We start from the raw sequence: 72,089 nt of genomic DNA, 5'->3' as shown, positions 1-72,089 counted from the left end.
CTATGAGGAGCGTTAGACTTGAAGTTCCTGCTAATAACAGTCTTTTAAGGAAGTCTGGTGGAGCAGATGCCTGGCTTAGGCCTTTGATTGGAGATATTGAGAAGAAGAAGATGAGCAGTCACAGCTGCTTAACTCTGATGAATGACATAGTTCATTCTACGTTGAAGGTATTTTTTTCTCTACTTACTAACAAGCTTTTTTTTATCTCTAAATTCTTATTTCTATAAGTTATCACTGTAGAAAAGAAAACTCGTGAGTCTTAAAAGTCTATCCACGAGGCTGAGGAAATAGCCAAGAGAGCCCAGCTAGAAGCAGATAATTGGAAAGAGCAGTTTGAGAATGCTCAGGGAACCATAGAAGAATTGCAAGAGAGTAGAAATCACCTGGAGCAGCAAAAGTGAAGTCTGACTTCTGAGCTAGCAGTTGCCAAAGCTTCTTCAAATCAATTTGAAAAAGACAAGGAGCGCCTTGAATGTTGCTTTTCAGAACAATTATCAAAGTCAAGTGAAGAAATCAGAGAACTTTAGGCACTCTTGGACAAGAAAGAAGAATATGCAGGAGAATTAGTGCAGAACTTGACTCAAGTTCAAGCTGATTTAAAGATCTCCTCTGACAAAGTACATGCCTTAGAAAGTTCTCATGCCTCCCTTGAAGCTTCCCTAGATTCTCATTTAGCTGAACATCAAGTGTTAAAGAATGATCTTGCTATGTGGGAAAGGGAGTATGGACTTCTTGAGAAGAAGTTTGATCTAGAGGTGAGTTGGGCTTTCTTAAACTCTTGTCGTGATGCTTTAATGGAGGCCAGTCAAGAAATTTTGACTTAGACTCAGAGTTGGCCAAAGTTTTAGAAACCATTGAAAGAACCCAACAATCATTTGACTTTCCTTCTCCGGCAATTGAAGCTCCCGTGGCTAAGGAACCTATAAATGATGAAGCCGTTGCTGTGGCAGTTGAAGTTGAAGATGTGCAATTCCAGCTTCCGAGGGTGAAATTTCTACGACTCAGTCTATGGAAGCTGAAACTTCCGTGACTCTTGCTCCCCTCTTTGAACCTAACACTTCAAGCCCAGCTGAAACTGCTCATGTTGCTGCTTCTTCAGAAGTTGTCACCGTGCATGTGGCTGTTTCTGAAAGTGAAATTAATATTGCAACTTCTGATGTGCCAACCCCTTCAGTGACTAGTTAAATTTCCAGACTTTGTTTTTACTTTCTTTGTTGGATGATGGTTTTATCCCTTAGTTATTTTTTTAAGGGATTTTTTGGTGAAAGTCCCCAATTATCATAATGGGGCACTTGTATAAATTTTTTGGTGACTAAGTTCTTACTTAGTCTTTTTAATTATATCAAGAAGTTTGTTAGTACTTCATTGTGCTCTATTCTTGCCTTTTCCTTATCTACTTAGGACTTATAGAATAGTTTAGCATTTTTATCCTTTGAAAATGCTTTATGATTCTCCTCATGACTTATTAACATGAGGTTTATAAAAGAAGGCCCTTTTATATATCGACACTTAATGAAGAAGACGTCTCAACTTCATAATGGTGTTATAATACGATGAAAGAAATAGGAACACACATGTTTTGTTTGAAATAACTTTGAAAGTTTTTATTCATGAACTTGGACAAGCTTTTGAATATTACATGTATTGAGATACATATATAACTTTCTCGTAACTGTTTTTCTTGCAACAGATTTTTATAAAGTAAATACTATTCAACAAGGTTTTTCCTTACAACCTGTTTCAATACATAGTCATGACCCTATCTTAATGTATTAGGAAGGGTTTGAGAGGTGATTCTGTTGTTCTCATAGGAAAGAACACTACGATGAATGTTTTGCATCTTCCTTTGTTTTGATAGGAAAGAACACAATGATGAATGTTGAGGTTCCGTAACTTCTGCTCGATACTTGTTTCAATTTACGTCTCCGTCTTACCGCACGTATTTGTGTACAATATGCAGTCCCCCAAGTGTTTGAGCGCTAAAGTATGAAGCCTCGAGCACTTGTTTGTTTCTCACAATTTGGTCCTTTTTTCCTGAAAACAGAAAAACATACGGGACTCGGAGGTGCGATTAAAGATGAAGACTGCCTAACCCGTGTGTATTTCTATCAGATTAATTTGTAACCCTGGGCTGGGAATTTTAGAATATTCCATTTTGTCGTGCAGGTCGTGACTCATCATTTGGCACGAGTTAGGATTTTGCCTAGCATCTAAAATCGTTAGTAAAATTTTAACAATTCAAAAAAAAATTCTAATACAGCGATACCTGATCGTAGGTACTTTCTCAGAAATAATATCGCTTTAGGTGGACAGCATTCCAATGCGAGGGTAGAACCTTGCCATCCATTGTCTCCAACTCGTATGCTCCTTTTCCCGCAATGTCACGAACTCTGTAGGGTCCTTCCCATGTTGGACTTAGCTTTCCTGAATTAGCAGCTTTTGTAGATTGGAACACCTTTTTAAGCACAAAGTCCCCAATTTTAAAGAATCTGAGGCGTGCTTTCCTGTTATAATACCGTTCAATTACTTGCTTTTGTGTTGCCATCCTTATTAATGCAGTTTCTCTTCTTCCTTCGAGCAAATCAAGATTCACCCGCATCTCTTCATCATTTGATTCCTCCATTGTTTGAACGTACCGTGTGCTCGGTTCTCCTATTTCAACTAGAATTAAAGCCTCCGCACCAAAAACCATTGAAAAGGGTGTTTCTCCCGCGCTTGTTTTTGTCGTTGTACGATAAGATCATAATACTCCAGGTAATACCTCAGGCCAATTACCTTTTGAATCCTGTAACCTTTTCTTCAAGTTGTTGATAATGACCTTGTTTGTGGATTCCTCTTGTCCATTACCCACTGGATGGTATGGTGTAGATGTTATCTTTTTAATTTGCCAACTTTGAAAAAATTCAGTGATTTGAGCTCCTATGAATTGCGGACCGTTGTCACACACGATTTCCTTTGGTGCTCCAAAACGGCGTATTATATTTCTCCAAATGAAGTCTTTAACTTCCTTCTCTCGTACCTGTTTAAATGCTCCTACTTTTACCCATTTAGTAAAATAATCTGTAAGTACAAGTAGAAATTTCACCTGACCTTTTGCTTGTGGCAATGGATCTACGATATCCATTCCCCTTTTCATAAAGGGACACGGGGCTATAACAGGGTGCAATAGCTCAGTTGGTCTATGCATATTATTGTCGTATCGTTGACATCTATCACACTTGGACACGAAACTGTTTGCTTCTTCTTCCATTTTAGTCCAATAATACCCTGCTCGAATCAGCGTTTTTACCAGCGACCTTCCTCCTGCGTGATTTTCACAATGTCCTTCATGTACTTCTCTTATCACATATTCTGTTTGGGAAGGTCCGAGACACCTTGCTAATGGCCCACCAAACATCTTTCGATAAAGATTTCCTTGATGTAAACAGTAACGAGCAGTTTTTTTGCGAAGTGCATAAGCTTTTCTTTTGTCAGCAGGCACGGTTCTGCGCTGTAAAAAAGCAATAATTTCGTTTCTCCAGTCTCATGTTAAATGATTAAAATTTACCTCGTTCTTATCAGGTTCGAGAACAGAATGAAATAAATGTACGACTGAAGCATTTGCGTCGTTTGCTACGTCTGCTGCAGATACGAGATTAGCTAAAGCATCTGCCTCCACATTCTCATCTCTTGGGATCTGCATTACTTTCCAAGTTTGGAATTGCTTTATTAGTTCCCGTACTTTTTCGAGGTATTCTTGCATTCGTGTCTCTCTGGCTATATAAGTTCCCAGCATTTGATTGACCAAGAGTTGAGAATCGCTCTTGATTATAATCTGTGTTATGCCGAGTTCTCGTGCCAATTCTAGACCTGCAATTACAGCCTCATACTCTGCTTCATTGTTAGTTATAGAATGATATTTTATAGCCTGTCTAATAGTCTCACCCGTAGGTGGTATGAGAACTATCCCTAGGCCTGCTCCTTTTACATTAGACGAACCATCAGTGAATAAAATCCAAGTCCCCGGGTTTGCACCATTAAAAACTTGTAATTCTTTTTCTGCTTCTAAATGCATCCCTTGGCTAAAATCAGCTACGAAATCGGCTAATACTTGAGATTTTATAGCAGTCCTAGGTTGATAAATGATTTTGTATTCACTTAATTCTATAGCCCATTTTGCTAACCTCCCTAACAATTCATGTTTATGCAAAATGTTTCGTAATGGAAAAGCAGTAACTACAACAATGGGATGACATTGAAAATAAGGTCTTAATTTTCTAGATGTCATGATCAAAGCTAATGCTAATTTTTCTAGTTGTGGATATCGTGTTTCAGCATCTAATAAAGACTTGCTTACATAATAGATAGGAGATTGTTTACCTTGGTCCTCACAGACTAAAACAGCACTTACCGCAACTTCTGACACGGCCAAATAGATTAGTAGCTTTTCTCCTTCTTTTGGTTTTGCCAATAGTGGTGGATTTGACAAGTAAGTTTTTAAATTTCTAAGGGCTTGTTGTCAATCTTCGTTCCATTCAAAATGATCTTGCTTTTTGAGTGCGGAGAAAAATTTAAAGCATTTTTCTGAAGATTTGGGAATAAATCTCCCCAAGGCTGCAATTCTTCCCGTTAGCCTTTAGACTTCTTTTGTACTCATAAGGATATCAGGGATCTCCTCTATTGCTTTGATCTGAGAAGGATTTACCTCAATACCACGGTTAGAAACGAGAAACCCCAAAAATTTGCCTGAGGCAACCCCAAATGCACATTTTTCTGGATTGAGTTTCATATTAAATTTTCGTAAAATTTCAAATGTAACAGATAAATGAGAAATATGATCATGAGAATGTTGGGTTTTGACGAGCATATCGTCTATATATACCTCCATGGTTTTTCCTAAATGTTCTTGGAACATTTTGGTGACCAACCTTTGATAGGTTGCTCCAGCATTTTTGAGACCAAAGGGCATTACTTTATAACAGTAAGTCCCCCTGTCTGTGATGAAAGAAGTTTTTTCTTCGTCACTGGGGTCCATTTTAATTTGGTTGTACCCCGAATATGCATCTAAAAACTCAAAAGTTCATGTCCTGCAGTTGCATCAATTAACTGATCTATATGCGGTAAAGGGAAAGAATCTTTTGGGCAGGCTTTGTTAAGATCTGTATAATCCATGCAAACCCGCCACTTACCTTTTTTCTTATGTACAAAAACTGTGTTTGCTAACCAATTAGGATACTTTACCTCGCGTATTGACCCAATTTTTAATAGCTTTTGGACCTCATCTTGAATCACCTGAGTTTTGAAAGCTCCTTGCTTTTTTTTCTTTTGCTTTACTGGTGTGAAGGATGGGTCTTCATTTAGTTTGTGAGTCATCACATCCGGTGGTATCCCTGTCATATCAGCATGGGACCAAGCAAAACAGTTCACGTTAGCTTTTAAAAATTCAATCAACATACCTCGCATGTCTGAGCTTAAATTGGCTCCAACATAAACCTTCCGTTCAGACCATTGCTCAAATAATATCACAGCCTCGAGCTCTTCAATTGTTGTTTTGATATCTTCATTCTCTTCAGGTTCCTGAATTGTATCAGGTCTCGAGTCTAAATCTGTCTTTTCTTGTTCGGTTGAGGTTTGATCATTGATACCTTCAATTGTTTCCTGTAATTGCTATTTTTCTTTATTTACGGTGCTCGTATCTGTTACAGCGTTGATATTTCTAGCTGTCTGCTGATCCCCACGAATTTGGCAAATTCCCCACGGTGATGGGAATTTAATAACTTGATGTAGAGTTGATGGGACAGCATCCATATCATGGATCCAAGGTCTCCCCATGATCATATTGTAAGTCATTTCCATATCTACTACCTGAAATTTAGTTTCTTTAACAACACCTATAGCAAAAGTTGTTAGAATTACCTCTCCTTTTGTTACCACACTTGAATTGTCGAACCCGGATAGGGTATGCGCCTTAGGTATCATTTTGTCTTCAGCTTGCATTTCACGTAATACCCTTAATAGTATAATATTCACGGAACTTCCTGGATCAATCAAAACTCGTTTTACATTAGTATCATATACAAGTAAAGATATTACTAGTGCGTCGTTATGTGGGGTCATTACTCCTTCGGTATCTGCATCATCGAAAGAAATACTTTCGTTTTCTAAAACCTGCCGTACCCGTTTCTCGTGTGTTATCGTTACTTTAGAAACCTTGTTGGAAGCCGTATATGTTACACCGTGAATATCTTCACCCCCACTTATAACATTCACGGTTCTCTTGCGTGAAGGGGGCTTTGGTGGCTCCTGTCTATTTTTCATATAGGCTTGCTTACCTTTCTCACTAAACAACTCAATGAGATACCCTTGTTTCAATAGATGATCCACTTCACTTTGTAAGAATCTACATTCTGAAGTTTTTTGCTCGTGATCATTGTGGAATTCGCACCAGTGGTCTGGATTGCGTCTATTTGGATTTGACCGCATCTCTTTTGGCCATCGTACCTTATCTCCCATGCTCCTCAAAATAGCTACGAGCTCGGAGGTAGTGACATTAAAGTTATATATGCCAAGCCTTTCCTTTAAACTACTGTCATTATCTCGTGACTCTTGTCTGTTTCGGTCATTTCTGAACCTTGATGAAGAACCAGATTCCATGTTCCTCGATTTTTGATCATATCGTTGACTATCCTGATTTGACCGTAAGTCTTTCCCTGCAGGTCCCATATATGGATCGTACCTTTTTTTACCTGATCTTTTTTCGGTTTCTGATCTCCTGGAAGTGCTCCTCTCTTCATGACGAAACTGGGGTACGGTATCTTCCTCAATTCGCAACTTCGTACTATACCTGCTATAAACGTCATTCTACGTGGTTGCAGGAAACTCTCGAAGGCTTTCTTTAAGTCTTCTCGTGGCTTCTGAGCTTTTGTCATTTAAGTTGCTTGCAAAAGCTATTGCAGCCCAGTTATCAGGTACACGAGGTAAAGTCATTCTTTCACGTTGGAATCTATCAACAAAATCCCTGAGCAACTCGGAGTCCCCTTGCTTGATTTTGAAAATATCCTCCATTCTTTTCTCAACCTTTTGAGCTCCCGAGTGTGCTTTACAAGCTCAGGAAAAGAATTAATAGAATTTTCGGGTAAAAGAGAATACCAGGTTAGCGCCCTTGGTGAGTGTTTCTCCAAATTTCTTGACCAGTACTGATTCAATTTCTTGTTTGGTCAAGTCATTGCCTTTCACGCCTGTTGTAAATGCAGTTACGTGATCATGTGGGTCTGTTGTGCCATCATATTTTGAGATGTCAGGCATTTTGAAATTTTTAGGGATTGGAAGGGGAGCAGCACTTGGTTTCCAAGGTTGTTGTGAGTATTTATCCACATCCACTCCTTTAATTACAGGGGGAACTCCAGGGATTTGCTCGATGCGCTCATTTTGTTCCTTAAGTTGTTTCTGCAAAGTTAATACTAAATTTTGCAAATGAGAATTATTTGAATTACCCAGTTCTCCTTCCTGTGGTTCACTGGGGGTTCCTCCATTTCCAGAATTAACAAGGCCAGAACGAGGATTCTCCAATGTATTATTATTAGGTGTAGGTGTGGGTGGTGCAATAGGTAATCGACTAACTAGAGCCTGAATAGCTTTGTTAACCCGTGCATCAATTACTTTTTGTAAAGCTTCATCTACCCCTTCAAAATATTTAGATTGCTCTTGTTGATCAGCACGAGATTCAGGAGCAAGAGTGCCTTCACGAGATTGACGTGGTGAATTTTGAGGGGAGGGAACCACGGCAATGTTCTGTAAATCTCCTTGATTTTGATCGATTTGATTTTCATGGTTTCCCAAGGTGTTTTCACTGTTATTGTTGTTTGACATGATGATAACAACGGCTGGAATGTAGCTTAAAAGAGAAGATTATCAGATTCCCGGTAACGGAACCAATTTGTTTAACCGAAAATCTGAGTCTTTGGTCAAAGTTTAGAAATATAGAGAAATTCGGGTTACTGATAATCTGGAGACGAAAATAATAAAAGACTTTTGAGAATAATAAAGTAATAAGTAATTTTGTATTTCAGTGTAATCTCAATAATATTTTTTTTGTTCTTACATATGTTGAGTCCTTCTCCTTTTATAGTTGATTCTAGGAGAAGATGTAATGTCTTTGTCTTAATGAGCAATAAATGACATTAAAAGAAACGTTACACAATCATTTCTATTTAATTCAAATTCTCTAACGTATTTGATATTTAATGTTGTATTTAGACTCTTTTACGTTATCAGATTCGTATCTTCAACTTGTTCCGATCTTCGGTCTTTAAATGACTCGAATAGGTACGAGACTCGTACCTATTTGAGTAACGGTCCACACCTATGTTGTTTTCTTCTCCTCATATTTGTTGTCTCCCGTGCCTCTTGGCTATTTATTGCGTTTTGACCTTTTGACCAGTCCATGTGTCATGACACGTCATCTTCAATATTTAGATTTAGTTTTTTTCCAATACAGATAGTCCCCCCACTTTCCATTTATTTATCAATTAAATATTTGGGAAGTGGATCTCTACAGTTGTTCAGAAAATATTTCCTTGTATTTTGACAGACACAAAGTATAAACATGGACCTAAGTACTGGCAAAGTGGACTATGCCAATAACATTAACAACCAGCTAAACTTAAATGTAGTTAAAAAAAAAAATTGACACTAGAATATGTATATTAAATCATTCCGTAACAAGACTTTGCATAAGTACAGCTGAGCTTCACCTCTCTTTTTGTTTATTTTTATCTTAATTCAATCAAGAATTTGCCACAGAGATTTTCGGTTAATTTTATTGATTCAAAAATGTTTTGAATTCTGTTTATATAAATATGAATACCGTATTACATAACTTATTATTATTATTATTAATTTTTTCTTGTTTCATAATTATTCAAATTGCTTTTAATTTATCTATTTTTTTAATGATAATTTTCATTATGTCGAATTTAGCAAAGCTTGAATTTGTGGCACTTGACATCTCTGGAAAGAATTATTTATCATGGATCTTTGATGCTGAATTTTACCTTGCTGCAAAAGCTCTTGAAAATACTATTATACAAGAAAATGAAGCATCAGTCCAGGATAAAGCAAAGGCTATGATTTTCCTCCATCATCATCTCCATGAAGGGGTAAAGACTGAATACTTCAACTCTAAAAGATCCATTTAAATTATGGAACAGTATGAAGGAACGATATGACCATCTTAAAGCAACGGTATTGCCAAGAGCTCGATATGAATGGATTCACTTACAATTACATGATTTTAAAACTGTAAGTGAATATAATTATCATATATTCAGGATAACTTCCCATCTTAAATTATGTGGGCAAATTGTGAATGATGAGGATTTATTGGAAAAGACTCTTTCTACTTTTCATGCCTCAAATATGGTATTGCAGCAACAATACCGTGAATAGTATGGCTATAATTCATAGTATTTGGTTTTGTATAGGGGTGTTCACGGTAGGGGTGTTCAAAACCGATCCGATCCGAAACCGAAAACTAAACCGAACCGAAGCTTAATAGCTTACTGGTAACGGCTTAACGGACGGGGAACGGATTAAAAAAATTTTATTAACGGCTTATCGGTTTGGGGGCGGATTATTCAATTTTCTTAACGGCTAATCCGTTAACCCGTTAAGAATATATATATATATATAAACCAAGGAGTTTAAACGGGCAAAATATAAAAAAAAACAAAAACTCTTGAATAAGTCATGTTCTTAATAATGCATATAAAATGGTAACGAGGAGAATATTAAATTTAAAACACCAGGTCAAACCATTATATGTTTCTTTAACATTGCAAAGCTACAATCTACTACGTACTATGTTTCTGCTATCAAACATCTCGCTTTATAAAATTAAAGTCAACCATCATTTTGTAACTATTCTATCCAGATCGCGTGCTTATTGTCATGGGCTGCTTTCCAGACACGCCTCTCTTACAAGAATCTCGCATGCACCAAAAAATAATTAAGAAGATATATTAAAGCCGAATTAGGGGAGGCACTACATTCTATTACAAGGCTGAAGTGGCGGTTGGTCACTTTTAATTTCCCTCTTGCTCCCAAGCAATTAGGACGGCAGCGAGCAGGAGATGAATGGGCGTTAGCATTTGGCAGGGGGAGAGACGAATGATAATTAGTACTTATTTTCAGTTTTATAAATTTAGAATCATTGATAATTTTGCTAGGCCGATAAACCGTCCGATAATCGCCTGATAAGAATTAAACAGATACCAATCCGCCCGATACTTTATCGGGTGGCTAACGGATTAATACATTTAAAAATCGATAACCGATAAGTCAAACCGCTAAAAGTAAATAACTGCCCAATTCGCCCGATAAGCAGCCCTAGTTCACGGTTTGATTTGATCGGTTTTTGATTAAAACCAAAACCAAACCAATTTAATCGGTTTTTAAAATTTTACAACCAAAACCAAACCAAATTAAATACAAACCATCGGTTTGGTTGTTATTGGTTTGGTTCGATTTTTCGGTTCTTAGTAAGCTCATAATAAGTCGATAATAGTGAAACAACACTATACAATAATCTAAAAATAATTTGCTAAATTTATGGTTTTTTATATATTTCTTTCGGAACTGAAAGTTTATTTACCTCGTTATATGAAAAGAATGAACAAAAAAACAAACTAAAAGTTTGTTTTCTCAAGCTTTAGCTACTGTAGTCCTGCATTTTGAGTTTGCTTTCTTTACTCTTATGGTAGAATTTTTTCTAACTCTTCTGTTAGGCAAAAGTATGCGCGGAGGGTTAGAGAATTAAAGTCTCTTAGGGAAAAGAAAATTGGTCGATTCCTATTGTTTTGGGCTTAGGCAATCTTTTAAGATATAAGTAGGATAAATCAAAATTCAAAATAACAATTAAATTGCATAAAATATTTAAAATTATTTAGAAAAAGATATTATATTGTATATAAATAATTATTTAATTTTGTATATAATTAATCGGTTTGATTCGGTTTATTTTTTGATTTTTTTATAATAGAACCAAAACCAAACCAAATATTATCAGTTTTTAAAATTTAAAACCAAATCAAAAAAAATATTAGTTTACTTAATCGGTTTAGTTTGGTTTTCGGTTTGGATCAGTTTTCCATCAAACGGTGAACAGCCCTAGTTTTGTATTCAACTACACGAAACGCGGATAGATTTACTAGTTATAATAGTAAAATGAGTGTTCGAGTCTAAGTATTGGCATCCAACACACTAGAACACATTTGAAAACAAAATGTACAGTATTATATTAAAACTTAAGTTGTAGCAACAATATATATACTCAGCCAAATCCCATATATATATTAAAATTTAGGATGTTAAATATACGTAGATTGTAAATAACAATAATTTATAAATGGATCATGTTTGACAAAGAATATCGATCAAAATCGGTCGGTAATTTCATAATTAAAAAAGAATTGTTATGGAAAAAAAACAACTGACACTGGGCGGGAAAAAATAAATTAAGAATTCCGATCGATATAGGTTGGTAATGAGGATTTTTTTTTAATTAAACTTTTTTTTCGTACATAATATACAAGTCTGACGAACTTTTGGTCAAAGATTGACAACATTCCGATGACCGACATTGGTCGAAATTTTTAAATGTGTTAGATAAAGCAGTGTTTTGACATTATGAGATCATATTTACCGACCGATGGTACTCGGTATATTTATTTAAATTGGTTATTTGACTTTTGCGACCCATTTACGTTCTTTCCGACCGATTTCGGTCGGTCTTTGCATCCGACCGATTTCGGTCGGTCTTTGCATCCGACCGAAATAGGTCGGAAGGCCCTGGACGATTGTTCGCCAATTTCTAGTAGTGGTAGTAGCGGCGGGCAATGTGGGAGCTTCTTAAATCGTGAAAACGAGGACGTGCAACTACATGAAGCGGCTCAAATGATGCACCCTAGATGGGGAAAGTCTAGAGGCCTAGAGCATCACTAACTACTCTGATCACGTGCTTGTTGAAGAATGAGTTGGCGACTGGCTTGATTAAGGGAACCCATTGAAATCGGAGCGAAAGTGAGACAGAGGATAATTAATTGACAGTGCTCTACAAAGGTGTGCGAGTCTTAAGGGAATCTAGGAGTGGCAAATGGGCTGGTTGGGTCAAATTTGGGCGGGTTGTGTTGATATCCGAGTCATGATCCAACCCATCCAAAAATTTGCTTGGGTTAAGATGGGTCAAACAACGGGTCATAACCCAACCCGCCCAACTATTATTTAAATAAAATTGTATTATGTGTGCTGCAAGTTACAATTATTCATTATCTATTTTTGTCAAATGTTAGTTTTAGGATCGTATCTTGTCTTCTAACGTAATTCAAAACTTGGTTGAAACCATTTAAAAAATTTAATAGTTGGATTATGTTATCTTTTAATAACAATCAAAAAGATCTAAATTTAGTCAAAAGGGCAGCATAATTTCTGCTTTAACTTTTCCCTGACAAAAAGTCTTTCTCTAAAACAAAGTCTACAACTTTAAAAAAATGTAAACTAGTGAATAATAATTTAGTAAAAACCAATATTATAATTATTACCTTACATAAATATATCGGCTAGCTTGCAGAATGTATATGTTTTTTTCTTCATATCTTCATGAATCATGCATTAATCTATAAAGAATTCTCCAAATCAATTTCACAAAAGTTTAAAGATGCCTAAGAAATTACAAGTTGTATGATTTTAATATATAGTGCAATTATTTACCTAAAAGAAATTTTATGAAAGAAAACATCGTTAAAATTTGGGCGGGTTGGGCGGGTTACACAATTATGGGTCAAATTTGACACCTATGAGGGAACCCATCGACAAGAATTTTGTGATGCCAAATCTTGAGAATGTTTCAATCCGAAGATGTCAGTCTTTCTATAATATGCCTTTACAAGGTATAGTATCCCAAAGCTCCAAAAATGAGATGACGGGAGTAGTATCTTAGGCCATTTGTTTTAAGCAAAACAAAGTTCTGAGAATATTACTTTTGAATTTCTTTTTTCTTGAGAAGCAAGAATTTCTTAGAAAGATCTGGTTCAAAGCAAACACATGTTTTACACACCTTTAGTTTCTAGTAGAAGTTATTTGAGAGCTAGCGTTCCAAAATATTTAATTAACATAAAAATATATTTCTGATGAGACTTTTCTCTTTAATTTTTCAAAGAAACTTAATTAATTAATCAAATACTAAGTCTTTTTTTAATTGGAAAACTTTCACACACATAGTATAGCGCTAAGTAAAACATTAATTTGTTCTTTGCTTGCGCACCCTTACTTTTCCCCCTCTCGCACTTATGCTTTGCCTTTATTTTTCCTTTATATATACAATGAATGGTTCAGGAATTTGCAGATCAAGCGGGGATGCGTGCATTGTTAATTAAGCTTTAGTAATTATATTAGTAATAAAAATGGCGGAAGAAAAGTCACAGGAGCTGGAGTATACACCAACATGGGTGGTCGCCGTCGTCTGTTTCGTCATTGTTCTTGTTTCCCTTCTTGCCGAACGCGGCCTCCATCGTCTTGGAAAGGTATTGCTTCATTAATTTATTTTTAATTGAAAGCACTTAATTAGTATCATATTATTATTGTTTTAATGATACCATGTTGCATACAGTTCTTCCGGGACAAGAAACAAGATGCATTATTTGAGGCCCTGCAGAAATTAAAAGAAGGTTTGACACTTACATTTTCGTTACAAAGATTATCAATTCATAGTTACGTTCTTTCTTTTTTTAAAACCTTTTGGCTGTTGAATTTTCCAGAATTGATGCTTTTGGGATTTATTTCCTTACTATTGACGGTGTTCCAAGAGCGAATAAGCAAAATATGCATTCCTGCAAATATTTCAATAATAATGCTTCCGTGTACGTTAAAAGAATCAGTTACCTCTAATAATCTCACTGCAACAACTGGGAGACACCTTTTAGCTGGAGGTGGTGTAGACCATTGTACCCATCATAAGGTGTTTTTTAACACGCTTTGAGGCAAGCGGATCGTCGCCTTTATTTCAATATATATATATATATATATATATATATATATATATATATATATATATATATATATGAATGTATGTATTTGTTTAAATCCTAATATCCATAAACATTCTTGTCCAGAAAATAAACATTTGCTGAAAATAATTAATTTAATTAGTCGTTTCGAAAAATGTCATTTTAAAAAAGATACAATAATTTTTAATTTCTCTCGAACTTCGATCTTAGGGATCCATTATGAATTTTACTAAATGAAAAATTAGTTAATTCGAGTCTTCTCAAGTATACATTCATAGAGTGTGATCCACATCTATCTATAATTAAAAGTAGAAAAAAGCAATCTCACTAAACCAAGTGACATAATTACAAAAAGCCAAGTGATATTGTTAAGATAAAATAAACTACCTTTCTAACTAAAAAATAATTGAATTTTAAATTTTGAATTAATTGGTTACTCTATTTGAATTAATAAATATAAATATCTTATAATTATCTACAATAAAAAACGAAAATATATATACATATAAAAATAAAACAAATCTACCTGTCACAACCCAAAATTCACTAAGGGTCGTGATGGTGTCAGACACCGCCGTCAGGCAAGCCAACCATAAATACTTAATTTAATTCTCATTTTAATAATTTTGAAAACTATGATTTTCCTTCAATTTAACTAGTAAAAGATAATCTTTACAAAATAAATAAAAGAATATTTAAAAGTTAATACAAAATATCTCATATTCATCCTGAAACCTGGTGTCACAAGTGCATGAGCAATTTCTAAGAAATAATGTAATACAATAACTGTCCGGAATACAAAGTGGACAAAAATGAAAATACAGTACAATATTCTGAAGGAGACTCTGCTGGCTGCGGGTCGTCTCGGGAGGTGCAGCTCACCTAAGTCTCCTCTATCAATCATGCCGCTGCGCCCAACTAGGCCTCTAGACATACATGTGCATGTGCAACAAAAATGCACAACAAGTGTAGTATAAGTACAAAAATAACGTGTACCCAATAAGTATCCCATCTAACCTCGAAGAAGTAGTGACGAGAGGTCGACTTCGATACTTACTAGTGGTCCAATAATATAATCAGTTGTGGATTTATTAAAAATGGTAGTAAACTCAAATAAATTAAGAAGCAAGTAAACAATCCTTTTATATTAAGAAGTCTCCAAATTCATATTCCATCATTTTTCAATTTATCTCAGACCAGGGAGGCAGTATTATTAATTATAAATTTTCCAGGCAAGCAATATAAGCATGTGCAAATCATGCCAAGGTTGTACGGCCCGATCCAACATAATACTAAAATGTGCACTGCAATAGGGTCGAATGGTGCGAACCATAAATGGATCTATTACCCCGCTCGCGAATCATACATGCGACGCGGTCGAACATAAATAAAGAATCACCCCGCTCGCGAATCATACATGCGGCGCGAGCACACATAGATACACACATCTAAACAATCAATCAAGAATTCATCAGGGGACATTTATTCAAAGAAAAGTCAATTCTCTTTTAACGATTTAAGAAAATGAAGTTTAACCTTTTTAGAAATTCATTTACTAATTCGATATGATTTAAGCAATTTACATTGTCAATAAGGTTACAAATATTTCAAATATTGCATGCTTTTGGGTCCTGGAATACCCGGACTTAAACATAATAGTAGCTACGCACAGACTCTCGTCACCTTGTACGTATGTAGCCCCTGCAAATAGAAGCACATAACCAATTATTTTACCTATGGGGGCAATTCCCTCTTACAAGGTTAGAAAGGAGACTTACCTCGCTCCGAAGTTCCAAAACTGGCTTCCAAGCCCTCCCGATGACCCAAACCGATGCACAACGCTCCAATACTAGCCAATAATTTTGCAAACCCATTAATATATGCTCATTTACTCATTACAATTTAATTTATGTAAATCCTCAACTCCGCTCGGAAAAAAAAATCACCCTCGTGCCCACGTGCCCGGATTCCAAAATTTCTCGAAGATAAACTTTACCCATAACCTCACGAATCCAAATATATAATTTTCTTTCAACTGAATGTCCAAATTCGGGGTAAAAATCCAAAATATTAATTTCTAGGTCTTCTACCAAAAACTCACGGATTCTACAAATTTTCATGTTCAAATCCATATATATTCATATAGTTAACTCAAAACTAGTATAAACCACTTACCTCATGCTTGGTGATGAAAATGGCACTCCCAAGTTGCTCCAAAATCAGCTCCTATGGAGGAAATATGGTGAGAATGAGCCAAACCCTTGTTTTTAAAAGAACACATTGCCCAGCCCGATTTTCGCACCTGCGGTGACTTGACCGCATATGCGGTCCCGCTCCTGCGGCTCTATAATTGCTTCTGCAGTCCAGTGCCCAGTCCAAATTCCGTATCTGCGATCTCCTTAGTGGAGATGCGCACCCGCATCTGCGGGCAGATTCCCGCAGCTGCAATGCTTCCCCTCATCGCCCAGACCGCACGTGCGACCCATTACGCCGCACCTGCGGCTCGCATCTGCGGCCCCTTGCACGTAGGTGTGGTTGCACCAAACACCAGCTACTTCAGCTATCCCTCCACTTTGAATTTCAATCTGCTAACTATCAGAAATCCACTCGGGGCCCTCGGGACCCCGCCCAATCATACCATCCAGTCCCATAACATAACGCAAACCTTCTCGAGGCCTCAAATCATATCAAACAATGTCAAAGGTGACGATACTGTAGGGGAGGTCCTGCGGAAAAATAGCTCGACGCCAGGATGATAAAAAGCTTAACACCTCTCATTCTTATTACTTTTTCAATATGAAAACGAAAAAAAAAATGAAAAATCAAAAGGTCGTTTTATTCAAAACCCCAATTGTGACATCCCTTCTCTCCCACTTCACACCTCGGAACGCACCCTTCTTATAGAGATAAACGCGCATTCACATCTTCTTAACCCGAAATGGCTGGGGAGAGGAAAGGTTCCTTTTTTTGAGGGTACTCCCGCTAACGAATTGCTACTCAATTCAAACTTTATGAACTTTAGAACTTCAAACTTCTTCATTCGATGCCGAAACCTATCAAATCTCGTCCGATTGACCTCAAATTTTGCACACAAGTCATATTTGGCATTATGAACCCATTCCAACTTTCGAAATCAGATTCCGACCCCGATATCAAATAGTCCACTTCTGGTCAAACTTCTCAAAAACTTTCAAATTTTTAACTTTAGCCAACAACAACAACAACCCAGTGTAATCCCACTAGTGGGGTCTGGGGAGGGTAGTGTGTACGCAGACCTTACCCCTACCCCGAAGGAGTAGAGAGGCTGTTTTCGAAAGACCCTCGGCTCAATAAGACAAAAGGACAAAAGAAAATAATATTAGTAACACCACAAAAACAATATGAAAGAAATATATATATATATATATATGAAAAATAAGAACAACATGAAATTAAGAGGAATGATACCAAGCAAAAGAAAAATAGTATCCTTACCAAACTAGTCCCCCAAAGTTATGACATAAGACAATACTCAGCTACCTCCTAGCCTACAACCTTAATACTCGACCTCCACATATTCCCATCAAGTGTCATGTCCTCGAAAATCTGAAGTATCGCCATATCCTGCCTAATCACCTTCCCCCAATACTTCTTAGGCCGCCCTCTACCTCTTCTCGAGCCCTCCACAACCAGCCGTTCACACCTCCTTACTGGAGCATCTGGGCTTCTCCTCTGAACGTGCCCGAACCACATGAGCCTTGCTTCCCGCATCTTGTCATCAATGGGAGCCACGCACACCTTCTCTCGAATATCATCATTCCTAATCTTATCCATCCTACTATGCCCGCACATCCACCTCAACATCCTCATTTCTGCTACCTTCATCTTCTGGATATGTGATTTCTTAACCGGCCAACACTCAGCCCCATACATCATGGTCGGCCTAACCACCGCTTTATAGAACTTACCTTTGAGTGTCAGTGGCACTCTTTTGTCACACAATACTCCAGATGCTAACCTCCACTTCATCCATCCTACCCCGATACGGTGCGTAACATCCTCGTCAATCTCCCCTCCCCCCTGGATAACCGACCCAAGGTACTTGAAGTTGTCTCTACTTTGGATGACATGTTATTCAAGCCTCACATCCACGCCCACTTCCCTCTGCTCAGCGCTGAACTTACACTCCAGGTATTTCGTCTTTGTCCTGCTAAGCTTGAAACCCTTAGATTCAAGAGCTTGTCTCCAAACCTCCAGCTTCTCGTTAACACCGGTTCGCGTCTCATCAATTAGAATTATGTCATCAGCGAATAGCATACACCATGGCACATCCCCTTGAATGTGATGTGTTAACGCATCCATCACCAGGGCGAATAGGAACGGACTGAGCGCAGAACCTTGGTGTAACCCCATAACAACCGGAAAATCCTCAGAGTCACCTTCCACTGTCCTAACCTGAGTCTTAATGACTCCAAAATGGCCTACGGACCTCCGAATTCACTTCCGATCGTGCTCCCAATACCAAAATCACCATATGGAGCTATTACCAGACTTGGAATCTCAAACGGACATCGGTAATACTGAAATACACTTCAACTCAAACTCATGAAATTCTTCCAAAAATGCTAACTTCCACAATAGGTGCTGAAACGCTCCCGGGTCTTCCAAAACCCGATCCGGACATACGCCCAAGTCTGAAATCATCATATGAACCTGTTGGAACCTTCAAATCCCGATTCCCAGATCGTTTACTCAAAAATCCAATCTTAATCAATTCTTCCAACTTAAAGCTTCTGAAATGAGAATTCTCTTTCCAAATCAACTCCGAACTTTCCGGAATTCATTTTCGACCATGCGTACAAGTCATAATACCTGAAGTGAAACTACTCATAGCCTCAAACTGTTGAACGACGCGCTAGAGCTCAAAACGACCGATCGGGTTGGTACACTACCCATTCAAATTATGGAGTACTTTCAAGTTGAAGTTTTAAAATTGTTTTAAAATAAAATTAAAAAAAAATAAATAAAAATAGGAAACTAAAAATTCAAATTGAATGGATAGTAGTCCTTAAAATTTAGAATAAAATATATCATTCTTTGAGTTATAGTACAATACGATCCGAAAAAAGCAAATTAAAATATTATAAAATGTACAATAATATATAAAGAGATGAAAATAGAGATAGTGTGAGGCTAATTATACTGTTAATTAACTTAAGAAATAGAATAAACTATCAAAATAATACTCAAAAATATATTGATAATTTCAAGTAATAAAATAATTCTGAGCAGTGGAATAAAATTCTAAGATTTATGACTATATTAAAAGAACTTCTTTGTTTAACCTTTGAAACAATTCAACACCATCCATTTAGAAAAATAATACAATAATATTCATATTATTGATAAATAGAATGACGACAACAACAACAACCCAGTATAATCTCACTAGTGGGGTCTGGGGAGGGTAGTGTGTACGCAAACCTTACCTCTACCCTGGGGTAGAGAGGCTCTCGGCATCCTTCCCTCCAAGAACTCCCCAACTTGTTCTTGAGGTGACTCGAACTCACAACCTCTTGGTTGGAAGTGAAGGGTGTTTACCATCAGAGCAATCCACCTTGTCATAGATATACATAACGAAAAAAATCAAAATATTGTAAAAGAAAAATTAATGTATAAAGAGGATAATAGATATAAGATGATAATTATAATTTTATTAAAACATGATCTAACGTGCTCAAATAAATTAGATCACACTTTTGACATGACTAATATCTCTATCTATATAGATTAGGAGAAGCAAATCAATATGATGATGCCAAGTGTCACAACAAAAAATTCAATAAGTGTCAACTTTTAGGACAAATTAGATAGTTTAGTTAACAAGTAATTCAACACCATCCATTTAGAAAAGTTGTAATAATTGTATTATATATAGAAACTAAATGAAAACAATCAAAAAAATTTAGGACAAAAACTAATATATTAAGAGGAGAATAAACATAATGTGATTTTATCCAAACTTAAATTTATTTTTAATTAAACAAAAAAATAATACTCGAAAATAGTATTGATAAATTTAAATACCAAAATAATTATGAGAAAGTCATACAGGATAAAGTCAAGTTAAATTTCAAGAGTAATACAAAATTATATTCATTGTATTGTATTAAACTGGAAATTTATTATAAAATTATATGATAATTTAATAATATTAAATAATTGATAATTTAATTAAATAGGGAAGGAACAAAAAATAAAAAAAAATTAAATTTGTGAAAAATATAAAAATATAACACTTATAATTAAAATTATTATCAGAAAAGTCGTATATATACACATGGCTAAAATCATAATAAACAAATAATTATAAAGGAAGAATACTAAAAATAATTCAAGTGATAGCATACAAATGTATATACTAAATATATTTCTTAAGTAACGTAATATTTTTTACTAAATTATAATTTTGAATTTATCAAAAGTATAAATAGATAAATTACAAATGAAAAAATTAATCAGATATTACACAGTAGAAAAGTTTGTTCGAAATGAAGGGGATAAAAATAATTTGATGGTATTTATATTTTAAATTAATTAAAAATTAAATAAAATATAAATAAATAAATAATACTCAAAAAAATTATTAATAATTTTAGACCGTTGAAGACTTATGAACAGTATAACATACATTTTTAAAAAATAAATTATTTTCAAAGCAAGAAAATATATATATATATGTTATATTAGAAGAGAAGTAGTATCAAAATATTATGCCAATTGGCAAGTTAATAAAAAGTCACATTAGTAAATGTATAATACTTAGTACTTGCTATTTTAATAAAGAATAAATAAGGAACAAATAATTTATTTTATTACTATATGATGTGTATCCTTTGATTCTATATTAAATTTTTATTGTATTTCTGCACACTATATTAAATAATAAAATAATAATTCTTAAATAATATTATATCATCGATCAAAATTTTACAAGATTAATATTAAATTATCAGCATATCGCACATATTCTAACACTAATTAATTATTTAATAATGTTATTGATCTTTTGGTGTAGGGACAAGTTCCATTTTTATCGTTGGAGGCATTGCATGATCTGCACATTTTCGTATTTGTGTTGGCGCTCACACATGTGGTCTTTTGTGTCACGACCATGGTTCTTAAAGTTGCTAAGGTAGGTGTCCTTTAAATCTTTTTGAAATTTCTTCTCATAAAATTTCTGGAAGGGAATATTTTGAGAAAACATCAAATTGACAGCAGAAAAAGGATATATTATGCCGCATGATAAATTGATAATATTATTCAAAACCTTATAAATTAGCTTATATTGTCTCATTAATATCACGACCTTACGTTAGTGTTGACCTTTTATTTACTTGTAATTTGTAACAATATATTTCAATAATTAGTACGCAACCACGTAGTGTAAAATTTACCACTTAACACCTCCTTCTTTGTGTAAATAGATACGAAGTGAATGGGGACATTGGGAGCATTCAATTCAAAGGGAACCAAGGCCAGACCATGGTAAACTTTGTGCTGGTTGTTATTTGGTATTTATTTATATTCCTTTTTCTAAATTTTTCTTAATTATTTTGAACATATTATTTCTGAATGTTGTAGCGATATTTTCATTGTCATATTATTTCTTTATGTAAATTTTCTTTCTTTTTTAGTTTTAAAATACAAATTTAATTTTTAATTTTTATTAGTAAAATTACCTATATAGAAATTTATTTTTTATTTTTAAATTTTATTTTTTATTATTTTATTTTATTTTCATAAATAAGACTTCATTTTGTGGTATTATCTATAGTTTGAGCATTCTCATCATAGTTTTAAGAACTTTCTAATCTCAAATAATCTTTCCCTTTCATTTTGAATAGTAAATTTTTAATAATTTAACGTAATTTTGCTATTTTTTTAATCTGATATATAGTCTTATTACGTTTTATGTCGCTTTTCATTAGCTTGTAACTTTATTTAATATCATTATCAACTACTATTCTTTAATATAATATAAATAACTATATAATTTTTTAATCATAAAATAAATATTTATTTTGATTTAAAAATATTGCTTGAAAATTTTAAATTATTTAAATTTAAATAATATTTTTAAGTACTGTATATTTACTTTATTTTATTTTCTAAACTTATGGTTTATAAATATCCTCACATTATCTCTAATTATTTTTATTATTTAATATTTTTAGTTTTTGATTTTGTATATTAGACTTGAGTTGTGTGGACTTACCCATAGTATGACTTTTTTTATCACAATATAAAAGACTTTCTTATCTCAAATTTAAATTAGTTTTACCCTTTTTCTCTATGATAAAAAAAACTGAATTTTTATTTTTTCTCTATTTAGTCTTTTGTTGATATTGTATTATTCAATTCCTAATATTATTACATTGTCATGTAATTTTTTATTAGCTTGTTCGAATTTAATATATATTTCTATCACACTCATTCTAATATAATATAGATTAAAATTAAATAACTTTCTCATCTCAAATTCAAATATTTTTTATCATTCTATTTTCTAAATTGGACCGCATTTTCAAAAAATTATGTTATACTTTCAAACTTAAAGTAACTGCACTCAATTCAAATATTAATCATACAAAATATTTTCTTAATTATGTGAACATTATATCTAAATGTTATAGTAATATTTACGTACTGATTTATCAATATTAATATCACTTTATTATTCTTGTTATTAAAATATTTTTTTAATGATTCTTCAATTTTTTACCTTATAAATAATTTGTATACTTTATATAAGATCTTATTTTGCTGCTTGAATTTATTAAATTTTAAAGTCAATAAATCTTTAATATCTTAAGTAAATTTTAATTTTATTTTATATTTTAACTTACTCAAAAATATAAATAGTCATAGGTTATCTCAATTTACGTATCTCTATATTTTTTTTCTATTATATTTTTAATTAACTTTTTTACCTCCATATTTCTAGCTAATATAGAAGAAAAATCTATGAGTGGATCAATATATAGATACAAATATACATATAAATATAAATATATAGATTAGATTTGTCTAAGATCTATTTAGATTATGTATAAGATTCATTAAACAACTTCCATTAATTATGTTTCTATATTATAATTTTTAATTATTAATGTCCTAAAAATTGCCAAGTGGTGTCATTTTAGTTTGCCACTTGACTTAACCTCATGCTTCACTACCCTCCTTTGAATATAATATAGATAGATTATTCTTTAATATAATATAGATAAATATATAATATTTGGCAATCATAAAATAAATATTTATTTCTTTTTGAAATATCGCCTGGAATTTTTAAATTATTTAAATTTTAATAATATTTTTAAGTATAGTATATTTACTTTATTTTATTTTCTAAACTTAAGATTAATAAATATCCTCACATTATATCTAATTTATTTTTATTATTCAATATTTTTAGTTTTTGATTTTACATATTAGACTTGAGTTACGTGGTCTTATCCATATTATGGCTTCTTTTATCATAATATAAAAAACTTTCCCATATCAAATTTAAATAAGTTTTACCCTTTTTCACCATGATAAAAAATTTGAAATTTTATTTTTTCTCTTATTTATTCTTTATTTTTGATATTATATTATTCAATACCTAATATTATTACATTGTCATGTGAATTTTTATTAGCTTGTTTGAATTTAGTATTTATTTCTACCACACTAATTCTAATATAACATAAATAAAAATTATATAACGTTCTCATCTCAAATTCAAATAATTTTTTATCATTCTATTTTCTAAATTAAACAGCATTTTCAAAAAAATTATGCTATGATTTTAAGCTTAAATTAACTGCACTCAATTCAGATATTAATCATACAGAAATATTTTCTTAATTATTTGAACACATTATATCGAAATGCCATTGTAACATTTACGTATAAAATATTCATTTGCCCGATTTATCAATAGTAATATGACTTTATTATTCTTGTTATTAAATTATTTTTACTGATTATTTAATTTTTTTCTTACCTTATAAATAATTTGTGTACTTTATGTAATATCTTATTTTCTGCTTGAATTTATTTAATTTTTAAACTCAATAAATTTTTAATATCGTAAGTAAAATTTGGTTTTATTTTATATTTTAATTTACTTCAAAATATAAATAATCATAGGTTATCTCAATTCAAATATTTCTATATTTTATATTTTGGTCTATTATAGTTTTTTAATTAATTTTTAACCTCCATATTTCTAGCTAATATAGAAGAACATTTATGTTGGATCAATATATAGATATATATATATATATATATATATATATATATATATATATATATATATATATATATATATATATAGATTCGTCTAATATCTATTTAGATTATGTATGAGATTCATTAAACTACTTGCATTAATTATGTTTTTATTTGTAATTCAAATTTTTAATGTTGTCTTAAACTTGCCAAGTGACTTCATTTTAGCTTACCACTTGGTTTAACCGCATGCTTCACTTCACTACCCTCCTTTGAATATAATATAGATAGATTATTCTTTAATATAATATAGATAAATATATAATATTTGGCAATCATAAAATAAATATTTATTTCTTTTTGAAATATCGCCTGGAATTTTTAAATTATTTAAATTTTAATAATATTTTTAAGTATAGTATATTTACTTTATTTTATTTTCTAAACTTAAGATTAATAAATATCCTCACATTATCTCTAATTTATTTTTATTATTCAATATTTTTATTTTTTGATTTTATATATTAGACTTGAGTTACGTGGTCTTATCCATATTATGGCTTCTCTTATCACAATATAAAAAACTTTCTCATATCAAATTTAAATAAGTTTTACCCTTTTTCACCATGATAAAAAATTTGAAATTTTATTTTTTTCTCTTATTTATTCTTTATTTTTGATATTATATTATTCAATACCTAATATTATTACATTGTCATGTGAATTTTTATTAGCTTGTTTGAATTTAGTATTTATTTCTACCACACTAATTCTAATATAATATAGATAAAAATTATATAATGTTCTCATCTCAAATTCAAATAAGTTTTTATCATTTTGTTTTCTAAATTAAACCGCATTTTCAAAAAAATCATGCTATGATTTTAAGCTTAAATTAACTGCACTCAATTCAGATATTAATCATACAGAAATATTTTCGTAATTATTTGAACACATTATATCGAAATGTCGTTGTAACATTTACGTATAAAATATTCATTTGCCCGATTTATCAATAGTAATATGACTTTATTATTCTTGTTATTAAATTATTTTTTACTGATTATTTAATTTTTTCTTACCTTATAAATAATTTGTGCACTTTATGTAAGATCTTATTTCTTCTTGAATTTATTTAATTTTTAAACTCAATAAATTTTTAATATCGTAAATAAAATTTAGTTTTATTTTATATTTTAATTTACTTCAAAATATAAATAATCATAGGTTATCTCAATTCAAATATTTCTATATTTATATTGTTGTCTATTATAGTTTTTAAATTAATTTTTAACCTCCATATTTCTAGCTAATATAGAAGAAAATTTATGAGTGGATCAATATATAAATATATATATATATATATATATATATATATATATATATATATATATATATATATATATATATATATATATATATATATATATATATATATATATATATATATATATATATATATATATATATATATATATATATATATATATATATATATATATATATATATATATATATTTCTATTTATAATTCAAATTTTTTATGTTGTCTTAAACTTGCCAAGTGGCTTCATTTTAGCTTACCACTTGATTTAATCACATGCTTCACTACTCTCCTTTTAATATAATATAGATATAGATTACCCTGATATCTTCTCTATGTGTAGTGCATATTCTCCATCTTAAATCATTTATGGATAGATCTGGTAGACGTTGGAGGAAGTATATTGTCGTGAGTTGGACGGTAAGTTAATTGACCTGGCATATTTGGCATGACTTAAAACATTTTTCATAAAGTAGTTTTGGAAAAATGATCGATATTTGGTTGGAGAGCGAAGAATATTTTTTTTTTTTTACAAAGTTACTAAGAATGACAATAATGTCAGAAACTATTTTTTGAAAAAATTAAGATTTACTTTCTAAAATATATTTATTAAATAATAATATTAATATTAGCAAATGAGATAATGTTTTTATAAAGAAAATAAATGATAATGTTTAATTGTAATATGATGTTATGCATTGAAATAGATGGGAAGGAAAATGATTCCACACGAAGTGAGAATTCCATGTTTTCATTTTTTTTTTTAAATTCCTTGAAATGACTTTTTTCCGGATTTTTTTTCCTCATACCAAACACATAAAATATATTCCTCAAGAATGTGGAAAATTAAGAAATAAGATTTTTCTTTTCCTTTTTCCTTGGTAGGAGAGTTAACATTCTTCATGTGTATATAATAGGTGGCATTTTTCAAACAATTTTATGTTTCAGTAACCAAGTCAGAGTATATTGTCTTGCGATCTGCATTTATCACAGTAAGCAGTAGTAATTCTTTACATTATCTTTCATTAATCATTCCTTTGTTTCAATTCTATGTTTTTGTTGGAAATGCAGTTTTTGTAATTATAGAGCATTTTTTATGTATATAGGAACATTGTCCAGCCCTTCCTAAATATGAGTTTCACAAATATATGATGCGGACACTAGAGCATGATTTCAAAAAGATTGTCAGAATCAGGTAATTAGCATTCATATATTAATTATAGCTAGAATAATAACTTTATAATTTAGATTCAATTATATATAATCAAGCTAAATTTTGGAAAATGATCTTGAACAGTTGGTACTTGTGGCTTTTTGTCGTTCTCCTTTTGTTGATGAACATTGCAGGTATTTTTCTATCCCAGTTAATGAATCTTAATACTCATTCCGTTCACTTCTATTTGTCAAGTATTGACTTTGCACACTCCTTAAGAAATAATAAATAAAGTGCATACTTTACTATGATACTCATATTAATTGGTTTATAGTCTTAATGGATTTGAAAAATGATTTAGAACAAGTAAATAATGCTAAGGGCAAAATATGAAAATAAATTATTTTTCTCTTGATATGCGAAGGTAGACAAGTAAAAAACAAAGTCTACTTTTAGAATAGCGGACAAGTAAAATTGAACAGAGGGAGTAATATGGAATTATATATTTCACTTTGAACAATGAAACGCTCCTATTAATGTATGGTTCAATATTGCAGGATGGAACACCTATTTTTGGCTATCATTTTTACCTCTAGTTGTAAGTGACTAATCTTTTTTCCCCCACCCCCCTTCTCAATGCCAAGAACTCAAAAACAAAAGAAAAAAAAAGAATAAAAGAAGCCATTTTGGGTAAAAATTGAGTCATATTCAATTTCAAACTTAGAATTTAATGAAATATGCCAACGAATTATAAGTCCATTGATATCTGACTTTTGTTAAAAATGTGAAAAGCTGAGGGCTAATTAAAGTTCACTTCAAGTTATTTATTTAACGATAAGATAATTATGATAAACAAGATTATTGAGAGACTCCAAAAGATTCACACATGTCATATAATTATGTTTCAATCTCGAGCAAGTTGGGATTGATCATCATAGTCAAGTTGCTTTATTTAATATATATATATATATATATATATATATATATTATGACGTGTGTAAAAATATATGCAGCTATTACTACTAGTGAGAACAAAATTGGAACTCATAATAACAGAATTGGCTCAAGAGATAGCAGAGAGGTCGTCAGTAATAGATGAAACCAGACCAGTTAGACCTTCTGATGAATTGTTTTGGTTTCACAGTCCAACTCTTGTCCTTAACCTCATTCACTTCATTTTGGTCCAAAACTCCTTTGAGATTGCTTTCATCGTCTGGATTTGGGTAACTTCACTTTTCTTACTTTTATTTACCTTAGCTGAGAGCTTCTAACATCAACACCAAGTTAATTGACAATTCTTCAGTCTACTGATGGATTCAAATCATGCATCATGGGAGAATTGGGTTTAATCATTCCAAGACTTGTTATTGGGTAAACCCCTCACATCCCATAGTAATTTTTTTTTAATTTCAAGAAACACTAGTATTGATTTACATTTTGTTGTGTCAGGGTGATTGTCCAAGTTCTTTGCAGTTACAGTACTTTGCCCTTATATGCTCTTGTCACACAGGTATAGAGTTCTTCTACACCATGTCTTTAAGGATTTATATATATATATATATATAAACCTACTACATAGTTGTAATAGGTTAGCATTGTATACATATTTGACTTCTCAAAAATGCCCTTAGATTTTAATGTGATGAGATTAAAATCTAAGGGCATTTTTAAGAAGCCAAATATGTATACAATTCTCTCTCTCTCTCTCTCTCTCTCTCTCTCTCTCTCTCTATATATATATATATATATATATATATATATATATATATATATATATATATATATATATATATATATATAATTCACAAATACTAGTGGGATTACACTGGGTTTGTTGTTGTTACTGTTGATTCCTGAATAAGAATTGTGTGTGATTTATGCAAATTTGACATGCACACAGATGGGAAGCAGATTTAAGAAAGGAATATTTGATCAGCAAATAGAAGGGCTTCTCAAGTTCTGGGCAACAGGTGGTAGAGCTGGTTCATCAACCCAAAATAAGATGGCCATGGAAACACTAGAAAACATCTGTGTTTCTAAGAGACCTGCAATTGAAGGCATCTCATCAACTGTTGAACTTTCTTATCTAAACAATCATCACACAACTCCTTAATTATACAGTTATTAGCATTTCTGATGAACATAATAAAAATGGAACAATTAATTATTCTTTTAAGAGTAAACGTGGCTGTCTTTGCACTGAGAGAGAGGGAGAGATGTCCATGCTCCACAATCAAATGTTGTCTTCATTTTCCAGGATCAATTAGTCAGGCATTAGCTCTAGTTACATAACACTGTTTTTTTCTCAATAAGCATCTTTCGATTTCTAGATACAAATATGGAGGGATATATAAAACATGCCGCTCCAATTCAAATTATTTACACTAGTTCCCTAGACAGTTGAGGGTTAACATTCCTCTTACTACAAAGTTGAGCAAAAACTAGGATACTTGGAGTTTTCAGTTGGGAGAGGTTCCATTTCTAACCTCCCACGGTTAGAGGCAGAGCCTTCACCATTGTTTTCTTCTTCGTTTTCAAGTTGACTCAGTGTCCTCTTGGCATAGACTGTGAAAGCCACTATAATGATGACTGCTATAATGAATGAAATAACATTATAGACAATCTCAACTCTAGTCAGGTGATGGTTCCCATATTGCACATCCGCAAATGTCCTCATTAGCCGACCACTGAATACAAATTGCAGGAAGACAACATAAGCAAATAAACATAGAAAAGAAGGGAGGGGTGCTGTGTGGGGTATTTACCTGTAGATATAAATGAAGGATTCCGGAATCATTCCTGCTATAGATCCACAAAAATAAGGCCAGAACCTCATCTTTGTCACTACCACTGCATAATTGAAGATTGTGTACGGAAATGGCGAAATCCTAAATACTGCAACCACACGGAATTGATGAAACCAACTCCCTTCTCCCACCAGTCTAATCATGGCTGCCTTCTGAGGCCATCTCTTTAACCATTGCTGCAGATGCAATCAACTAAACAGCGTGAAGTACAATACAGGAAATTACTATTACCAGTCCACAAGACCAATAAACTACGTAATAAACTAGACAAGACATGAAGGTATCTCACATGAATTCTATCTCGGAAAAGCAAACCAACGAAATATGGCAAGGTCATCCCAACTGTTGTTCCAGCCATTATAATAACAAATCCAAGTCCGTATCCAAAGATCATCCCAGCGAGCCACATTGATGGTCCAGAAGGAATTAGGAATACCGGGAACAGTGCCAAAGAAGCTACAATTACGAGAGCAAGCACTGGACGGCCAAATGTGGTGGCTTCCCATTGTAGGATTGGAATTAGAATCTGTAAACTTAAAAAATGCAATGATTAACAAGGAAACCTTACTTATGCATCTTCTACACTAAGAAACAGAAGAAGAAAAACAAAATATCCATTGGAAGAGTAATGCACTTGTAAGGTACAGGCGGAGTCCGTCCCGTGTCTGAGAATCTTGAGCTGAATCACGCTAATTTCCAGTTTAATAAATAAAGGGGAAGTGTTATCTTTCTCCACCTCCAGTTTCATTATCAATATTTTTGGTGCAGCTCACAAAACTAATCAAAGTTAATTTGCAGATGCCCAACATAGTACATATTCATTAATTCCCAGCAATGCTATATGCACTGTGTAACATCTGTTAACAGAAAATGATCCAATCTGCCAGAATCTCATGCCATTCAGTCATTTTTAATCAACATAAGAGGATTCATATATGCCTACAACTCAAGCAAACCATCTCGATTTGTTTGGCATTGTTTGACTTGACACAAAATTAAGAAAAAAGGGCGAGGCAGAGACCTTTGAAACATAAGCTGAATATGCATGAAATACCAAAATACCCTTGTACCAAACAATTTGGTTTATACTCAGTGAGCCTACAAGTCATGTCAATGTCAAGTGGAATGTTAAAGTGGCTAGTTTCTAAAGATGGAAATGTGTCAATCTTTTGGACGGACAAAAAATGAAAGAGCACTGACCAAATAGGGACATATGGAGTATATAGATAATAGCATGATCAAAACGAAAATTAGGAGTACCTTCTGAAAAAGAAAGGGCGCTCCCCACTTTATGAAAACTAGAAGAATTATCACAGTGAAAATACACCCAATAATGGCCTTGATCCACCATATAATAGACTCTCTTCTGGACAGTGATTGGGATTGTGAAGTTTCAACTTCAGATGTTCTTTCATTTCTTATAACAAGCCTCACATACTCGCTGTCTTCCTTTACTTGACTCTCACGGTTAGTGTTGGCTTTATCTGAATCATCCGTTGACTCTGGCATCATCGTTCGACACCAGAAACCTGTAGATGAAAAGACAGATGAACAAATTAAAATATGTACTCATAGAGACTGAAGATATTCTATGTACTCATAGAGATTGAAGATATTCTCATACGTATTCAGAATTCTGTGGGTCATATTGCATCATAATGAAAGATAAAAGGATGAAGAGGAAAGAAAGTTCCATTACCAATCCAGATAATCATATGAAATGTTAACCATTAACTAAAACCATAACATGAGCATATTTTTTACTGAACTTGGTTCAGATTAGCCCAACTATACCAAAACCTGGCCCTTTTTTTTCAATAAGCCCCAAAAAAAGGAATCACCAGCCAATAGCTGAAAATAAAAACGCCATTCCACAGAAAATCATAAGCACATCTACATTGACAAAAGAGACAGGCACGTTTCTCTACCCAAAAAAACAAAGGGAGTAGTACCCCTCTCCATAAAATACATTAGTGGAACTTATCCAGAAAAACGAATCCCCTAACGGAATTCACAGTAGCACTAACATAAGAGCCATGTCCTAACAGCGTCGAAACCCCTTTTGGGATAAGGTGTGCTCCTATTCCCTTTTTTTTTATAAGGTAAATTGTATTAATCAAAAGGGAGAGAAACTCCTTGCTCCTATTCCCTTAGAACGCCAAGAATAAATAGCAGCACCACGGACCAGAAGTTTAAAGTGGTTGAGGCAGAAAATTTCGGTTTGATATTTCCCTTTCAAGCACCTTCAAGTTATGGTGTTACAAAGACCAGCTAACATTTACTCAACAAAGAACCAAGAGCATACTGTTTCATCTTGGTCTTGCAAAAGGTAAGCAACGAAACTGGTAGAGTGTGGAGACCAAGTAATTTATAGTTTTATACCACTGATTCCTCATGACATAATTCTACTTTAGAGCCCTCTATCCCCACTATCCTAACCCAATACATGCCAAAATAATGGAAAGAAGGAAATTGCTAACACTGAACTTAGCTTATACCAAGTATCGTTATAGTTCAGACTTCTCAACAAATTAAATTGGTGGATTCAAATGAATCATTGAGTTGTAAAATTCCAAACCCAGAGCCTCTGCCCTGAAAAGGAATCAATCTAGACAAAGCTAAAAAATTCTGGACTCCAAATTCTGCAAAGGTACTAAAGAAGCATGATAAAGGTGAGAACAATTTTCCTAGGAGGAACGATATACACAAAAGCCTATTTAAAAGCTATGACAGGTCAACAGTTAAAAACTCTAAACCTCTCACACAGTCAGACTTTAGAGTCAATGGCTCCAAGTCCACTTAAACTCCTGTGAGCAAAGGACCGAAGATATATTTTTAACAGATAAGCTGGACTACTAGTAGCTTCCAACTGGACATATCCACCTATTTCTCACGTGCCAATTCTTAGGTAGCTCAACAACGTGCAAGTTCAAGCTTGCAGCTCAAATTAGGAGCAAGACATCATTTTGAACAGTCAGATTATGTTACGCCATCTAGTAGAAAGTTCTCTTTGCATCTAATCTTCGGGTAACAACAGCTTGCAACAATCGAATTGTCTAAGCAATGTGTCGATAGTTAAAACAATTGATCCAACAAAGAGTTTTACAGGCAGAAAATTGAATTTACAATTGCGACGGAACTCATTTCCAGTTTGACAGAAGAGGTAATAAACTAGTCAACCATTGAGCTAGGGAATTTTCCATCAATACAATTGAATACTGTGCTGTTAATGTCCAGCTACATGCTTACTTACATCAAGTGAAGGAATTTCATCTAGAGGGGGATTAGGGTATAGCTTCCTTGCTGAGTTTACACACCTTTTACCATGTTGGTGAAGATTCATATTGCCGTATTTTATTCTCCACCACTTCCCTCCTCCCTCCTCCTCCTCACGCTTCCCTCTCCCCCAATATGATAATAATATTAATAATTCAAAAAACACAAAAGGAATTTCTTTTAGATAGCAGTAGTTTTTGCATATGTAGTTCCAAAAAAACTAGTAGCATTCTTGGTCCTGAGCACATAAAGAAGTAATAACCAAAGGCATGCATGTATGAAGTGGAAAGATGGATCAACAAAGAAAAATCGGAAACAGAAGGTAAAACACAACACCATTTCTCCTATTTGAGCAAGCTCAATGCTCATCAAATTTGAACTCTAGAACAGAAACTACAAAGAAATGATACTTCAAATTGCTGAACACTTAAACAAGGTGGGGTTTAAACTAAGGCTTAACACTTGAATTCCCTTTTAGAGTAATTGCAGGGTGAACAATACAGAATTTCTGAGCTCCACTGTACTCATCAAACGAAACATACCAAGAAAAAGAAATTCCAAAATAAAGCAAGATTTTTTCTTTGATAAACCTACAATAAGGAAAGTATATGCAATCCCACCTTCTATCTAAAGAATTCATTTTTACCAAAACCCACAACAAAAAGTCATGCTTTTATAAGCTGCTGTAGTAGGTTTTATCTTTGTTTTCTTTTAATTTATAGTTATAATTTTCACACAGTAAAGACACGTGGAAATGAGCAGAAACCAAAAGATCAAAGCTTTAGCAGCAGTCAAAAGATGATCAAAGTGAACCCATAACCACATTAAAAGAGTAAAAGGGTTTTCAAGAAAATTACCGGTGATCGGAAAAGATGAAGTTTCCCGGCGAATACCACTAATTTGAGAATATTCAGAGAAATGCTGCTGTGTAAGGTGTAGTGCTTTCCCAGGCGCTTTCTTGGTTTTCTAGTTTTGCTTTTCTCTTCTACTGCTTTTCCTTTTTTTGGAATAAATGTCGCGTTATTAAATGTAAAGACTAAACTAAACCAATAAAAGTCAGATTTTTAAATTTTGGATTTTCTTGGAATTTTTTTCATATTCAAATATTTCTTCAATCCTAGTAAGATAGAACTATATAAAATATTTTTTTAATAAAATAAAATGCATAAATATGAGATGAGTAATGGCATTATACTAAATATTCAACAATAAGATAATAAAATCGCATAAAATAAATATTATTAATATGCCAATAACGAAAACAAACATAATTTGAAATTACTAAGTTGCTAAAATATACGATTAATAAGTATTATTCCTTCCGGTCCAAAATAAGTGATTTTTGGCTTTTTTTGTGATCCAAAATAAGTAATTTTTTCAGATTTCAAGAATGAATTGATTATTTTTTTCCTACATTGCCCTTGGAGTTAATAGTGTTGGAATATGTATTAGGAGTGTTTATTTGAAGAGATAGTAAAGGTTAATATGGTTAATTTCATTGTTAATTAATGTTAAAAGGTGAATTTCTTAATCTGTGTAAAAACAGTTAAAAACACTTATTTTGGACCGGAGGGAGTATTATTTACATGACTAAATACTAAAAGAAAAATAAGATGCATTTTATCTAAACTATGAAAAAACTAAAAATTAGATATCCAACACTACTTTCATTCATAGTACAATTGAATTGAATGTTTTCTATTAGCATTAGTATTGATTTGATTTTGGTTTAGTATTTATTTGAGTTACAAACATTTATGGACTATAAAACTTATTGGAGAATTCAAAAATTATAAGTGCAAACTTGAAATAATACGTTAAAAGATAAAACTCTGAAAAAGTTTAAGAAATATTTATAAACTACACTACAATAAATATTTTTATGTATTAAATGCATTTAATACTTCCATACTCCTAATATCGGGTTAGTTTGGTTTCGGTTTGACTTTTTTTAGTTAAAATCAAACCAAACCAGTTATGGTCGGGTTTCTTTTTCCCAACATCAAATCAAATCAAACAAAATCATAGTCAAATTTTTTTTTTCAATTTAACTCGAATTTTCGAATTGGTGCGGATTGTCGGTTTCATTTGTACACCCTATTAGTAAGTAGTAGTAAAGATTTGAATTCTATTTCGTGTTTTAAATATTTTGACAATTATGAATGGAAAGTGTGAAAATAAGTATAACGACAATGGGAAAAAATAATGTAAGAAATTGGATTTTCAAATAGCGTGGAACACGAGAAAGTTTAAAATCAATCTAATTCAATTTTAAATACATAAAGTTTTAAAGGGATAACAATAAGTAGTTATTTATGTGTCACTATGTATTTTTCAATGAAATGGTAACTGTATAATCAATTAATTAAAATTTCTTTTTAGTATGACACTTTATGAATATTATGACCCCAGATGAAAGAGAGAGAAGATTAATAGTCAACTATGTCTCAAATTTAAGTAAATCAAAATCAGATGAAAAGCTTTTCAATTCAAAGGATTCAACAAATAAATCATGGTGACACATACGATACCAAATGTTACAACAACAAAAACAAGGAAAGAAATTGTTTGGTTTAAATGTTTTAGAAAACATTTTTCTTATGAACTCATTTTTGGAGGAAAATATTTTCCTTATCAAGAGAAGGGAAAACATTTTCCAAAACTCCTTTTCAACCTTTTCCACCTCACCCTCTCTCCAAAAAAGGCTTCTTTTTTTTTCCATAGTTTTTCCTTTACCACCCACCCTACTACCCCTCCACCCCATCCCACCCACCCCCCCTCCCCCCACAGCAAAAAAAATATTTTTTTTACCTTAATTTTTACAACTTTAAATTTCTGTTTTTTCGTTTCTCTGCACCACCCACCCCAAACCCCCCCCCCCCACACAAAAAAAGTTTGGTAATTTAAATTTCTGTTTTTTTGTTTTCCTGCCCCCCCCCCCCCCCCTCCCCCGAGAAAAAATATTTTTTAAATATATTTTTCAGTTTTAATTTTTTTATTTATCGGTTTAAAGGTTAAAAATTTTACAAATTCCAAAATTATGAGTTCAGAGGTTTATGTATTTGGAAGTTTACGGGTTTAGAAATTATAAAGTTTACGGGTTCGAAATTCCGCGGTTTTGAAAGTTTAGTGGTTCGAAAGTTTATGAAATTTGTGGGTTCGGAAGATTGTTGGTTTGAAAGTTTATGGTTTCAGGTTTATTATATCTAAATATTTATAAATACTCTTGAAAAGTCATTTTCCCTAATTTGCGTACCAAACACCGGAAAATAAATAAAATTACTACTTATTTTCCAAAAACTTGTTTTCCAAGAAAATATTTTCTTGGAAAATATTTTCCGTTATACCAAACACACCCTTAGTGCGCTGCCTGTTACAGAGAATTCGTCATTTATGCTCACCGTTACACCTTCTTCAATGGCCCTCATAATTGACATTAAAGAAGAGCATGATCCTAGCACCTTGTCTAGGTCAATATAGGTTAGTTTACCCAAGAGTATGGATTAGTGGTCAATGAAGTGGTTTGAGAACCTGAAGTTTCTTCCCATCTATCCAAATCTTGATAGATAGAGTTATCTGCTATTTATTGTTGGTAGAGGGAGCAAATAACTCGTGGAAATAGTCGAAGTATGTGCAAGTTGATACGGACACCATATTTATAAAATAAAAAAAATTACCCAATTTAAGATAATTTTATATGGTAATTGCTATATCAAATTATATTGTAGCAATAGATTTATTCCGTTTTTTTTAAACCCCTCCCAAAATCTTATTAGTAAAATGCGACCAACTAGAATTAGTCTGCGCGTTCATATTAGTCTTACATTTTGACTTTATTCGGCATCCATACTAGATAAGTAAGAGATTAAACTTATAATACCTCATGTTTAGGGTCTGTTTGAAAAGTCATCAGGTAATTAGAATTGGTGTAATTACTAGGATAGTAATTACACAGTTGTGTAATTACGACGATTTGTTTGTTTGTCATAGTGTAATTGCAGTGTAATTACAAGTTTATTGTTTGTTTGCACAAGTGTAATTACACAGCTAGACTAAATTTTAAATAGAGTAATTATCAAAACTTAAAAAGTTAATATAATAAATATATGTCTATAAATTTTTATAAGTATAGATGATATTATATTTGGTATTTAAGATATATATATTTTCGTGAATATACATTAATTAGTAATCATATATTTATAACTAATATTGTAAAACTAATTTATATATATATTTCAAATTAATAATATTTAGTTTAGATACTTACAAAAACTAAAAACATATGTTTTGTAAGAACATCGTGGAATTTGTTTGATAAAATAAATTAATATTTATAAATATAATGTCAATGTTATGACAAAACTAATCTATCAATTCTAACTAAAAAATGAACAACATGTAATGTGAGTCAATACTACTAAAATAAGTAAATTAAAACCATGAATATAACACAATTTTAAAATCCAACAAAAAATTTTTAACATATGTCAAATTCCGACATAAATAGTAAGTTCCACTATAACTTAAGATTAGAAAACATAATAAGTTTACAACCACATTCAGCAACGAAATTTCACTTTAATTGCATCACTTATTATATGTCAAGTTTCTTAATGACTCATTATTTCTAATTTAGGAGGTGTATTTTCAAAAAATAGAATAATAAAATAAATAAACAATAAAATATAAGAAGTAAAAATAAATAATGTACAAAGAAAAATATATTCTAAAATTTCAAAAGAAATTAAAAAGTAAAATAAAATTAAAAAAGCGAAATAATAGAAATAAAAAGTTATAAAGAAAATAAATTAAAATAAAAATAAAAAGGAAAAAAACTAAAAAACAACCTTGTAATTACACAGTGTAATTACCATCAATTCTCACCTCCCCTTGAGAATTAGATAGTGTAATTAAACCTCTCCAATTACACCTAATTTCATGCTGACCAAATAATTACTTGGTCAAACAAATATGCCAAATTGTATAATTACACCCAAGTGCACCCAAATCCAATTCGTAGGTGGCTTTCCAATAGGCTCTAAGATTTGGATTCTTACTTAAACCTTACTTAATAAACTAATTACTCCGTGGGGCAGGCAGTTTTACTCGTTCATTGACTTTGCATTGAATATGCTTCTAGAAGTTGAATTTATGCCACCATTAATGAACTTTTCCCCAACTCACAAACATTCACAGTAAAATACTCATGTTCAATTCTCATTAAGAAAATACTAAATTCTAAACAAAAATAATTAGTATGATTAAATTATTTTTAATTAAATGTTACAGTATAATTATAGTAGTATTTACTTCTCTTCTCAAAAATGAGGAGTAAATGACTTTTTAGATATAATTTTGAAAAAACAAATTGAATTTTTTTCTTGATTATATAAATGGACATTTATTTTGACCAAAATAAAAAAGCAAATTGGTCACTTATTGTGAATCGAAGGGAGTATTTGATAATATACAAAATATAGGATAATGAAAGAGCTGTTGGGACTTTATAAAATCCGATATACTATGGCGTTAATTATCGTGTACGATGGTCAGATTAAAGTTTTTGAATTCATTAAATAGTGATTTTTTCCCATCAATTATTCATGGTTTTCGTACAAGTGGTATGGAACTTAAATTTTCTCATTTTTTTCAACAATATAAATAACTCTAATGCTTAAAGGATGCAAAACTGATTGAATGTTGTGTAACAAACGCTATTTGATCGCACATCTTAACAGTACCAAAGGAGACAACATAATGGTCCGGAGGACACAATTTAAACCACATAAATTTTGCTAGCAGGTAGAGCTAAGTAAACTAGGAAATAAATCATTATATAAAAAAGAAACTCAAGCACTTGAACAATACATTAAATCTTTCCAAGTTAAATCTACAAAATTACACCTGATACATTCATTGACTTGGCTATAAGTGGCCGATCAGCTGCCCCAAGTTGGAATTTACGCAGCTACTCATGTTAGACTTACAACAAGAACAAATATCACCCATAACTCATTATCAACTAGGGGATATTCCAGACGAGTGCATACGCAGTTTTTTCCTGTTATCCCATGTTTTAGGGGAGGGTTGGAAAGTGTTCTAGAGGTGGTGCCTTGTATTTCAAAACACACCTTCCAATGTGAACAGTACATTTCTGCAGATGGAGTCGCCGGGAGACGTCAGTAGTACTTGGAAAACAAACTACTGTCTTCGAGTTCTTAAAAGTTTGTGTGCCACCCAAATCCAAAACTATAGACACAATCATTCTGCTTTTTTTGGGATCCCAATGGCTCCTTAATCCTGCATAGTCTATGGAAGCCAACAGATTGGAAACTGGCTGTAACGACTAGACTGCAGAAGACATCACATCATCTGAATCCACTTTAAGCTGAGGATAAAAAAACAAATGGGAGATTAATCGAAGCAGTGAAAGGAGATTCAATCTCAAAAAGCTAGTTTTAAGAGTAAAGCATACTTGTTGTAGATGGTTCACTAGAGCACCCTGTAACAACTTTTTCAGCTTTTCACTTTGATCAACCATGTGACCTATTTTGATAGATTGTTGAAGTTGATACCATAATCGCTCAATCAAAGAATATGGGAACCAAACTGCAAATGGCCTTTTACGACGAATAATATCAGCTGGTCTCTGCAGGTAATGGCAATAGATAGTGCTGTTAAGAAATGTGCACATAGCTAAGAATAGAATTGGTTGATCTTGCAATCAGTAAATAATGCATCAAGCACTTGTGTTATACTTGTATCTGATTAAAAGGCTACTAGAGATGTCTAAGAAATAAAACAGCAAACCAAACACGGGCACCAAAAAACTGGACTACTTTGAAAAACATTGAATAGCTACTAAAGACCTGCAGGAATGAAGCATGATAGCAGAATAATAATAAAATGATGTAAAGCATAAAAGAGTGCCATGACAAAGTTGCCAATACAGGCCACAAGTACACTTAACATGACATCGGCTGGACAATAAGATTCAAAATGTCCTCCATATGGTATCCAATAGGGTTTTTTCTGTTTTCATTTGGGGGTGCGGGATGGGGGTTGGTGGTAAGTGTCCAAGACTTTTGTGATGATATAAGATGCATTGGCATCACACCCCACAACTTAGGCACTGGCCAGTGCAAATATGAAGTATCAGTATCCTTCTATTTCCATGCTAGCCTGCCACAGTTGAATAATTGTAGCAGCAAAAAAGCAAACAAGTATTAATTGAAGATGGGAAAAGTCTAACACAAGCATGGACCTAACAGACAGGATAGCAGAATAAGTTATGATGGGAGATAAGTTGGAAATTGCTTAATGTAAATGGAACTGGCAGTGGCAGATTTCTTAGAGATCCTGGTTTACTTCATAGATAAAACAGAATGCAGATAATGTGAGAAAATAAGTACTACTTATTAGGGAGTTGTATAATGGTCGAGATTGACTCGGCTTTATGAGATCGAGTCAATATCGACCATCATACACCTCCCTAGCACGTACTTATTTTCTCATATTATCTGCATTCGGTTTGATCTATGAAGTAAACCAGAATCTCCAAGAAATCAACCATATGAACCATGTCCCCAACACATATCTATTGTGTTCTTGCTGTACTCAGAGACAAAACTTTGGATGTTGTCATTTACTCAACAGAGTATCAACATTAAGGAGATCTACAGATCTGTACACGTTAAAACTTCAGTTAAATTATCCACTAGATGCATTTGGTAATTTGGACATTAGGTACACAAGAATGCGGATAGACAATATACAGAATGGGTGGTTGAATAAATCCCTAAGATAGGAACCCTATCTTATTCTCTGGACTTTACTACCGTAAATAACAGAAACTATTAGGACAGAGAAGTCCTCTCAGAGAGATGATACCAGCACAATGTTCTTCAGCGTCATCGCTAAGTACAACAAATGTCTAAAAGTGGTACAGTTTTATATCGAACCTAAGCAGATGGCTTGACTGAAACAGCAGACAAATTTTCCAGAAGACAGATGAAAAAAAAACTAACAGCAGCCATTGACATTCAAATGCTTTGGAATAAGGATGAGAACTTACCAGTGATGCGAAGGATTCAATGTACTCGAGAAGCAAATTAGTCGCTTCGGTATAACGACCATAATCAATATATAGTCGAAGCAAAGAAGCAGGATTTGACTCACTTCCTGCCATTCCCCAACCACTTTTTGCTGGCACACCCTATGTCAAACACAGAATGATAAAAATAAATATCACATCCTCAACTTGACATTGAAGAATCGAGAAGATAAGCAACACATATTACATCAAATTACTAAGCAAATAAAAGCCAATTCCAAATCCTGCTGCTAAGAATGCATCAAAAAGCAATAGTAACTGCAAAATTTTATATCACACAAACTAACAACAGCGAGCTGACAACATAGCAAACTTAGGCATGATCGAAAACAAGATGCCTTATTAAGTGCCTTCTGCTTCCAAAAGGACTTGCTTGCCTCCTTTTACTATGTAATTGTAATAGGATATAACTGAATAAATTTTTAGAAGAGCCTTTCTATATTAACAGCTTCCCCAACTGCTTGAATCCATTATAAGCCATAAGTGATACTTCCACCACCTCATATTCCCAATCTTGAAAGTGTTGAAAGTGCTTTCTGAATGGAACATGTCAAGGAAATTCATGGTCCTTTACTCATATTCCCACTCGTGGAAGTGTTTTCTGAATGACACATTCAATGAAATTTGATCTCTCTTTGAAGTACTTCATGCGCCGCTATATTTTTTCATGAAAATAGAAAACAGATGAGGAATGTCATTTTTCAAGGTGGCCTCCTCACATCAAACATCAAGCCGAAACTGTACAAGTTTTAATGTTCCTTATTGAGAAGCCAATGAACCTTGGGGAGTTAAACTTGATTCTTCATGATCCCTTTTTACAAACTCATCCCATACATAGCATCCATACTTTACACTAACATCTTCCTTAATTAGTTTTTCTCCCACGCAAATCCCGATACCTCCTTTTGGAAAAGCTCAATAATAGGTCCAAACCTTTGTATAACCAACTGTCTAGTTTGACAAGAGCAGTGATCTTTCCCAACAAATCAGATGTTCTTTTTTCCCTCTCTCCATCCCATCCCAAAGAAATCCCTCAGTAATTTCTCTAGCTTATTAATGAAAAAATAATAGCAATGGTGGTTGGCTATTTTCTTGTTTTTGTGCCAGCTCATTATCTAAACGATCGTGCATACACCCTAGTACATGTTCCTCAATGCTGAGGGCACCCCCGAAGAGGAGAGGATTTCGTGATATTTCTGATAGGCTGTATTGTATTTCTAATGAGTTGTTTAACAATTGGCATGTTGAAACATAAACATAATATGATGGGGGGATTTGATTGGCCCTAACCAAGGAATCCCTCAGATATGATGCAAAACGACTTTTGTTCTCTCCTTGATGAAAGATTTCTCTATGAAAAATATGAAATAGAGTTTGAAGCGGGGGGTTATAAATATGGTCATAAAGTAAGCGCGAACGCTCAAGAGTGGTGGCCTTAACCAGAGCCACTCTCCTCGAACTTTTTGTAGATCAGCTACCAAATTCTTGTAATCTACTTTGTAAATATGGTGCCCAGCTTTTCCTTAATGCTGATGAATTGTTACCATTCTCAAAAAGAACTTCTAATTCCTTGAATTTATCACAAAGAGAAAATCCAAAATATTTTGCAAGGTCAATATTTTTACATCCTCCAGATGATAGGGCTGAAGTATACATCAACAAAGAAAAGGACGGAATAAGCATATCACACTTTATGTAGAGACTAGACGGTATGAGCAACTCTTGTCTGAAATATTTTTTGTTTTATCTTGATAAATAATCTTGTGTAATTCTTTTCCATAACACTGCTATACAGCCTTGAATATTTGGGCTTAGGCCCTCAAATTATAAAATAATGTTGTACTTACCTTGAACATTTGAACCAACCAAAGAGGCAACTCAATTTGAGGATCAGCAGCAAGAAGAGTATCAGCAACAACAGCAGGCAATTTAGCATGAAACTTTTTGTATTTTTCCTGCAATGACGTTATGGACATAAAATTGAAAGAACAGTGTATTTGCTTTAAACAGATAAAATTAGTTATGAAAGAAGGAAGATACGGACAAGATAGAGCTCAAGTGTCTCCCACTGGCTACTGCCTTTAGATTCGTGTGCAGTTGGACCAACATTAGGCGATTCATGAGCAACAATCTCATCCTGCGATAAGGTCAAAAGAAGATTGTGCATCCTCTGACCATTCCTGAGTAATAGGTACCACAAATTTAATGGTAGAACATGCTAAGAAAAACAGCTTGCATTGAGGGGAATGAGAATGATGCATATAAAAAAGCAGAATTAAGAATATCTTACCCAATGGATGGGGCTTGCAGTTCTTTTGGGCAGCATTTCAATGACAAAGCTGCAAAAACTCTTTCAAGTTCCCTGAGAGACAGCACAAGAGTTGCAAGTTAAGAAACCCAGGTATCACGGAGGCTTACTAACTTCTCTTGAAGCTACCACAAAACAACATACCTCTTCAAAGCGGACCCTTTCCAAAATTTAAGAATTACTGTAAAAGCCATGTCATGTAAGTTTGATTCAACCAAAAGGTCAATTACATCCATTGGGGGTGCCTCAATTCCTGAAAGAAGAAAAGCATTTGTTAAAGGAAAGTAGAACGAGCAAAGGGAAACTTAATTTTTGAATCTCATTGAGTTGAGACCTTCCATTTCACATAAGCTGAAGAGTGACACAATCTTCTTTGTTCGAAGCACAATTCTAAGGAAAGTTTTTCAATACGATATATGTTATCCAAAATGACATAATAGCCAGTAGCAAACAAATGAAAATACCAAGATGTAAACCAGAGAGTATCTCAAAACCCAGAGTTTCAAATTTGAAAATATTGAGTTAAGCACAAAAACAGCTAATTTAGAACTGAGAAACAAGGGAAAGGCATGTTAACTTAGCAAGAAACTTACTTGCAAAAGTCCATGTGACATTTGCCAATGACAACAAATACTCAGTTGACGTTAGAATGAACTCATTCTCAAGTTTTTCAACATCTAAGTATGACCTTTGCCTTTGAGACTGAGCACCATTACCAGGAGCTGGAAAAGGAGAAAATGGATGTGACATAACCAAACAAAAGAATGTAGTGACATTTAAAAATGAAAATGATGTTGAAAAAATCAAATAAATCTTGAAGTATAATTTACACTGTTCTTCCACGGTTATCCTAGCCTTTTTACTTGGATACATATTAGAACAAGTTTCCTCAAGTGGAGCATCAATCCAAGCATATGCAGGATGAACCAGCTGTAGAGCATTGATAGCAGCAGAAAGCCCATTTAGCCTCTCCTGCAGAATAAAAGATCGCCGTTGGGGATCTCTCACTGCACCATGGATTCTTAATTGTGCTGAATACAAGTAAATATAGCTCGCTGCTCTCCGCCAATTATGTCTCTGCATTGCAAATGCGTAGAGCAACTTGAATGGGTTTGGCTTGGCTGAAACATCAGAACGCTCAGCCTACAATTTTTTAGATTTAATGTGAGCCTTGTGAAGCTGCAAACCATGTACTGTATTAAATCACTTATAGTTCATGAAATGATTACAAACCTTCCAAGCAAGTTCTCGCTCCACCTTCTCAGATAAGCCAATAAATGGTAGCTGGCCATCGCAAAGAATCTGGATGAAAGGAAAAGTGAAGACAGCAAGCATAAGTTATCCAGTAATTATTTGCAGCATAAATGGAAAGAATCTAGTGAAAACACACATAGAAAGTAGGGAAGAGAACAGATAAAACAGAATGGTCATATAAGGCTGCAACAGAAAAGGAAAAAGACCAAGGATACAGAACCTTCACAGCTCCTCGTTCATATAGAACAATTATAAAACGCCTCAGACAAATGGTTTTGCTTTCCTCGTCTGGATTTGAAATGATTGCGCAATATGCATCATAGTAATAGTTGAGATCTAACGTGAACTGGAAGACGTTAGCCCAAAGTCTTCCCTTGACAGCAGTCGCTGATTCATCAAGAATACCAGATCCAAGAGCTTCGTCAACTTGCTCAAGTGCAGCAAGAGCAAACTGGCAGGCAGCCTCCCTCATGTTATGTTGTTCAAATATTTGCATTGCCCATTGATAGTAATGAAGCTTCCAAGCAGCAGGTGACACATGTTGAGCTAGGATACACAACAGTATGAAGTAAGATGACTTCCAAGGATCAAAGATACTGAGGAAAATGAGTGAGAGCTTCTTCTAGAATTACAAGAAGCTTCGGCGGAAAAACATACAGAAACCAAGGTGTATCCATCCTGCTTCAATTGGCAAGCTTTGCAAAGCGTTGGCAGCTCCTTCTACAGACGCAGCTCTGCAAGCATAAGCATAACCAGTACATTCACAAAAGAACCACTTCAACAAAAAGAATTATAAGTACCATTTCAAGAATATTCACAACACAGGAAATCAAGAACATGAAACTTTATACAGAAGCCATAGCAATCCAAATTGAAATAAGGCTCTAATTTTACTGTGTGAGCATGTGTCCGTGTGACATTTCTTTTATTATTTGCTTCTTCAACTTTTGGAACAAGATAAGGAACAACAAAGATGAAGAACTATTACCAAGAACTGTGAACCCAGCCACAATAAAGGAAGATGGCCGAGTGAAAAGTATATGGTTAACTATACCTTTTCACAACCAGTACATATGATGCTACCATCGAGAAGTGGACTTGAAGTTCCTTTAATTCAAACTTACAGAAGCTAGTAGACATAAAAAATATGTCCAATAAAAAGAGGAACCTAGTTAAGACTTCTTTTTATCCTTTTTGTCTGACAAGACCTGTGGAGGCTACTATAACGAATAAAAGTCTAGACTCTCGCTGTTAGACCATACTATCTATTTCCTATCTGTTCTTTTCTCAATCAAAATGCTCTCCAACAGTTTTTACAGTGATGCATCAAAGCAACTTTAATGTCTCTAACAATCCCAAATTTGTTGGGACATATTTTACCAAGCAGCAACAAGCCTCAATACAGTTACTGTCAGTATCAAAGTTACCATTTGAAATGCAGCAATCTCCTTCTGATTTTATCTCACTCTCATGCCTCAACCTTCAGTCTTCTATTTTCTTTTCAATTTGCTATGTGACCACAAATTTCTCCTTTTTCAGTCACAAAAGATCACTTTTTGATCCTCGGTATACCAGTTCTTTCCAGACTAAACACTAAATCTGACCTGCAGCTGTAAATATCTTCTTGGAGATATCCAGTTCATAGTTGTGACTGTAAAAGTAACAAGATACTTAGCATTAAAACCTACACATACCGAAAAAAGCACCGCACTGCTTCAGAAATTTTTCTTTCTTTCATTGTTCCGTGCAAACCACGTTGGCTTTGTGCAACAAAGCAACAACCAAGAAGATGCAACAGAGTGGACCACTCCCCACCATCGCTCTGAAGACTTTGGAAGATCTTCTCCTTGCGTGAATACGTATCCACCAAACCGAGTACATACTGAATGAAAGAACAAATTGTTTCAGTAAGATCTTAAGAATTATTTTGGGGAGAATAAAATGAAAATGACAGCAGCCTACCTCAACAGCATCATATTGCCCATGTCTAAGTAACACTAGAGCAAGGCCAACCGAATGACTGAAGAAAACAGACGGTTCTGCTCCTGTTCTCCCCCATATTATCCAGCTAGCAAATTCTTGTACTGAACTACTTAGACTGCTGGGATCAGGCAGATGTCTGAAAGATGGACTGCTATGACCTCCAAGTAACAGAATGAAGGCCAATGTGAATTCAGATTTACCAAGTTTCTCATTCCATGATCTCCGATCAACATTGCCATCTGAAGACATAGATAACATAAAAAACCATAGCAATCAATCTAGAAGTGCCAAAAAAGTTATCTCCAATCCACTATTACAGAAAGGGAATCTGAAAAACACAAAGAAAAAAGAAAAAAAGGCAAAACTCGAAACCTCCATGACTTGCATCCCTAGTTTTCGACTTACAATAATTAAAACATACTGCAAAAGAATAAGCAGCAGCAGTCACAAATCTTACTCGAAAAAATAGAAATTAATGACACTTTACTTATATTGCAACACTGATTAAATTTCTTTCCATTCTACCCATTCGACTCCAAGATAAGAAGCTAAAACTAAAATAATAAGTGAATCAATCCCAATTTAGTTGCAACCACCTTCCCGCTGAAGGTCTCCCTCTAGTTTTTGCATCGCTCCTCAAGATGTTACACCCTTACTGTAAAGCTCTTTTTTGCAATTTTAGACGGTGTCCACTAGTGATTAATATCCACACCGCTTTTCAGTCAAAAGATGGTCCTTCAAATTTCCATTATGACTACCAGAGCAACAGAAGAGATCATAAAAGCTTAATTGAGTCTGCTTAGATACATCAAATGACATGCAATAAGCAGCCGACCTAGGATAGTCCATAATAGCTCTTCATCACAATAGAGTGGTACATACCAAGCTGTAAAGATGAAAGTTGACTGCTGAAGTCTTCAAGAAGAGGAGATTCAGATGGTGTGGTACTGAAGAAATGGACGATATGCCACTCAGTAAGAACCTCTTGGATCATTGGAACTAACTCAATTTTAACTCTTGAAACCTCATCCTCTGACATGCCAATCTGCAAGGAGAGAACATTTGAGATTTTTTTATAGTCAAAGACAAATTGCACCAAAACCCTATTTGATACTAAAAGCGTCCAACAGCTTCATAAACATTTTTTTTAACTTCTCATTAAAGAAAATAAGAATTTCAGTATAAACACAAAAATGATGTTGTTGAATTGTTATCTTCTTTGCAGAAATATTGTAATTCGGCAGATTATTATCTAACAAAGAAAATAATCCATCCAGTTCATTATTTTTTAAGCTAAAAACACATATATGGAGCTTCAAAGACCACAATTAATTCCATCTAATTATTACTTAAGACTTCTAAAGGTATAATGTTCCACGATTATAGTGATCAGTAGTATCTAGTGTTACAAGATGAAATATACACTATGCTAGCACAAAAAGGAGATAAAGCAAACATCACAGTATACTTGTGCATATGAGCATCCCATATTTACTACTGTAAGAGCTAAGAATTGAGAAATCCAATGCATTTTCAGTACTTCTATCAGATTGAAATCATATCAAGTCTCATGAGGGATCTTTATCCACACACAAAAAAAGAGGATCAACAACCACCTATACATCACCACTTCTTTTATAAGCCCATTAATTTCCTAAAGGTAGCCTTGTTCCTTCTAACTTCTTTTCTTTGTTTTGCTTTTCCCTCACTTTACTGAATCAGACTTTAAGAGATGAAAAAAATGAGAGAGAACGGAGAAAGATAAAGCCTTATGCTACTTTGGTACGAAGATTCCTCCGAGGGCACACTTCAGACTGCTTCGTTTTCTTCTTTTTTAAATCCGTTTCGGGACAAATTTTCTTCAACTACTTCTGTCTCTCTACTTCTCTAGATATTGTTTTTCTTGTTTCTTTTCCTCAAGGTAACTCCTTGATAGTAACCAGCCTCTTCTGTTGCTACTTCTGCTTTTGGACTTCTCTTTTACACTATCTTGCTTTAAATGATACTCCATCTGTTTCAATTTATGTGACGTAGGTTGACTCGGAACGGAGCTTTAAAAACAGAGTTTTGAAACTTGTGGTCTTAAAAGCTTAAAGGGTAAAAGCTGTGCGAGGTCATACAGTGATTAAAAAAGCGCTCGCTTTCTCGCTTTGAGTGAGAAGCGATGCGAAGCGACCCGCTTCACATGGGTGAAGCGACTCAGGTATAAAAAAGCGACCGCTTCCCACTAAAAAGCGAGAAGCGACCAAGTGATGCGATGCGATGTGAAGGAAGCGACCGCTTCTTTGTTTTAAAACATACCCAGGCTATTTAATAAAAACAAAATTGTTCTGTCTTTTATTAAACAAACAGCAGCGACTAGGGTTTTAAAGCAGAGCATCTGAGAGCATTAGACTAGGGTTCTTCTTCTTCTTCTTCAACTTCAAGTTCAAATCTTCAACAGCAACAGGTATGTTCTAATTTTCCTCCTCCTCCTTCTCCTCCTCCTTCTTTCATTGTTTCAACGTCCAAATAGCATTCGCTGGCGAATTTTTTTTTTACCTTCGGTTCTTTCTCAGAATTGATGCAAATCCTTGGGTTCTTCTTTCTCTGCCTAGTTTTTAACAGAGAAAAACTGCCCTTCCTCTAATTTTTATATCCTTTACATTGAAGTATTGGACATTTGCTTACAATTACATGTGTTGTCTATGCAATATTTATTTTAATTTTTTTTTAAATTCCGCTTCACTTCAAAAAAGTGAGCGCTTCGCTTCTCGCTTTAAGCGAAATGGGGGTTGTCGCTTTTCCTCGCTTCACGCTCTTCACAACACTGGGGTCATAACATGTGTGTGGCTATAAAAGCTTCTCATTAAGAGTAAAATGGGAGCTCTAAAGTTAAATTGTTCCTAAATAGAGAAATGTGTCACTTTTTGGAATGAACTAATAAAGAAAGTGTCACATAAGTTGAAATAAAGGGAGCACTTTTTTCCTTTCCTTCTACGCCCTCAAATATGTTTTTAGTTTCAATTTTTATCTACAGAACGATTGTTCGTACATAAAAGAATGACTATTGGAATTGAAGCTTATTATCAGTAGCAAAATTGCTAAAGCAATTGAATATGAGATTGAATAATGCAATTAATTCTTTAAAGAGCTGATTAATTGATAATAATATAAGGGTTTAAAAGGGAAATCCCAATCTTCAAAAGGTTTGAGGGCTCCAGATCACTTGCTCCAAACATTTAAATCATATTAACTGATATGACCTTTTATTCAACTGGAGTGCAATTTTAAGACAGAACTATTCCAACATTTACTTCGTAAGGATATCTGCAACTTGTCCACTACACAGAATAGCAATAGCCAAAGTTTAGATAGACAAGTAGTCAACAACACCATGCACGCCCCAACTATCGGAAAGATGCGTTAGCATTCAAGAAAATGGTATTGAAACAGTAGTTTTTGATGTTTCAATATTTAATGTACTGCAAAAACAAGACAATAGAAAATGGAGCATAGAACAAGAAGTAGCAACAATTCTAGGATATTATTAACTTGTACCACACAGCCAATTATGGATATTGATGATCTCTGATAACAAAAGTAACACACACCTGACTGCTACTGTTAACCATGTAGCTTAGAAGCAAATGCACGTCCAATGCAGATTCAAACATCACTTTAGCAACCTGAGAAGTCGCCTGAACTGTAAGGGCAGTGCTGACTGTGAAGAGTCCATCAGAATCCAAGTTATGTTCATATTTTCGAGGCACGAGAAATTTCAAGTAGCTCTCAATAACATGCAAAACTCTCCCCCATTTGGTAGCTCTACTGCACAAGTTGTGTAGGGATAAAAGCATATCTATTGAGAATTTTCTGAGTCTTTTGTGGTAGGAAATTTCTTTATCCAGTGCTACATCAGTTCCAAGTTCGGATACATGGAGAGCTGCCATTGATGAGCTATATCCACTTTCTAAATTTTTAAGCAACCGTGGAATGATCTCTTCAGATGATATATTTGGTGTTCTAAGAAGCGACTCATAAAATATGGTAGGAGCTGCTTTGCTCAACTGTTGACTGAGATTACGAACACACTGCAGTATCTCTGAAAGAATTTCCCGTTCAAGATCATTATTACAGGAGTCCAACCCAGAGCTTATTACATCTCCATGTTCATCAGAAGATCCTGAGAGCATAAATTAACGAGCAATTGAATAAGGAAAATTTGCAACGACCGTACAAGAGTAAGACAAATCAAGTAAGAAAATGAGATCTCAAAAAAGAAATTGTCTGACATACCAGAAACAAGAAGCTCTATGTCCTCCAGACTACGACACATGGAGACTGAGTTTTTTCTAATAACACCCACAGCTTGTGTGGCTGAATCAATAAGCAAACCACACATTACATTCGTTCTGCACCAATTATTGAAATAGCAGGTACAAAAGGTTTTCCATCTCTGAAGTATTGAAATTGGACTATCAGCTCCCACCTTGAAAAGGGAGAAAAAAGGTACTGAATTACCCTGAAAGTTATGGAATAGAAACCTGGAAATATCAATAGAAGCACCATACAAATCCACGTGCAACTGAAAATACCTCATGTTGAATGACTGACAGAATTTCATTTTTCAGTCCATCCACAGTCAAAGAATCAAATTCGGAATCAGTGAGGTGCTTGCCAAAATCTCGTAACGTTGCCCGAAGAACATTTCTATGATAAACACCCGGAAGGAGCAACCTACGTAAGAAAACAGAAGATACAAATGGAGAAATCTGATCCTGCAGTAATTACAGAAAGAGGCGATTAACTCCTTTGGTAATATTTAGTGAAGAATATATTTCACCAAAAGTTTGATGTTAATATGTAACTAAACACGTTTTTGCCTGTCTGACAGAGAACTGAAATCGAACGATTTTAAGCAAAGTATATTTCAACTACTTCAGCAGTGATTCACACAATGTAATGACATGGCCTATGTCGTCTAAGCTGGAAGCTTTTAGAAGTTTGAGACTTTCATGTTAGGGCTACACAATAATTTTCCATCTCATGAGAAGTCAATTTCACTCCACTTAGTTAGCATCTTCAAACTCCTCAGGCGGTTTACTTAATAATCCTGTACACAAAAGGGAATAAAAAAGTAGTAACAATTTTATGCCAAAAGTTTCCATTGTGGAACCTAAATCGAAAAGGGCAATATCCAATAACATGCACTATTGGAATATCTAAGCAGTATGCTGCAGTACCAACTATACTACATATTCTTACAGATAGTATATCCTCAACTTTGAATCAATGACATGATTAAGAATTCATGGAATTTAGAATGTGGCAAGCAAATTTTTCCCAATTCATTGATAACTTCTTCACCTAGGGTAAATAGTGTTATGGCACCATCTCCTACAACATAAATGACAGACTTTTGCGAGAACTAGAGTTAAGTATACTTTTTATAGGCAAATGTTTTGATAGCTCAAGATGCAAGAGCTAATTATTCTAAAAACTCATCCACTGAGTTATCTGTCGAAGTCAAAAGCAAGAGTACTTCTTGATCAAGAAAGAAGATGCCTAGATTGTTTTTCTAGTCAGTTGCACTTCAAGCATTTATTAATCCGGAGCAAAAGTAGCCCAAGCTAAAAAGTACTTGAGTGGCAAAACTAGAAAGACAGGTTCTCAACAAACTTTAGTTTAGCACTTAATTTTTTTTTTCTTGGGTTAGTTTTGCTAGCTTATTCTAATAGATCATGAGATTATTCATTTGTATATGCTTAGCTTAGGAATCAAAAGATGTTCTCAACTTTGCCAAAAAAAACAATAGGGGAGCAATTTCAGTGAAATATCATTTATGATCAAATCTCTTACTGAATCAATTACACAAGAGTATGCACAGCTCAGCATGAAAGCAGTTCTATAGCACCTCAAGAGAATCTTCAGGTTATACCAATGTTAAAGTGAGCAGCTTACACACGTGACTCATAAAAGTAGTATTCCATTCACGCAAAAGTAAGCCTAAGTGACTCATTAATACTCAAACAATACCACCAAGCTGGTTAGCAGCTGCAGCACTGTCAACCGGTTTCACAACCCCCCCACCCCCCTGCCCCGGGATAGCAGAGAAACTAAACAAAAATATAAATAAAATAACAATCAGAAACTCAAAGATAAAAAAAGGGGTATAGGTTCTCTTCTTTTTGGTATATGGCTTGTACACGGGTTTTCTCCCATTTATGGGAGGAAAATAGCTCACTAGCCATAATTGTTAGAGATAGATATGTAGTTGTCCCACATTGGAATAGGTGTAGTATGCCCTTTGTATAGAGTAGCTATAAATTAGCACATCTTGTATTGCATTAGACACACAATATCAATATATCATATTTTCTCCCGTGCCTTCTCACATGGTATCAGAGCAATCGTGAGAGATTTATGGTTGTGCATAAATTCCAGCGACTCCGGGAAGGAAAATCAGTTGACCGGAAACCTTTTTCTTGCAGGTTTGCCGCAAGTAAAAAAAAAAAAAGCCACTTTTCGTCAGTGGTGTGCAAAAACCAACACCACCACGAAGTAGATCGGGCTCCGGCGACCAACCCATAAAAACAATCTCCATCAGAATACCCTCCACGCGCCGCCACTAGCCATCGGTCTTCCGGCGAAGTTCTGACGTCGTGTGGGCCACCTTCCGGCCATTTTTTGGCGACGACTCTTCAGGACAAATTGTTCCTCTTGCAATTCCGAGCCTACCCATCCAGGTTACACCAAATTCCGACAACTTTTATATTTTTCCGGCGTGAATAGTGCTTTCAAAAGTGGACTTCCGGCCATTTTTTGAAAACGTTTCTTCAAAACAGTTGGGTCATCTGGTAATTCCGATCCTACCCCTACTGTTTTTATTTCATTCCGATCACTTTGAATTTTCCCGGCAGCTACAGTACTATTCCGACTGCTACAGTATTTCCTTATTCTGTTTCACTGTTCCTTACTCTGTTTCAATGGATTACATTTGATTATTTCGATAATTTAGTAATAATTTGCAACGATGTCTTTGGGAATTGATGCTTTTGGGTCTAAAAACATGAGTTCTGGAAGCTCTAGTGTTATGATTACTTCAGAATCTTTAATGGGAGGTTCAAACTACTTAGCTTGGGCTTCATCTGTCGAGTTGTGGTGTAAAGGTCAAGGTGTTCAAGATCATCTAATTAAATAGTCTAGTGAAGGAGATGAAAAGGCGATAGAGCTTTGGGCAAAGATTGATGCTCAATTATGTAACATCTTGTGGCGTTCTATTGATTGGAGTTGATGCATTTGTTTCGTCCATTCCAGACATGTTATTTGGTTTGGGCAAAGGCTCGTACCTTATACACTAATGACATATCTCGCTTCTATGATGTGATATCACGGATGACAAACTTAAAGAACCAAGAATTAGATATGTCTACTTACTTGGGTCAAGTACAAGCAGTCATGGAGGAATTTGAGACATTAATGCCAGTTTCTGCTAGTGTGGCAAAACAACAAGAGCAACGACAAAAGTTGTTTCTAGTTCTTACACTCGCTGGACTTCCTAATGATCTTGATTCAGTGCGAGACCAGATTTTGGCTTGTCCAACTGTTCCCACAGTTGATGAATTATTCTCTCGATTACTCCGCCTTGCTGCAGCACCAAGTCACCCAGTGATCTCATCACAAATACTTGATTCCTCTGTTCTCGCATCGTAGACAGTGGATGTTCAGGCGTCTCAAACTATAGAGAACAGAGGAGGATGAGGTCGTTTTGGGAGATCTAGACCCGAAGTGTTCTTATTGTCACAAACTTGGACACACTCGTGAAATGTGCTATTCCTTACATGATCGTGCACCCAAAAATGCTTACGTTGCTCAGACCGAGACTACATATAACCAAGGTTTTTCTGTATCTAAAGAAGAATATAATGAGCTCCTTCAGTATCGAGCAAGCAGACATCTCCACAAGTAGCCTCAGTTGCCCAGAATGATACTCTTGTTGCTGGTAATTCTTTTGCTTGTGTTTCCCAGTTTAGTACTCTTGGACCATGGGCCATGACTCAGGCGCTTCTGATCACATCTCTGGTAATAAATCACTTTTGTCAAATATTGTATATTCACAGTCTCTTCCCACTGTTACTTTAGCCAATGGATGTCAAACTAAGACACAAGGAGTTGGACAAGCTAACCCATTGTCTTCTATCACCCTACATTCCGTTCTTTATGTACCTGGTTGTCCTTTTAGTCTTGCATCTGTTAGTCGTTTGACTCGTGCCCTCCATTGTGGTATATATTTTACTGATGATTCTTTTATTATGTATGACCACAATACGGGACATACAATTGGTACAGGACGTGAATCAGAAGGCCTTTACTACCTTAATTCACTCAGTCCTTCCACAACATGTCTAGTTACCGATCCTCCGGACCTAATCCACTGTCGTTTAGGACATCCAAGTTTATCCAAACTTCAGAAAATGGTGCCTAGTTTATCCAGTTTGTCTACATTAGATTGTGAGTCGTGTCAGCTTGGGAAACATACCCGAGCTTCCTTTCCGCGTAGTGTTGAGAGTCATGCAGAGTCTGTTTTCTCCTTGGTTCATTCTGATATATGGGGTCCTAGTAGAGTCAGTTCAACCTTGGGATTTTGTTATTTTGTTAGTTTCATTGATGATTACTCAAGATGTACTTGGCTTTTCTTAATGAAAGATCGTTCTGAGTTATTCTCTATATTTCAGAGTTTTTGTGCTGAAATAAAAAATCAATTTGGTGTCTTTATTCGCATTTTTCGCAGTGACAATGCTTTAGAATATGTATCTTCTCAGTTTCAGCAGTTTATGACTTCTCATGGAATTATTCATCAGACATCTTGTCCTTATACCCCTCAGCAAAATGGGGTTGCATAGAGAAAGAATAAGCACCTTATTAAGACTGCTCGCACACTTCTAATTGAATCTCGTGTTCCGTTGCGTTTTTGGGGTGATGCAGTTCTCACAACTTGTTATTTGGTTAATAGGATGCCTTCATCTCCCATCAAGGATCAAATTCCGCATACATATTGTTTCCCCAGTCAGCCTTATACCCTCTTCCACCTCGTGTTTTTGGGAGCACATGTTTTGTTCATAACTTAGCCCCTAGGAAAGATAAGTTAGCTCCTCGTGCTCTCAAGTGTGTCTTCCTTGGCTATTCTCGTGTTCAGACGGGATATCGTTGTTATTCACCTGATCTTCGTAGGTACCTTATGTCAGCTGACGTCACATTTTTTGAGTCTAAACCTTTCTTTGCTTCTGCTGACCACCATGATATATTTGAAGTCTTACTTATACCGACCTTTGAGGAGTTTCCTATAGCTCCTCCTCCACCTTCGAACACAGAGGTTTCACCCATACTAACTATTGAAGAGTCTAATGTTGTTCCTCCTAGTTCCCTAGTCACAGGAACACCACTCTTGACTTATCATCATCGTTTGCGCCCTACATCAGGCCCAACTGGTTCTCGTCCTGCACCTGACCCTGCTCCTACTGCGGACCTTGCTCCTAGTACACCGATTGCACTTCGAAAAGGTATACGGACCACACTTAACCCTAATCCTCATTATGTTGGTTTGAGTTATCATCGTCAGTCATCTCCCCATTATGCTTTTATATCTTCTTTGTCCTCGATTTCCATCCCTAAGTCTACAGGTGAAACGTTGTCTCATCCAGGATGGCGACAGGCTATGAGTGACGAGATGTCTGCTTTACATACAAGTGGTACTTGGGAGCTTGTTCTTCTTCCTTTAGGTAAATCTACTGTTGGTTGTCGTTGGTTTTATGCAGTCAAAGTTGGTCCCGATGGCCAGATTGATCGACTTAAGGCCCGTCTTGTTGCCAAAGGATATACTCAGATATTTGGGCTCGATTACAGTGATACCTTCTCTCCTGTGGCTAAAGTGGCATCAGTCCGCCTTTTTCTATCTATGGTTGCGGTTCGTCATTGGCCCCTCTATCAGCTGGACATTAAGAATGTCTTTCTTCACGGTGATCTTGAGGATGAGGTTTATATAGAGCAACCACCTGGTTTTGTTGCTCAGGGGGAGTCTCGTGGCCTTGTATGTCGCTTGCGTCGGTCACTTTATGGTCTTAAGCAATCTCCTCGAGCCTGGTTTGGTAAGTTCAACACGGTTATCAAGGAGTTTGGCATGACTCGTAGTGAAGCTGATCACTCTATGTTTTATCGGCACTCTGCTTCAAGTCTATGTATTTATCTGGTAGTCTATGTTGATGATATTGTTATTACTGGCAATGATTAGGATGGTATTACTAATCTGAAGAAGCATCTTTTCCAGCATTTTCAAACTAAGGATCTAGGCAGATTGAAGTACTTTCTAGGTATTGAGGTTGCTCAATCTAGCTCAGGTATTGTTATTTCTCAAAGGAAATATGCTTTAGACATTCTTGAGGAGACAGGGATGATAGGTTGCAGACCTGTTGACACTCCGATGGATCCGAATTCTAAACTTCTGCCAGGACAGGGGGAGTCGCTTAGCGATCCTGCAAGCTATAGGCGGCTGGTTGGTATATTAAATTATCTCACAGTGACTAGACCCGACATTTCTTATCCTGTGAGTGTTGTAAGTCAGTTTATGAATTCTCCCTGTGATAGTCATTGGGATGCAGTCGTCCGCATTATCCGATATATAAAATCGGCTCCAGGCAAAGGATTATTGTTTGAGAATCGAGGTCATGAGCAGATCGTTGGGTACTCAAATGCTGATTGGGCAGGATCATCTTCTGATAGATGTTCTACGTCTGGATATTGTGTTTTAGTAGGAGGAAATTTGATGTCCTGGAAAAGCAAGAAACAGAATGTAGTTGTTCGGTCTAGTGCAGAAGCAGAATATTGAGCAATGGCTATGGCAACATGTGAACTAGTCTGGACCAAATAATTGCTCAAGGAGTTGAACTTTGGTGAAATCAGTCAGATGGAACTTGTGTGCGATAATCAAGCTGCCCTTCATATTGCATCAAATTCGGTGTTTCATGAGAAAACTAAACACATTGAGATTGATTGTCACTTCGTAAGAGAGAAGATATTTTCAGGAGATATTACTACGAAGTTTGTGAGGTCGAATGATCAACTTGCACATATTTTCACCAAGTCCCTCACTGGTCCTCGCATTGGTTATATATATAACAAGCTCGGTACATATGATTTGTATGCTCCGGCTTGAGGGGGAGTGTTAGATATAGATATGTAGTTGTCCCACATCGGAATAGGTGTAGTATGCCATTTATATAGAGTAGCTATAAATTAGCACATCTTGTATTGCATTAAACACACAATATCAATATATCATATTTTCTCCCTACCTTCTCACAATAATATTGATGCTTAATCTGACATGTCAATAACATTAATTGACGACATCAAGATACTGCAGAACCTTTAAAGTTGAGCCGCAATGTTTATACAGCAAAAAAAAAATCAAAAGAAGTTTACCAAATTGGGGAGGAAAAGGCAAATGACTATGTAAACAAATGGAACATATCAACAAGGAGAGACAACAAGAAATAGAAAAGATACTAAAGCAGCATGTATAGAGTACCTTTAAAGATGACAAAACTGTGTGACAAAGCCAAAGCAGATCATCTGAAGAATTTTCAGAGCCTTGAAACAGCTGCTCAGCAACAAATGTATTCTGTAAAGAATAGCAATAAGCTAATTCCCTGACAAACAAATTCAGACTATTAGTTGCCCTCGAGACAAGATGCAGAGTATATAAATCCAAACAAAGAATAAATACAACACTTAAGTACTTTGCCCCAACTACCAATACAGTCTAAATTGCCAAAAACATTGAATGCAGCAGAAAATGAAAAGGAACCAGCATGTGTCTTTATTAACGCCAAAGAAACAATGAATGCGCGCCTCTCTACCCCCAAGGGGGTAAGGGTAAGGTCTGCGTACACACTACCCTCCCCAGACCCCACTAGTGAGATTTCACTGGGTCGTTGTTGTTGTTGTTGTAAACAATGAATGCGTGGAAGAAGATGATAATCCTAAGAGAAAAAGTAAAAACTATAATCACTTCAGTAACTGATCCTTCTTCTCCCAACAGCCCCATCCCAAAAAGAATCGGCTCTTTTATGCAAAAATAATGAGCAGTCTTTGCACATAAAATCTAATGAAATGGTGAGAGACACAAAATCAACACAACGCTGAGCACCATTTCTTCCTAAGGAATCCATAAAACTGCTCAACTGATGACAAACTCCTCACCTACCGAAGACACCCAATCATCTACCAGTTAAAACATAATCATCAACAAAAGACACCCAATCATCTACTCGTCAAAATATATAATGAGACAGATCATGCTAACAACAACAACAACAACAACAACGACCCAGTATAATCCCACAAGTGGGGTCTGGGGAGGGTAATATGTACGCAGACCTTACCCCTACCCCGAAGGGTAGAGAGGCTGTTTCCAGGAGACCCTCGGCTCAAAAAAGCAAAAGACAGATCATGCTAAGAAAGATATAAAATACTATTTCACACCAGTCATCATAAAACTTACTCTTTCCTATTTTGACAAAACAACTCCTTCATGACCAATCCATTTTCGCTGAGTATCCACAGCTTATTTGGAGTAAGTTTTACATCAATGACTTCACCCTGAGGCTAGCCAAAAAACAGTAATCAAACATAGCTAGCAGTAACGATTCCCTAAATAGTGAATACTTAGATTAATCACGATATCTAAAGCAAGCTGCTCTTTGTCAAAAAAAGAACCTACAAAAAACTGTTACCTCTTCCAATGAGATGCTTTTTGTTGAAGGATCCAGTAACAAGTTAATTCTGTCTCCAGTACTGAAATAAAGGCTATACAAAGAGATCATCGCTGTGCCAACTTCCTTAAATAACCCAAAGAAATAAGTCAAAGTTAAAGCTAAAGTTATACGCATACAAAGGGCAAAAAGTAAAAATCCAACAATTGAGCACATAGCAAGTCAATCAAAACCACTGTGGCCATACTGAACAATCTGCATTCGAAACATCCAATATTGAGAAGCTAAAAAGAGTGGAATACACTAAAGAAAACTTACAAGAAACAAGAATCAGGCCTAGTTATGATGAGCAAGTACAAACCTAATAAGTCATTGGACTGGTTGATGAATGATGACGTTATGAATGGTGAGAATGCCAGAGAAATCAGCTGGAACGTATGGGAACAAATTCTATTTATAGGTGGTGGGAGCCACCTCTAAGCCATATGGTCCATCTAAATCCTCTATCACCTAGTGATCATCTAGCCAAGACCATTTAAATTCCTTTAAAAACCCTTACACAACTTGAGCAACAGGTGTAGCATTTCTAACACCATTCGTGTGTAATCCATTTCTAAGGTTTACATGTGGACTTGGTTTTTCTTTTTATGCTGCCTTTTACTATTGCTTTTTTTAATTATAACAATTATTATTATTATTATTATTTCTGCAAGTACAGAGAGAGGGGATTCAACAGGAATAGGCTTTGAATATGAGGAGAGAGATAAGGCTCAACAAGCTAATGAGTAGGCCTGGAGCAATATTAGTGGCTCGATAGGTTGAATTGAGAAAGAGAGAAAACTCCAGAGCAGCTCTATGGATTGAGTTGAGAGAGAAACATAGAGCAACAGCACATGAATATTGAAAGCACTGTGCAAACGGCCTCAGCAAAGATTGGCTTTGATACCATTTAAAAGAATCTGAGCATTCAACCCAAAACCTTAAGACAATGGTGGAGTAGCCAAAGGCCAAAGACCATTTAAACTCCTTTGGAAACCCTTAAGACAACCAATGAGGGACAAAGGTAGCAATCTCCAACAACAACCAACTAATTTCAAGCTACTTGTTACTTGTCAGTCAAAACTAAGCAAATATAGAGCTCATGACGACTACCAAATAATTTCACATTGACAAAAGGTTACATCAGGTATTAGCTGCGAAAAAACTAGGCATTCCTTTATTAACTACCATTGGAAATGATGGAACTCCTCTAAATTCATCTACAACTGTTAAAAAGTTTAAGGAAACAAGATACATGTTGTGGTATTACGGTAGAAGACACCTAAATACTTTTTTCCAGATGATATAGCAATTTACAAAAGGAGCGGCTATTTTTGGCTAAATGAAAATATTTGTGGTGCATGAGCAATCTCAACACTGTAATCAAGGATGACAATATAGCTACAAGAAACTAACTTACTAAATGAATGAACATTGTGTGGCCAAAATGGTGACTATGCACCAAATCAGAGCAAAGATACTGAAAAGAATTGAAGGCAGACCCCCCTACAACCCAAGAAGTAGAGATGAACAATTCAGTTTCCACGAGAAAAAGAAAAATAACATCAAGTGCACAAATCACAATATCGTCTTCTTATTTTACTAATCAAGCACATATCTGATGTAAGTTGGAGGTTATTGCAGAATTATACGTGCTATGAGATTCGCCAAATAAAGAAATGACAAGCACAAAGTAATAAGGCAAGTATAAGACAGGAAAAAAGAGTGTTATCTTACTTAGAGTAGCTCTTTGCAACATATTTTTCCCGACATATCTACACTACTACGCAGAAAATACCCAACAGATACAAAAGAAAGTACAAAGAAAAATGAAAATCTACAGAAAGACATGAATAAACTAGGGATGCACTTACCGAATCATCTTTTCGTAGTACTGCCAGAGGAATTGCATCAGGATTGTTGTGGTCGCTTCCCACCCATATCCTTACAGAACTAGAGCCTACATGCAAAATGAAGTAAAGAAAATCTTATATAAATCTGCAAGCATTGCCAGGAACCCTTTCTAATAATGAAAAAAATGGAGTGACTGTTCCAAATAAATATTAAATAGCATCATGTTCGCAATTTGGAATGAAGGGACCTTATCCTTTAAACAGCTTCCTGTTCCTCTCCCTCCAGATTCTCCACATTATAGCACATAAACTGGTTGAGAATTTAGAGACAAAAAACTTCTAATCACTATGGCTTCACTTGGATGTCCATAAAGTAGCTAGAAAAACTATTTCTTGGAAAATTTGCGATAATTTGAAGGAAAAGGAACAAATTTTTCTTGTATGTGCTTTTTGGAAGGAAAGGAAGGTCTAAAATAAGAAAAAATTGACCTCCCTTCAAGAACCCTGAAAGTTGTGCAAGGCTTAGCTGGGAGTGAAGTCTTCTTGTGGGAAGGTTTTGGCACTTCTCACATAGCTTGCTTGCTTATCAAACACAAAAGGAGCAAAGTTAAGTTTCCTACACCTCATTTTGCTTTCTTTACAAAGAAATATACCTAACGGAGTATTGACACGTAAATGGATACCGGCAGATCGTCAGTACATTTATTCTTAAACCTCACAGTAATGACTACAAATTAACATATTCTTTGATAGGTCATCCAAAATAAAACCCTACTCCGTTGAGTATATACAGTAATTTTTCCTACTAAAGGTAGTCTATACATGCCTTCCCATAGATTGACACCACGGATGGGACGCGAGACGCATCCCCTACGCCCTTGCCCAAAAAAGAAAAATTTGATCTTATATCAAGGATTCATGCAAAGGCTCCCCCCCCCCCCAAAACAACTGGAATGAAGACAGACACAGTTTTGCCAAGATAGAACTTATGGGCAATGAGATGCACGCCTTAGTGCCCTGCTTACACTAAAGCGCAGCCTAAGTGATTGAGCTTCTTTGAGCTTCAGGGCTTAAGCGCGCCTCAAATGAATCTTTGGTAACACTGGACAGAAAAAATCCAAATGCTTAGGCAAGAACTTGTTCACAAGAGCAACTGAATAATCAGTTCAAATAGAAAAAATAATGGAAATGCAAAAAAAAGGTATAAATTGCCTGCAGATGGTGAAACACTCAAAGAATGACTGAAAATTCTGGAATGATTTGAAAGGTCCCACACACGTAAGCTTCCATCAGAGTGAAGCACAAATAGAAGCTTTTTCTGGTGGAACTCTGATACTACTAGATCCTGCACTGCTGCAATCGACCTGCCCCTGGAAATAGAGACAAGGTAAAAGGGGGGGAAACAAGAGTGCATAAGACAACTGATAAACGGTAAGAAATAGCAAATCATAGTCAAAATATGTTGTGTAGATTGTAGAAAAATATAGTCATTAGCTGGATTGGCTCACTTCTCTTGGGGGTTTTTTTGGTGGGGGTTTGGTGGGGGAGGGGGGTTCCACATGCTTCGTATGCATGGGCATCAAATGCTATTTTTCAAGTAAAGCCATTAGTTTCAGTATGTAAAGTTCTAGAAGTCATCAAAATCCAAAGCATTGATTTACAGCATCTCTTGTTACCCACCTGGAGACATTTTAGTTCCTCTCTAATTTTGTCTCACATATTGCTCCAACACACTTTTTTGCCCAATATATGAGAGGGAGGACTGATAACTTTAAGGAATAGAGTTATGTTATCTAATCATTAAGCAATTAAGCTATGTTATCTTACTTCGCTACTAAGCCCTATAGTCTGAGTGAAAATAATAGTAGGGCCCATGTTAATTACGTACTTGCTTATGATTTAATTGTACAAGTAGTTTTTATAATTGATTTTTTGCTAATTTTAGAGTTATTTAGGTTAAATATTGATTGGAATTCCAAGAAATTTATGTCTTTACAGTTTGTTTGTAGTTACAAGACAAAACTGAAAACTTCAGTTGAAGCTGAAGCATTCAAAGAGCTCAAGAGTTGCAATTTCCAGCAAGTAGCTGCAGCCTAAGCCCTTGAAGCTGCAGTACAAGACGAGAAGGCCATGTCTAACTACATTTCTTGATATGAAATAGTAAATACCTTGACAAAACGCCCCACAAACGACCAAGACCACCATCATCACGCAGCTCCTGCACAAAGCCTATCAAGTTACAAAGTGTCAGCATGGACAGGAGAAAAGAGATGAGATCAAAGCGTAAGTGCAACAAGATCGTAAAAAGTAAAACATCTAGCTGCCACTCCTATGTTAAAGTAACTGTAGTAACAAGATAAAAGGACAAGAGAATCCATATTTCAAAACATAAAGTACAGCCAAAATGCAAAAGTTCCATAGCCAAAACACATTCAAAAGACATAAAATGAAAATTGAAGGGAAAATGTACAAGGACCTGGAGCTCGGTGGTCAAGGATGCCAAGCTGGAAGCATCCAACAGATCCATCACTTCTTCCAACTACCATCAATTCTGCTATTCCTGCCACTGCTGTTGTTGCTCCTTGATGAGGATGGGTCAGAGTGTTGAACTCAACAAAGTCATCGGATTGCAAGCGGGAGCTAGATACATAATTGGAGATGTTTTCAAGTCTAATAAGATAAGCAACCCCAGATACTGTCATGGCATGAAGCAGATACGGTCTGACAGAAGAAAATGTCATCTGCAAGAACCAAGAGAGCATCAACAATTGTTAAAGGTCCAAGAAAATCTTTGCCAACCATTAAAACAAACAAGACTATTATCAGCACAAAGCCAGCAAAAAACGGCATACTTCATTTTTGCAGATCAGCGCAAATGGAAAAAGTGCTTCTGGGAATACAATTTGCAATCCAGTTTTGGGGAACTCCTTATAACCACAGAACTCCATTATTTCCAGCACATTTGGCTGACTTCTGCAAATTTTCCTGTAGCAGCAGAATTCAGCAGTTATAGTTAGTCTGTGCAAGAAGAATACCAGGGTCATCAAACCAATATGCTACAGCGAACACATCAAGGAAGAAAGCATGTCGAATAACGACCAGACAAGACGGATATGTGAAAAGAATAAAATGAGATGTTCTTAACTCCTACTACAAAAGCAGGCAAAGCTCAAGTACAATTGGGGGCTGATCAGAGAGAAGCTCCATCACTATTTATTTTTCTAATAACACTATTTAATAATTTAATTTCTTTATCTTCTTAACACAAGGATGAAGGAACTACATAACATCCCTCACCCAGGAAAATGAAAAGAAAACTCCACATACAACAATTTTGCAGAGGAGTCGTACTCATCCATGCTAATGTATCTCTGGAAAATTAATAACTGAATTTTTCAATCATCAAGTTTATCTGAGGTCTTAGGTCTATCCCACGGTTGACATAGCTCATGTCACACAAGACAGGTCCTCTAGCGTTTTTTTTAATATGTTAGATCCTCAAAGACTTCCGGCCCTTCCCTGGACCCCGCGCATAGCAGGAGCTTAGTGCACCGGGCTTCCCTTTAGGTCCTCAAACACAAACAAAACTTTTATCCCTCCTCGACAGGTCCTCTAGCGTTTTTTTAATATGTTAGATCCTCAAAGACTTCCGGCCCTTCCCTGGACCCCGCGCATAGCAGGAGCTTAGTGCACCGGGCTTCCCTTTAGGTCCTCAAACACAAACAAAACTTTTATCCCTCCTCTCTATCCATGTTGGAAACCCACTGTGCATCAGGCTAGGCTCAAAATACACCAATTGGATCACACAAATATGAGTTCCAATTACAAGTATGAAAGAAATTTCTTCGAATAAGCTAAAACAAGATTGACTGTTTCATCATTCAATACAATCACTCGTCTTTTTAACATCACACACAGGCACACACCACCTCAATAGACACTCAAAACGGCACAATTGCATGCACATGACATGCATAAATTAACTTATATTTTAACAACATACGGGCTCCACTATTTCAATCCACACTCGAAAGGGTGCACCTGCATACATATGAATTGCATAGATCACTTGACACACTTTATATTTTAAATCCACTCCGGAAGGTACACTTATGTGCAAAAGAAATAAAACTACATTAGAAAAGAATGCACACATTCAATTATTCCAATCCACACTCAAAAGGGTAAACTTGTAATCATATTTGTAAGTTAAGACGAAGAGCATAAGGAGTGTACCAAGTGAAATAGGCGGGAGGATTTCCAATGATGGAGCAAGAACCCACATCTCTTGTAAGAGAAGTTGGAGAAGAAGCGGAAGCGGAAGTGGAAGTAGAAGAGGGAAGGGAGAGTTGAACGAACTTGACCGAATCGCTGCCAATAATGGGAACTTCCATACCTGCTAAACGCGACCTACTTTCCATTGTTGCTGTGAAGCGTACGAAATTGATAAATGGGGTTTTGGGATATTGATAACCGTACCAATTCTTGGGTTGAAGAGAACTGAAAAGTGCCGCAGGAGACTGACTGGAGGTTTTTGGTACTGGATTTTAGTGGAGCGCCGGAGGAGGGAAATTTTAGGGAAGTTTTCTTTAATAAGAAATCATTTGCAGTCCTTCGGTTCATAAGAAAAGAAAAATAATCCCGCATACGATGTGATTTTGTTTTATTTTTTTTTGAAATATCATCATCACTGTCTACAATGTGAATTATTTAATTTCGTGTTTGGATAAAATTTTATTTCCGGTATGAGTAATTTTGGATTAGTTATACTATAATATGATATTATTTTAATTATTTTAATATCATAATTAATGGAGTATGAAATGATAATATTAAAACTAATTATTTCGGTAAAAAAAATCAAATGACATAAATATCGATTTTCATTACTCTTCACTCAAAGTCTTTTAAGAAAATCAAGGTTATAAATTGAAGTGAAAAATTTCTTCAAGCTTATCTACTGTAAAATCAAACATATATTTTTATTATTTTATACATCCTATTTTTAATCGGACAAACTAAATATCTTTATTAAAATAATTTATTATTATAATCTTCATATTATAATTCCAATATGATTTATTGTGATTCAAACATTGGCTTTGTTTTAATATGGGCGCCACTGTACTCCCGTAACTATATGATATGAATACCCTAAAAATATGGAGCTTGTTATAAAATAAAGATTGTAAAGTAAAGACAGGTATAAAGAAAAATTGATATATTATTCGACGTCAAATCATGTACATAATGAACTGAAATCTCCTTTATTTATAGAAGAAAGGAACTGTACCAGATATAGATAATCTTCTAGCGAGGGTAATGTTTATCCATAACGAAATATCGAAATTGTCACGATCTTAAAACTGACCCGGTCGTGATGGCGTCTATTGTAAAACTATGTCAGCCGACACAACTCCCGAATTAATCATTTAATCAATAAAAGTCATTTTTAAACCTTTAATTAATCATGTATCTCATAATGTAAGTCTAAATGAACAGTGCAGAATAAATACACAAGCCCGATATCGGGGTGTCACAAGTCACGAGCATCTACTAAGGTCTGAAAATATACTAAACCAATTTAAGGAATACAAGAGGGAGAAGAGCAAGGCTACGAACGTCGGACAGCTACCTTGCTAACTCCAATGACTCTGCCACTGGGCAATCAACACCCGCTACCGGGTTCATAAATACCTGAATCTGCACACAAGGTGCACGAAGTAATGTGAGTACGCCAACTCAGTAAGTAATAAAAGTAAATGAAAGTTGAGCAGTAAGAAAACACGTAAACCACGTCAAAACGCTACAACAAATGAAGGACATTTCCAACACAGTACAGAAATCATTTACTTCGTAAATCATGTCGCGCCCCCTTTTTCTCGTGAAATCGAGTTTATGACATTTGGAAGGACAACTCGTTCCTTTTGGGAACTGAATTTGAATTTGAAGAGTCGCCACCTAATGATTAGGGTGCATTAGGACACCAAAAGAGTTTGATTTTGAACAACCAGAGATAGGGTAAGGGCTTAAAATTATTTCAAGGGAAAGGTATTAGGCACCCCTCAGAATCCACTAGTGTGGTTCCCGGCCAGACAATTATTGTGAATTTAGGTGCAATTAACATATAAGCAAATAAGGCTCAAATAAGAGGGGATTTCAACACAGAATGGATTTGAAAGTAAACCAGTTTTGAAAGAACAATTAGAAAAGCTGATTTTTTAAAAATAAGGAGTAAAAATGCTAAAGAATAAATGAAAGGGGGTCCTAGGTTTATTAAAAATATGGATCACCCCACACAATGTCCGGTAATCACTCCTCAATGAGGGACTACGCGTGACATTATCGCGTGGTCATCATATCCATATCTACCCTTCTCACACTGTTAAGGTATTAAAGTGCGGATTGGTCTCGATTACTTATTGCATGCTATTACTCGTCACATTCCTATCAGTCCCGGAGGCACTTAGGACTACTAATCCTAAAAGGGATGGATGTTGGGCTTATTTGGAGTTTTAAAGGTAAAAATTCTAAAGCGATATACAAAACACATATGCAAGTTTGGGGAAACATATAGACAAACAGAGGCTCGTGTATACCTCCTCAAAACAAAACACATAAAGTAGCATGTCTGGCACGTACTATTTAGGTCTGATTTAAAAGCATTAAAGACGAGGGAGATGAGATTGTTGAGGCAGTTTTAGTTTATTGCATAACTCAAATAAGAAGTCTGAAGTATGCATGCATGCTGGTTGTAATAATTAATAGAAGCAGATTCGATTTTCAATTATTGCTCTAAGGATTGCCTAAGTGTTGGACAAAGATCCTATAGGCATGGTATCTACTGAATTTATAATATGAAACAAAAAAGGTTCGAAACAAACTGTTTGCATGCATACTTATTAAACTGCTAAGCGATAGAATCAGATTATTAAAAGAGAGACAAGATTTAGATGAGTTGGTTACAGATTCCGCAACTGACAGTATTCATTACTACTAGTTTTAATGTCTAACACCGAGTGAGGCGAATCAGATCATAGGCATGCTTTCTATACGTTGTTGATTTTAAAACCTTATAGACGGTGTGTAAAAATGCAGAAGCCTTACATACATGATATCTAAATGCAAAAGACTAGTTTTAAACCTATAAACATGGTATCTAGATGCAGAATGGAATGATCTTATAGGCATAATTTCTATATGAGTTTGAATATATAGAATTCAGAGTGGACCTATAGACATGGTATCTATATGCATAAGCCTTAGGGGTCGTTTGGTAGGGTGCATAAGAATAATGTTGAACATGGTGTATTAGTAATGCTTGCATTAGTTATGCTGATATTAGTTATGTTGACATATTTCTTATCCATTGTTTGGTTTGATGTATTAAAGTATTGCACAATTTCTAAAAGAATTGTTTTTTTACAAAAATACCCTCAAAACTAGTCCATCACTCAAACTTTTTAAAAGAAACATATGTTGAGAAATATTTTTATATGAAAAAGTTTTAAAAAATTATTTGATTTGTCTACCTATATTGTAAAATAGAACTAAATATTTATTTATAAAAAAGAAAATATGCTAAGTATTTATTTATTTACTAGAGATATAATTTTATTTCTCACTATTTAAATTATTTTAAACTTGCATTAATATAATAACTAGCATATTTTAATCATGCATAAATTTTGAAGGATAATTTTGTCTTTAACTAAGCTAATGCATGCATTAAAACTTATTGCATTGCTAATACCATGGTTTTCTATGCATTAGTTATACATAGGATAATACCAAATAGGATGTATAACTAATGCTTGCATAACTAATGCATATGTTCAAAATGTCTACCAAACAAGGTATTATTAATACACAAAGCTAATGCAAGAATTATTTTATCTATCTATATGCATAAGCCTTATAGACATAGTATCTATATGTGGTTGAATATGCAAAATTAGAACAACCATATAGGCATGGTTTTTATATGTAGTTGAATATGCGGAATTAGAACAGTCCTATAGGCATGATTTCTATCCTTTGCATGCATAGTCACCCACCCTTTTTCACTAGCCAGCACCAAGTGTTTATTACAACTTATGTGACGACCCAAGGGGTCATCACCGTAATTCTTCCTTGTTCCGTGCTCCCGAGGCCTTGAAAACCTCACTTTTAGTCGCCTCGATTTGTATGCGCAGTTCGGGCGCGTAGCCGGAAAGTTTTATGTTAGAATATGTGGATTTTGCGGAAAAAAAATTGATGAATTTTGGTATTAATATGCATAATGTTGACTTCGGTCAACATTTTGGGTAAACGGAACCGGACCTGTGATTCGACGGTCCCGGAGGGTCCGTAGAAAAATATGGGACTTGGGCGTGTATCCGGAATCAAATTCTGAGGTCCCATGCCCGAGAAATGAATTTTTTGAAAGAAATTGTTTTTCTGAATTTGATATGAAATTTGAAATGAAAAGGAGTTAGAAAATATAGGTATCGGGCTCGTATTTTGGTTCCGACGCCCGGTACAAATCTTAAATCTGTGTTAAGCACTATCTGTAAAGCTTGGCAAAAAACGGACGTCATATGACGTGTTTCGGACTTAAAATGGGGAATTTGAGTTATGAAAGTTGAAGAAAGAAAATCATGTGTTTGAGGCTTGATCCTATGTATATGATGTTATTTTGGCGATTTGACCGCACGAGTAAGTCCGTAAGATGTTTTTAAGGTTGTGTGCATGTTTGGTTTGAAGCCCCGAGGGCTCGGGTGAGTTTTGAATGGGGCCCGGGAGGTCTTAGACTTAGAAAAAAAAATATAGAGGTTCAGATGTTGCAGGCCCAGCGCGGCCGCGGCCATTTCCTCGCAGTCCGCGCTGGCAGCCACGCGGCCGCGGTGCTTTTCTGTACGGTCCGCGTGGTGGGGTTCAGAGGGTCGACCAGCGCGGCCGCGCACCAAATCAGTGCGGTCCGCGCTGGGTGGGTTCAGAGAGAGCCCACTTCTCCCTCCCTCGGCGCGGCCGCGGTGCATTTCTGTGCGGTCCGCGCCAGCCCCCAGAAAATGTATAAATTCGGGATTTTTAGTCATTTTTCACTTTTCAAAAATCCAAAACCTAAGAGGCGATTTTCCAAACAACTTTTCTTCTTCAAAACGATTGGTAAGTGATTTCTAACTTAATTTCTTTATTCCTCAATATTTTTAACATAATTTCAACTTCAAATCAAAGATTTTCATGGGGAAAATTGGGTGTTTTGGGTGAACCTAGGTTTTCTACAAATTGAGAAGTTAGACCTCAATTTAGGGTCCGATTTAAAAACAAATCATATATTTGGATTCATGGGGGAATGGGTAACCGGGTTTTGGTCCGAACCTCGAGTTTCGACCACGTGGGTCTAGGGGTATTTTTGACCTTTTTGGGAAAAACCTTGAAAAAAAAATCTATTTTCATGCATTGGGGATGATTCATTTAGTAATTATTAATGTGATTAAGTAACTTATGACTAGATTCGAGCGGATTGGTGGTGGAATCAAGAGGTAAAGCTATACTAGAAGCGTGAGTTGAGTTTGGAGCATTCGAGGTAAGTGTTTGTTCTAACTTTGGCTTGAGGGAATAGGATTAAGATGTTATTTGCTACTTGCTAATGTGGAGTACGGTGTATAGGCATGGTGACGGTTATCTATGCACCGGAGTCTAGCATGACCGTGAGTCTTGATTGCTTTTAATTCGAATAATGTGACACAAGCTCCTTATTTATTTGATGAGTTTCATATAATGTGAACGGTTGAGGTAAAATTGTGATTGGTGTACTTTTGGAGCGTTAGCTCGAACATGAATGTGTTAGTTGAGGAAGAATGGATTTAAAAAGGAGAATGTGTTGTGAATACTCCCTTGCCGGGATGTGTAGACTGATATATATATTTTCCCTTGTCGGGATATTTTGGGCTGTTAACTGTACCCTTGCCGGGTTAAAGGTATTGAGTTGTTATTCTCCCTTGAAGGGGTCTACTATATGAAGTCAGATATTATGAACGATATTATGGGATCGTGTGGCACGCCATCCACTTATATATGATATTATGGGATCGTGTGGCACGCCGTCCACTTATATACTATATTATGGGATCGTGTGGCATGCCGTCCACTTATATATGATATTATGGGATCGTGTGGCACGCCGTCCACTATATATACATATAAATATATCATGGAAACCGGAGTTTCTTCTATTTATTTCCAATATTTCATTTTTATCTGTTACTCCCCGATAGCATGTCCCCTCCCAGTTTTACTTTGTATTATCTTGTTATTGTTTTCTTGCACTTGTTATATATATATCTGTACAGGTTAATCGTGGTAGGTACTGTCTAGTCTCGTCACTACTTCGTCGGGGTTAGGCCAGACACTTACCAGCACATGGGGTCGGTTGTACTGATGCTACACTCTGTGCTTTTTTGTGCACAGATCCGGGAGCAGCTTACGGACCACAGCAGTAGGATTTCTGGGAGCTATCTTCAGTCCAGGGACTCTCGAGGTAGCCTAGCTGGCGTTCGCAGGCCGAAGTCCCTTTCCATGTTTTTCGTTTGTTCATCTTGTATCAGACAAACATGATGTATTTCCTTTCAGACATTGTTTGTAGTATTCTGTAGTAGTCCGTGAGCTAGTGACACCAGACTTTGGGTAGTGATGTGTATTAAACTTCCGCACTTTTGGTTTTCAGTTGCTTTAGATTTAAAGTCTTCCGCTTAAATTTTGTCTCGTTTATTATATTGTTTGAAAGAAAGCAGGAAATGTGTTCTAAATATTTGGCTTGCCTAGCTCTGATAGTAGGCGCCATCACGACACCCGATGGTGGGAAATCCGGGTCGTGACAAGTTGGTATCAGAGAACTAGGTTACTTAGGTCTCACAACTCACGGACAAGCTCAGTAGAGTCTGA

At 34.9% G+C, this 72,089-nt stretch overlaps 3 protein-coding genes across 7 annotated transcripts; 1 reads left to right on the top strand and 2 right to left on the bottom strand.

Annotated features, from left to right (window-relative positions):
- Positions 1-13,389: 13,389 nt before the first annotated feature.
- LOC107827373 (MLO-like protein 13) lies at positions 13,390-28,892 on the top strand. Of its 2 annotated transcripts, XM_075217558.1 has the most exons (14): positions 13,390-13,556; positions 13,643-13,700; positions 13,791-13,990; positions 21,097-21,213; positions 21,506-21,566; positions 25,966-26,042; positions 26,540-26,614; positions 26,729-26,817; positions 26,920-26,969; positions 27,333-27,373; positions 27,789-27,998; positions 28,079-28,146; positions 28,225-28,285; positions 28,676-28,892. In XM_075217558.1, the coding sequence occupies exons 1-14, from the start codon at positions 13,437-13,439 to the stop codon at positions 28,886-28,888; spliced, it is 1,440 nt and encodes a 479-aa protein (XP_075073659.1). In that variant the 5' UTR covers positions 13,390-13,436; the 3' UTR covers positions 28,889-28,892. The 2 variants fall into 2 exon arrangements, with proteins under 2 accessions (XP_075073659.1, XP_075073660.1); XM_075217559.1 differs by lacking the exon at positions 27,789-27,998.
- A 106-nt stretch (positions 28,893-28,998) lies between these two features.
- Positions 28,999-33,866, bottom strand: LOC107827372 (uncharacterized). Of its 3 annotated transcripts, none has more exons than XM_016654489.2 (5): positions 33,716-33,866; positions 30,843-31,111; positions 29,872-30,108; positions 29,541-29,758; positions 28,999-29,462 (listed from the first exon to the last, which is right to left on the bottom strand). In XM_016654489.2, exons 2-5 carry the CDS (start codon positions 31,092-31,094, stop codon positions 29,198-29,200), a joined length of 972 nt encoding a protein of 323 aa, XP_016509975.1. In that variant the 5' UTR covers positions 31,095-31,111; positions 33,716-33,866; the 3' UTR covers positions 28,999-29,197. The 3 variants fall into 3 exon arrangements, with proteins under 3 accessions (XP_016509975.1, XP_016509973.1, XP_016509976.1); XM_016654487.2 differs by lacking the exon at positions 33,716-33,866 and adding an exon at positions 32,900-33,677; XM_016654490.2 differs by lacking the exon at positions 33,716-33,866 and adding an exon at positions 32,836-32,975.
- Positions 33,867-38,674: 4,808 nt separating this feature from the next.
- On the bottom strand, positions 38,675-65,815 carry LOC107797493 (nuclear pore complex protein NUP160). Of its 2 annotated transcripts, none has more exons than XM_075217556.1 (27): positions 65,400-65,815; positions 64,016-64,148; positions 63,640-63,904; positions 63,332-63,392; positions 62,376-62,533; positions 61,185-61,270; positions 59,293-59,397; positions 59,061-59,164; positions 58,086-58,206; positions 51,097-51,279; positions 50,798-50,990; positions 50,113-50,684; positions 47,402-47,564; positions 46,499-46,758; positions 46,231-46,418; positions 45,194-45,270; positions 44,757-45,082; positions 44,516-44,584; positions 44,113-44,425; positions 43,876-44,004; positions 43,427-43,535; positions 43,265-43,336; positions 43,019-43,154; positions 42,822-42,929; positions 40,936-41,076; positions 39,337-39,510; positions 38,675-39,249 (listed from the first exon to the last, which is right to left on the bottom strand). In XM_075217556.1, exons 1-27 carry the CDS (start codon positions 65,582-65,584, stop codon positions 39,208-39,210), a joined length of 4,473 nt encoding a protein of 1,490 aa, XP_075073657.1. In that variant the 5' UTR covers positions 65,585-65,815; the 3' UTR covers positions 38,675-39,207. The 2 variants fall into 2 exon arrangements, with proteins under 2 accessions (XP_075073657.1, XP_075073658.1); XM_075217557.1 differs by having other exon boundaries at positions 59,061-59,158.
- Between the last annotated feature and the right edge of the window lie 6,274 nt (positions 65,816-72,089).

Source organism: Nicotiana tabacum, chromosome 7 (genome assembly GCF_000715075.1).
Source record: "Nicotiana tabacum cultivar K326 chromosome 7, ASM71507v2, whole genome shotgun sequence".
NCBI lineage: Eukaryota > Viridiplantae > Streptophyta > Magnoliopsida > Solanales > Solanaceae > Nicotiana > Nicotiana tabacum.
The sequence above is the reverse complement of the archived record's forward strand: the minus strand, read 5'-3'. Positions and strand labels throughout refer to the sequence as shown.

What these genes read in the sequence shown, in the direction of transcription:
- LOC107827372 (XM_016654487.2), bottom strand. An exon ending in CGCCCTTTCTTTTTCAGAAG is followed by an intron (nt 30,109 to 30,842) that starts GTACTCCTAATT and finishes TTAAGTTTACAG; the next exon opens with ATTCTAATTCCAATCCTACA. An exon ending in TCCTTCATTTATATCTACAG is followed by an intron (nt 29,463 to 29,540) that starts GTAAATACCCCA and finishes ATTTGTATTCAG; the next exon opens with TGGTCGGCTAATGAGGACAT.
- LOC107797493 (XM_075217556.1), bottom strand. Translation starts at nt 65,584, where the DNA reads ATGGAAAGTAGGTCGCGTTTAGCAGGTATGGAAGTTCCCATTATTGGC. An exon ending in CCTCCCGCCTATTTCACTTG is followed by an intron (nt 64,149 to 65,399) that starts GTACACTCCTTA and finishes CTGCTGCTACAG; the next exon opens with GAAAATTTGCAGAAGTCAGC. An exon ending in TTGAATCCTTCGCATCACTG is followed by an intron (nt 39,511 to 40,935) that starts GTAAGTTCTCAT and finishes CATTACCTGCAG; the next exon opens with AGACCAGCTGATATTATTCG.
- LOC107827373 (XM_075217558.1), top strand. Translation starts at nt 13,437, where the DNA reads ATGGCGGAAGAAAAGTCACAGGAGCTGGAGTATACACCAACATGGGTG. An exon ending in GCCTCCATCGTCTTGGAAAG is followed by an intron (nt 13,557 to 13,642) that starts GTATTGCTTCAT and finishes TGTTGCATACAG; the next exon opens with TTCTTCCGGGACAAGAAACA. An exon ending in AAAAAGATTGTCAGAATCAG is followed by an intron (nt 26,818 to 26,919) that starts GTAATTAGCATT and finishes GATCTTGAACAG; the next exon opens with TTGGTACTTGTGGCTTTTTG.